The sequence below is a fragment of the Cucurbita pepo genome, chromosome LG14 (genome assembly GCF_002806865.2).
Source record: "Cucurbita pepo subsp. pepo cultivar mu-cu-16 chromosome LG14, ASM280686v2, whole genome shotgun sequence".
NCBI lineage: Eukaryota > Viridiplantae > Streptophyta > Magnoliopsida > Cucurbitales > Cucurbitaceae > Cucurbita > Cucurbita pepo.
Genome location: NC_036651.1, coordinates 5,919,017 through 5,991,105, shown reverse-complemented (window position 1 = coordinate 5,991,105; position 72,089 = coordinate 5,919,017). Strand labels below are relative to the sequence as shown.

At 35.5% G+C, this 72,089-nt stretch overlaps 6 protein-coding genes across 7 annotated transcripts in view; 2 read left to right on the top strand and 4 right to left on the bottom strand.

Annotated features, from left to right (window-relative positions):
• Positions 1-2,134, top strand: part of LOC111810754 (kinesin-like protein KIN-12F) — a 5,889-nt gene extending 3,755 nt beyond the window's left edge. The window contains exons 14-15 of one of the 2 annotated variants that reach the window (XM_023697528.1): positions 141-920; positions 1,675-2,134. In XM_023697528.1, coding sequence (XP_023553296.1) covers positions 141-920; positions 1,675-1,929 — 1,035 coding nt within the window. In that variant the 3' untranslated portion in view covers positions 1,930-2,134. Of the gene's footprint in view, positions 1-137; positions 921-1,674 lie in introns of both variants that reach the window. The other variant, XM_023697527.1, reaches the window with a different exon arrangement.
• Positions 2,135-4,198: 2,064 nt separating this feature from the next.
• LOC111810818 (mitochondrial import inner membrane translocase subunit TIM22-2-like) lies at positions 4,199-8,765 on the top strand. Its single transcript, XM_023697621.1, has 5 exons — positions 4,199-4,467; positions 6,929-6,993; positions 7,142-7,214; positions 7,291-7,344; positions 8,344-8,765. The coding sequence occupies exons 1-5, from the start codon at positions 4,290-4,292 to the stop codon at positions 8,580-8,582; spliced, it is 609 nt and encodes a 202-aa protein (XP_023553389.1). The 5' UTR covers positions 4,199-4,289; the 3' UTR covers positions 8,583-8,765.
• Positions 8,766-11,374: 2,609 nt separating this feature from the next.
• Positions 11,375-12,787, bottom strand: LOC111810805 (pirin-like protein). Its single transcript, XM_023697606.1, has 5 exons — positions 12,659-12,787; positions 12,510-12,559; positions 12,357-12,424; positions 11,987-12,153; positions 11,375-11,916 (listed from the first exon to the last, which is right to left on the bottom strand). Exons 1-5 carry the CDS (start codon positions 12,769-12,771, stop codon positions 11,424-11,426), a joined length of 891 nt encoding a protein of 296 aa, XP_023553374.1. The 5' UTR covers positions 12,772-12,787; the 3' UTR covers positions 11,375-11,423.
• Positions 12,788-20,277: 7,490 nt separating this feature from the next.
• Positions 20,278-22,422, bottom strand: LOC111810461 (exopolygalacturonase-like). Its single transcript, XM_023697168.1, has 4 exons — positions 22,282-22,422; positions 21,179-21,487; positions 20,591-21,112; positions 20,278-20,502 (listed from the first exon to the last, which is right to left on the bottom strand). The coding sequence occupies exons 1-4, from the start codon at positions 22,420-22,422 to the stop codon at positions 20,278-20,280; spliced, it is 1,197 nt and encodes a 398-aa protein (XP_023552936.1).
• Positions 22,423-47,901: 25,479 nt separating this feature from the next.
• On the bottom strand, positions 47,902-59,470 carry LOC111810460 (exopolygalacturonase-like). The gene is made up of 6 exons (XM_023697167.1): positions 59,227-59,470; positions 57,426-57,487; positions 53,467-53,754; positions 52,811-53,326; positions 52,524-52,719; positions 47,902-48,296 (listed from the first exon to the last, which is right to left on the bottom strand). The coding sequence occupies exons 1-6, from the start codon at positions 59,468-59,470 to the stop codon at positions 47,902-47,904; spliced, it is 1,701 nt and encodes a 566-aa protein (XP_023552935.1).
• Positions 59,471-61,775: 2,305 nt separating this feature from the next.
• Positions 61,776-63,215, bottom strand: LOC111810458 (exopolygalacturonase-like). The gene is made up of 4 exons (XM_023697166.1): positions 63,075-63,215; positions 62,736-62,985; positions 62,089-62,492; positions 61,776-62,000 (listed from the first exon to the last, which is right to left on the bottom strand). The coding sequence occupies exons 1-4, from the start codon at positions 63,213-63,215 to the stop codon at positions 61,776-61,778; spliced, it is 1,020 nt and encodes a 339-aa protein (XP_023552934.1).
• Between the last annotated feature and the right edge of the window lie 8,874 nt (positions 63,216-72,089).

The window sequence follows — 72,089 nt, the reverse complement described above, 5'->3', positions numbered from 1 at the left end:
TTTTTTTTACAGAAATTAAGAGGGTTAACAGTTTTCATAATTGTCACTTATCCAAATCAGATGTTTGAAATATTAGTATCATATTGAATATATGGTTTATAACAGCTTCTGACATTCTATATGTATGGAATATTCAGCAGAAGAGTGAACAAGAGAAATGTGAAATAAAGGAAGTGCAGGAGGTTCGGGACAATGAGAATAATAATGGCTTCAGTGATGTGTCTGAGAAGGAAGAACTTGTTAAAGAAATCCAAAATTTAAGGAGTAAGCTGCAGGCATTTGCTGATGTTTCTACTAACAAGTCAACTGACAAGCTGAGGTCCTCGCTATTGTTGTCACGGTCCATCCAACTCAGAAAAAGCGGTCTAGGAGGAGCAGGAGGAGGAGGTTGTCAAACTATTAACGAGGAGGAACTTGAAAAGGAAAGGGAGAGATGGACAGAAATGGAGAGTGAATGGATTTCATTAACTGATGAACTGAGAGTTGATTTGGAATCCATTCGACGGCGTGCAGAGAAGGTGGAGAATGAACTGAATTCAGAGAAGAAGTGCAATGAGGAGCTGGAGGATGCCCTTCACAGATCTGTTCTTGGGCATGCTAGATTTGTTGAGCATTATGCTGAATTGCAAGAGAAATATAATGAGTTGGTGGGAAAGCACCGAGCCATCATGGGAGGGATAGCTGAGGTTAAAAGGGCTGCACAAAAAGCTGGTTCCAAAGGACATGGCTCTCGCTTTTCTAAATCCCTCGCTGCTGAGCTTTCAGCTCTGAGATTTGAGAGGGACAGAGAGAGAGAATTCTTGAAAAAGGAAAACAAAGGCCTCAAGGTTCAACTTAGAGACACTGCTGAAGCTGTTCATGCTGCTGGGGAACTTCTTGTTAGGCTTAGAGAAGCAGAACATTCAGCATCAGTTGCAGAGGTAACACTCCTAACCTTATGTATTATTTGTGTGTACATAGAACAAATTGAAGTAAAAATGAAATCGTTATCAAAATCGGGACACCACCTTTTAAGGGGTATTTCTCTCTTTTTCGGTAGAAGTCGAAGTCTTAGAAGCAAGCAAGTCTCTAGTAACCGGGTCTGGATGGATAGTCGGGTTGTCTGATTGAGTAGTCTGTCTACCCTAGTGTTCTAAGAGTGGTCGATGTCGACTAAGTTTCTTTTCTTTTGTTTCGGGCCAGCTTTCTCTTGTAAGCATAACTCCTCCTCCTTTTCCCTATACTGAATTCTACCAGTCAAGTCTTGGAAGCAAGCAAGTCACTTAATGAGTATAGTAATCGGGTCTGGATGGACAGTCTGGTTGTCTGATTGAGTAGCCCCGTAATCTGTCCAGCCTAGTTTCCTAAGAGTGGTCGATATCGACTAAGTTTCTTTTCTTTTGTCAACTAATCATAACTCCCCCTCCTTTCCCCTATACTGAATCCTACCGAGAAGTAGAGAAAGTAGTTTTTTTTACTGAGTCCCCTAGTTTTCCAATCGATTCGGTGAGTCCCTAGTTCTCCATCTTATATGCTTCTTTTGCTTGAGTTCTTGTCCATTTTTAAAGGAAAGAATATTGTTGTTGCTCCAGTGAGCAATCTCTTTCCGAGCCAATTCTTCGATTGGTCTATTTAGTTTAATGTTCATTCCTCATTATTTTCTTAATATGACATTTTCTTGTTAAAAAAACACAGGAGAACTTTACATCAGTTCAACAAGAAAACGAGAAGTTGAAGAAGCAAATGGAGAAACTCAAAAGAAAGCATAAGATGGAGATGATTACAATGAAGCAGTACCTTGCAGAGAGTAAATTGCCAGCTTCTGCTCTCGAACCACTGTATCATCAAGATCACTCCGACCTTGGAACCGACAAGAGAGCCTCGTTCGTAGACGATGATCAAGCTTGGAGATCAGAATTTGGAGCTATATATCAAGAGCAGCACTACTAACATTATCCAGTTTGAACCTACTTTGGTTTTGTACAAAGGGGGAGGGGCTGCTGCATCAGAAGAAGAGAGAACCCTACTTGGGTCATGTGAGATTGATTTATTTATGTGTCATTATTTGCTTTTGGTGTTGGTTTTCCATTGTGTATTGTATGGATGAGATGATTCTTTAATTATTAGTATAATTTATTCAAAGTTCCCCAATATATATGTCTGCACTATGTGCTTGGTTTCGACACGCCTCGCAAACAACTCGGGCACAACAAACAAGTTTAATTCATGCACGACCTCTAAATGTGACTCGTGATGATTGTTGGTAGCCTTCAATGGGACGAGCATTGGCTGGATTTAGTACAATAGTTAGAAACTCAAACGGTGAAACTACAATATGGGATTGGTACAACTTGTTGAAGTAGTTGCTCTTTTAGTCAGAATTAGGAGAGCTTATGAGGTGAGTCTTCACTCTCAACTTCGGTAATTGTGCCAAGTTGAAGTAAGATCGTGGAAAAGATACTAAAATAGGAAAAGAAATTAAAAAAATAGTGAAATTATCCACTAGTTTGAGGAAAATCGAAGGGAAAAGACATCAGAAAGACGAACGCTTCTAGACTTGAAGGGACATGTGTCCCACGGAAGAAATTCATCAAGAATTGCTTCATCTAGGTTTCGAACACGGGATATTGAAGTCGAACACATGAATTGAAGAGCGACACGTGTTGCCACAAGAAAAATTACGGAAATGCCTAGGTTGATTGTGCGTGAGATGATTGTGTGCGATGATGCACGTGGGTACTCGCATGTGAGTTTAGGGTTTAGGGTTTAGGGAGGTTTGAACTTTAAGTGCGGGAGGTGTTGTGCGTGAGGATGCACGTGGGTACTTGCATGTGGGTTTATGCGTGTGGCCTTTCTCAACATCGTGTGGGGTGCGGACAAGCATGTGAAGCTTGTTTTTCACCCGTTTGAGTTCCGTTGTCCGTTTTTCAATTGATTTTAATGTTAAGCATGTAGGTGTACGATTTAGAACCAACTTGAGGAACATTAAGAGATAAAGAATATTGAAAGACCAAAATTTGATAAATCGAAGATAGACTCGAGAAAGTAAATAACCAAAATAGTCATTCTTGAAGAAATACTTGTAGAATTCGGTTAGGACTTGGATAATATGATTGGTAGCATGTCTTCCGACCTAATATTTGCTAAAACCACTACACCTAAATGGTGCGTGAAAGTTCTCTATTTATAATCAAATAAATCAAAGTATATGAAAATAATAATAAATGGAAAAATATCTATGGTAAGAAGACAAATCTCTGTATATTTGCCTATAATAAAATATCAAATATCATATATATGGTACATTTAGTACTAAGTATCCTTAACAGTAGATATTTATGTTTTACCCTTTTATGCTTGATCGGTATGTTTAAAAAGATATGCTTAAGTTTCCTAGAAAGCATAATAAGCAATGGAAACTTCACAAATGCCCACGTGTAAATGTTGGATGATTACTATATGACCTCGAGATTTATTTATGATATTAGAGCGTTAATCTTATGAATCATTATTCTTTGTTCCTAGCCGCACTAAGGTCACTAGAGGATATATGAGTTTGATAGTACTGTGCAGAGATGGTTAGCGTGCTCCAATTGTGCTTGGTGGGGAACTTGCCATGCATTATTCGTAGCCTAAAATGACGTAGAATAGGGAACTTGCTGGGTACCATTGAGGAAGGTTCTGACTAGTATTCAGTAGTAAACATGTGTGAAACCTATTAGGAAGACCGAAAGGTTGATACTATGGAGTCATGATTCTTCCATACTTGTTAAGGCACCTAGTTATTCTACAAAGATTGCGTAAGGAATTATGCAGACCAAAGTGATAAGTATTCAAGTGGCTAAACGTATTCAGAATTTGATTGTAGTGGTTTTCGAATCGCAGACCTGACAAGCTGGTTATGACATTTTCTTATTGGACATTTTAATATCTATTCATCGGTGTGGACACCGACGTAAAAAGTAAATCAATATTTTTTATACAAAATATTTTTAATGTAAATGAAGTATTAATAATAAAATTTTTAAATTTATTTAATAATTGTGGAATGTTTATTTGTTAATTTAAATAATTTTTATGAATTTTTTTATATTTATTTATTTATTTAAATACTCATCGAAATTGATATTTTCATAAAATGAAAATTTGGACATGAAAATAAATTTGGATATATCTCCAATTAAAGAAAAAAAAAAAAAAATCGAAACGACGTCGTGCAGCAAGGTTGGGAACTTTTGCATTCGGGAGATTAAGAGATTGGGAAAGGGTTTAGCAGAGCAGAGAGGGAGGGAAGATAGAGAATTGCGGCCATGGCGGATTCTTCGAAGGACGAGTCATCTGACGCTGAGCTTGATACCAATCCATCAGACAGCCCTAATTCTTCTGCCGCCGTTGTTTCCCCCTCTTTTGGTGGCCCTGCTCTTTGTTTTTTCAGGTTTGCCGGTGACTCCGCTGCTGGAGCCTTCATGGGCTCCATTTTCGGCTACGGTATCTCTCTCCCTCCCTCCCTGTCAAGATTGTTTCATTTTTGTTTTGGCTTTATATGTTTGATTACGCTGTTCTCTGAGGTATCGGATTTTTAGATATAGACAAGGGGCTCAGTTGTTGTTGAAATTGGGATGATTATAGAATAACCCGATTCCATTCATTGGTAATCCTTACAAAACGTATCAGCAAGTTGAAACTGATTCCAAAAATCAGAGCACGAAAACAGGAAGAGAACCAGAAACATGAATGTCACGAAGTAGCATTAGCAAGAGCATGATTGTGCTTCCAATGAGTATTGATATAAGTGGCAATGAACATCCACAAAAGCTATTGAGAACAACCATTAGATATGTTGTCATTGGACTTGCACTAAGACATTGAAGAGGGGAACATATATTTGGTACCAAATCTGTAGATATTGTAGTTGGTAAGAGAACGACAAGGAGAAGAATCATCAACCCTCAAAAGGGCTAACTTCAATTTCTATTGCTATTGCTTAGAGTTACCAACTTTAGCCTAACTCAACTGATCCAAACATATATCTTTGTTTAAAAGGTCATAGGTTTGAACCCCTACCCCAATGTGTTGTTGAATCGAAAAAAAGAAAAAAAAAGTTAGTCAAGGAAGTCAATGTTCTCACACAGTTGCAGACAATAGTTTCCTAGAAGAAAGGAAGACTCCATGCTGAGACTTGACAACTTCAAGCTGAGAAACTAACGGACAGAGCCAAGATCTTTACGCTGAAACTGACCATGAAGCAAAAGTTTGACTGAATCAGTAGTATCTTTGACAATGATGGGTTTAAAATAATAAAATCAATGTACATGTAATGACCCAAGCCCACCGCTAGCAGATATTTATCTTCTTTGGGCTTTCCCTATCGAGCTTTCCCTCAAGGTTTTTAAAATTCGTTTGTTAGGGAGAGGTTTCCACACCCTTATAAAGAATGCTTCGTTCTCCTCTCTAGCCGCTGTGAGATCTCACAATCCACCTCTCTTCAAGGCCCAGCGTTCTCGCTGACACTCGTTCCCCTCTTCAATCGATGTGGGATCTCACAATCCACCCCCCTTCGAGGTCCAGTGTCCTCACTGACACACTACTTGGTGTTTGGCTCTAATACCATTTGTAACAGCCCAAACCCACTGCTAGCAAATATTGTACTCTTTGGGCTTTTAATTTCGGGCTTCCTCTCAAGGTTTTTAAAACGTGTCAGCTCGGGAGAGGTTTCCACACCCTTATAAAGAATACTTCGTTTCCCTCTCCAACCGATGTGGGATATCATAGTACACCAACAATGCAACAAAGGAACAGTCTGAATCATGAGTAAGCAAACACTAATCTACCATGGAGTAAGAAGAACAAAGGGAAAGAAGTACATTAGAGAATTTGATGCACTATTGACGTGATTAGGAAGAGCAACAAACATGTTAGAACGATTCTCTAAGGTTGAAAAAGTGTTCCAGAATAGTGGATATAACTATTTGCACAAGAATCTTATCCGTGCACTAATAGAGTGATTTAGTTTAGTAATGCAGTTAAAACAAGATCTGCCATATGAAATGTAGAACTGGCCATGTCTTCATTACTGAAGGAAGATAACGATGACACTGGTGAGTTTCCAGTTTATTGAATAGGAAATATGAGCGAATTGGGGAAGATTCAAGAGGTACTAATGGTGTAAAGCCTACACCTTCTAATACTCACCTTCCTTCCTGAACCACACCATACAGTCAGCTATCTAACTAACAAACCTTCCCTGGGACCCATAGTAAACATTATGCAATACTAGACGGTAGACTACTAAAAAACTCAAGTTCTGACTTCTGTTAAGGACCCATCCAAACTAAGAGAGTAAGGGACTCTGAATTGATCATTTAACGGACAAGTTGTTACTGCTTCTCTTTTATAACCTGTGAAAAAAGCCTTAATCATTGGTAGCCCGATTGTTAACATGTGTACCATTGAGTCGCATTGGAAAAATCATGATATGAATTTAGTTTTCAGCTTTTCTAGTATAGCCATGCTCTTGGAAGGAACATTCCCGAGTTTTGAAGCACGTAATGATATGGCATCATTGGCTACACTAACAAGCCAGTATAGGTATTGTGCATATTTTAATTCCATTGCAACTCATGAAAAAGAATTACATGCTTCAGAAGTTGACATGCACTAAAAAACCGTCCTCTGCACTGATACAAGATCATGTCAGTGTATCTGAAGGGACGAAATCTTTTTATTATATACTTAAACCAGTATACTCTTCATATAAATATAGAATTTGTAACCACGGATTTCTAATATAGTTGACTAAATTAACTACCGTTATAACGAACTTACTATAGTAAAAAATGGGGGCTGTTTTTTTTCTTTCGCCTTTTTTTCACGTTATACATTACAGTTCCTTTACTTACAATATTGCTTTGAGACAATTAAAATTGAATGCATTTTGAGTGTCCCTTAGGTTCAGGATTGTTTAAGAAGAAGGGCTTTAAAGGATCATTTGCAGACGCTGGATCTAGTGCGAAGGTGTGATTTGTCGAGTATATTTTTATTGATTGAAAAAGATTAATGGAGTTCTTCTCACTGAATAAATTTCATAACTGGTTTCTGGCCCTAAAGATTTGAATGTCCTATTTTGTTCACTGATCTTTTGTAACTTTGATTTATGAATCAGACATTTGCAGTTTTGTCTGGGGTACACAGCTTGGTCGTTTGCATGTTAAAGAGGCTGAGAGGAAAGGATGATAGTGAGTTTCTTCACTTTGGAAATGTCATTATTTAGCCATATGAATCCCTTTCTAATGAAGCTAACGAATTTTGTAGTTATTAATGCGGGGGTAGCTGGATGCTGCACTGGTCTAGCTCTAAGTTTTCCAGGTAGTAGCCTTTTCAACTGGCATTTTTCTTCATTCTGTAATTTTTCCTTGGCTTCACTTTGTGAAAAAAAATAAGAAACCTCATGATTACTGGATTACGTTTCGGGGGGGTATCTGGCATCTTTGTATATTTTAATTCATTGAGCGTACCAATTCAACTGTATTTCTGCTTGTTTGCTTAGACCAGGATTACGTTTCGGGGGGTATCTGGTGTCTTTGTATATTTTAATTCATTGAGCGTACCGTACCAATTGGACTTGTATTTTGGCTTGTTTGCTTGGACCTGGATTACGTTTCGGGGGGTATCTGGCGTCTTTGTATATTTTAATTCATTGAGCGTACCGTACCAATTGGACTTGTATTTTGGCTTGTTTGCTTGGACCTGGATTACGTTTCGGGGGGTATCTGGCGTCTTTGTATATTTTAATTCATTGAGCGTACCGTACCAATTGGACTTGTATTTTGGCTTGTTTGCTTGGACCTGGATTACGTTTCGGGGGGTATCTGGCGTCTTTGTATATTTTAATTCATTGAGCGTACCGTACCAATTGGACTTGTATTTTGGCTTGTTTGCTTGGACCTGGATTACGTTTCGGGGGGTATCTGGCGTCTTTGTATATTTTAATTCATTGAGCGTACCGTACCAATTGGACTTGTATTTTGGCTTGTTTGCTTGGACCTGGATTACGTTTCGGGGGGTATCTGGCATCTTTGTATATTTTAATTCATTGAGCGTACCGTACCAATTGGAACTGTATTTCTGCTTGTTTGCTTATACTAGGATTACGTTTTGGGGGGGTATCTGGCGTCTTTGTATATTTTAATTCATTGAGCGTACCGTACCAATTGGACTTGTATTTCGGCTTGTTTGCTCGGAACTATCTATTGCATGTCGATGTCCACTTCCATTACACAAATGTTGCTTTGATATAAAGAAGTTGAGACATATATGACTGCTACTTAGAACTCGTGTATGTAAATATAAGCTCTTAATCTGCAGGCGCCCCACAGGCTCTTCTCCAGAACTGCCTCACTTTTGGAGCTTTTTCCTTTATACTTGAAGGCCTTAACAAGCAGCAGCCAGCATTAGCTCATCCCGTGTTCTCGAGAAAGAGAAGCGATATGGAGAGGAATCGTCCTCCCTTGGTTTTGCCCCTTCAGATTGCGCTTCCAGCTGAACTTAAAGGTGCGTTTTCTGCATTCTGCAAGTCGTTGGAGAAGAGGAGAACGAGCTGGTAAGGCGTAATCCAGCATTCTTTTAACATGTTTTGCAGAACAGCCATGTTAATGGCAATTTGTAGCTAATGTTTGAAAGAGATTACTTGTTGCAATTTGAGTTGGAAAGTGACTGGTTTTTCTTTTTTGCTTCTGTGGACTTTTATAGATAGTTGATTTGGAGCAATGCTTGTTATCTTGTTCGTAAATGCCTCTTGTTCTTTAAATTTCAATTTTTTTTTATAAAAAAAATATTAATTAGATTTTAAAAAATTGAATTTTAAAAATTGTAAAATAAGATATTAAGGAACTGCCAAACATTTTTGTGGTGATCCAGCTTTCATTCTTAGTAGATAAAAAAAAACGACAACATCTGGTGTTCTTCAGCTGTGTACAGTGCAGAGTGCAGTTTGTCTTTTCCTTGAAACATGGAAAGTAATGATGCATTTAAAAGGAAAAATATTTAATTTTAAATTTAATTTAAAAATACTTAACAAGTTTCCTTTTTAAAAAGCTTTAAATATTTTAAAACTATTTAGAACAAAATATTCCACTAATTTTCTATTAATCTAATTTTATGTTCAATGTTTTAGGTGAACAAATAACTCGTTAAGAATATTTTTTTAGAGCGAGTTGAGGGAGTAGGCATTATTTTTGGAGAAGAGGTAAATGCTGCAAACTTTCAGAATACCATGGGATCTTCGTAAAGTTGATCATTATGAGTGTTATGATGAATTTGATTGGGAAGTTATGTGGTTGCAGCTCTGTTTGATCTTCCACGTCATAAACGATTTCTTGAAATTATTAGTGAGTGAGTTTTTTTTGTGTTGTGAGTAGTCCGTGACTTTGCAAGTTTTGTGTTGAAAATGCTTGTTATTACTGAGGAATTGCCAACCGGATGGATGATTTTCAAATCGTTGGAGGAATCAAGAAACTCAATAACAACTACAACATGTGGGCAACATGCATGATGTCATATTTACAAGGACATGACCTTTGGGAGATTGTTGATGGGAGTGAAACTACGACGACAGAGGAGGATCCTAATGACACCTTGCGCAAATGGAGAATCAAAGTAGGCAAAAAAATGTTTGCCTTGAAGACCACAATCAGAGAAGAGATGTTAGAGCACATTTGGGATGACAAGACACCGAAAAAAGCATGAAACACGTTCGTGATATTGTTCTCAAAGAAAAACGATACGAGGTTACAACTTTTGGAGAACGAGTTGTTGTCAATTTTATAATGTGACAAGACATGAAGAGAACTAGACCTGAAGTCTGCCATTGGAGAATCTCGAATGAAGAGAATCATTATCCACGTATTGCAACCAGAATATAGAAGTTTCGTTATTGCTGTACAAGGGTGGCATGCTCAACCATTACTTATATAGAGTTTGAAAATTTGTTAGCTAGTCTATAAGCCAAGGCTAAACAAATGGGAGAAATCGCTCAACCATCACTTCTAAAGTTTGAAAATTTGTTAGCTTCTTAAGAAGCCATGACTAAACGAAGGGGAGAAATCAAATTAAAGGGTGAAGAAGAGCACTCTACACAAATGAAAGTCGAAACAACAAAAATGGTGATAAAGAAAGAAGTCATCAAGAAACTTCACAACCAGGGAGAGCTCAGAAGAACGACAACAATAACTCGAAGATTTAGAGGTATTTGCTACAATTGCGAGAAAAAAGGTCACATGTCCCGGGATTGTTGGTCCAAGAAAAATTTGTTGAGAGCAATGTGGCAACATCCAAAAAGGAGATGGAGGACGAATGAGTTGCAGAGGTAATATGTATCATAGAAAAAGACGAACTAGCGCTTAGGACAATATAAGATAGATCGAGAATCGTTATTGGATCTACTATGATTTCTTTTGTGGAAAATAGGGAGGATGGAAGTCAAATGGGGAAACTTAATTGGTACACTAAGTGGATGTGGTATGGGGGTTCAATTGAAGTCGTGTGATTAGTTGAGTTTGCAAAAGTTTCGTCTCAGAATCCACGCGAATTTATTACGATCGTTTTTTTAACAGACGCGTTTATAAAAGTGTGGAAACCTCTTCCTAACAGACGCGTTTCAAAAATCTTGACCGGAAGTCCGAAAAGAAAAGGCTGAAGAGGACAATATCGGGTAATTACTGAAGAAATCAGGTAAAAGAGTGTGAGATCCCACGTCTGTTGAGAGGAGAAAGAAACACGATTTATAAAAGTGTGAAAACCTCTTATTAGCAAACGCGTTTTAAAAACCTTGACCGGAAGCCCGAAAGGAAAAGGCTGAAGAGGACAATATCTACTAACGGTGGGTTTGAGCCGTTACAAAGAGAATGAGAAAATCAAGCTTAAGACTTAAGGGAGAATCGTCATCTCATCTCGACGCTACAAATGCATCAAGCCAAATTGGTCATGAACATGACATTGAGATGTTGTCAAGAGTGCCTCAACACTACGACAACACTAAGTGCAACCCTTACGTCAAAACAAAAACACGTGCACGCAAACTTTTGTTCATAGCGTGTCAACGCTGCAATATGCTTCCTTACCACGAGCGCCTCAATGCTACTCAAATTTTTCCTATTAATCATCATTTTTAGCTGCTTTTGGAAGAACGTCCAGAGAATTCTTAACCTAAACACAAAATCCCGAATGGGTAGGTTTAGGATACACTTCTAAACGTACGAAAAAGGCTTTTCAACGTTCAAGATCATGGAGATTGCACCGAGAACAAAAGATCGTCTGCATTCAGGTTAATTAACTATTTAAGATCCGATTTGTGCGTAGAATTACGTATTAATAATATGAATCTAAAATAACAAAGAAATAATAATGTGGTTTACAAATTAATAGCAAAAGAAGAGGCAAGCAACATCTTAAGCTTGTGAACTCCAATGCTTTGCTCTCTCAAACCCATTGGTACAATTCTCAAAATCCTCAATGGTTTGGTCAATCTCTTCTTCAGTGTTCATCACAAATGGCCCCATTTGCACAACACTCTCATTCAATGGCTCACCCCCAACCAATATAAACCTTAGGGCTTCAGAGGAAGACTTGTTCCAAGCCTCCAATCCATCCCCATTCCCCAACAAAACAATGTGATGTGATGCAATCGGCATCGATTTCATGCTCCCGAACACTCCGTCCTCGCCTTCTAGCACGTACACGAACGCGTTCCACCCCACTGGGATCGGCTGCTCGATGTGAGATCCTGGGTCGAGTGTGAAATCCAAGTACATGGTCGGAGTCTTAGTGTAAATTGGGGATTGTGCTCCCATGGCTTCTCCCGCTATCACTCTCACTTTTACTCCGTCTTTTTTAGCTTCCACTACGTCATTGTTATGTACTTCTTGATACCTCGGTTCTATCCTGTTGACAAAAACACGGTTATTATGAAAATTTGACGTTTTTTGAATTGAAATCGAAGGATTGAAGTTACATTTTGTGTTTGGAGGAGAGATTGATCCAAAGTTGTAAGCCATGTTGAGTGCCATGGGAGGCAGGCATTTCAGAGTGGACAATGCCTTTGCCAGCAGTCATCCATTGCAAGTCGCCAGCTCCAATTGTTCCTTTATGGCCTTGAAAATCTTCGTGTGTCATTGCTCCCTTGAATCAAATTCCAAAACAAACGTCTCAGCTAATTACGAGGATGATCATGAGTTTATAAATAAGGAATATTATCTTTATTGATACGATGCATTTTAGGAAAACCAAAAGCAAAGTCACGAGAACTTATACTCAAAGTAGACAGTATTATACTAGAGAGTCGTAATTTCTAACGGGGAGAATAAGATCAAGACCATGAATACCTGCAACATGTAGGTGACCGTTTCAAATCCTCGATGTGGATGATCAGGAAAACCAGCCGGCGCAGTCACTGCAATAATATATTTTAATTTCCTCCTCTTAATTTCTTGAACAAATAAATCAATACAAATCGAAAGATTTTGAGAAATGGGTACCAAAGAACTCGTCGAGAACAAGGAACGGATCAAAGTATTTGAGCTCATACCTTAAAAAAAAAAAAAAAAAAGGATTAGGTTAATTGAACGAGTGACTCGAACAACTCAAATAGAGCTCACAACCCAATCACTAATTGAATCGTTTGTACCTGCCGATGCTTCTTCTTACGACAGCACCGAAGCCTTCATGTTGAGGTCGAGTAAGGAGCTTTCGATCGACAAGACGAGGGCGTTCGAGTGCAACAAAGCTTCGTAGAGACATATTTGATATGAAATTTGTGGGTGTTTGGAGTTGAAATGGGATATGTATTTATAGAGAGAGAGAGAGAGAAATGGAAGATTTGTTTATGATAATAAATTTTGGGAGAGGTCAAAGGGAGAGAGAGAGAGAGATTGCTTGAGGAGGAGGGAGAACAAAACAGCCATTCTTTTTGTTTATAATTATAGCTATGTCAGCGTGACGGTCGGATTACATCGACCGTCTATGACTTTCAACTTTCAATCTCCGCCGTTCAATTTCTACCAATCACCATCGCTCATTGTTGTCTGTGTTTTTTGAAATTGCCTACTTCTAACAACTTACCAAACACAATATTTAAATAATAATTATTATTATTTAACTATTATAATATAATAAATAATGAAATTATTTTTTAAAATGTGGAATGGATAATATTTTATTTTTGTTTTTTTCTTAAAAAAGGAAACATGTTTGGTAACTTTTTTTTCTCTTTTTATTTATTTAAAAAGACAAACCCGAACTTATTTAATAATTATTGACATTCTTTTGGTTTGATCAACCCGAACAACCTAAAAATAGGATTACAATCCAACCCAACTTCATAGTAGGTTTAATTATTATGAAAATTAAGAATATTTGACTTTTGCAACTGATGTTAGTGAAGCGTTGTGGTTTGTGAATGTTTAATATTTAAATTATATAAGATTTTAGTTATTAATATAGCATGTATCATAGATAAAGGCAAAAGGGAGCTTGACTGCAAGACCCACTTGTCGAGTAGGGACGAAAGTTGGCCTTAGTGATCCAAAGGTGCCGAGTGGAAGGGCTATCGCTCAACGGATAAAAGTTACTCTAGGGATAACAGACCGATCTTCCCCAAGAACTCACATTGACAGGAAGGTTTGGCACCTCGATGTTGGCTGTTTGCCACCTGGAGTTGTAGTATGTTCCAAGGGTTGGGCTGTTCGCCCATTAAATAGGATTTTTAATAATGCTGCCTCACGTAGGAGTCTGGGCCATGTCCCAGTCCCAGTCCCAGTCCCAGTGCGGCTGATCATCCTCTCGGACCAACCAACTCAATCTAGGTTATGATTTTTTTAACTTAAATTTTTTTGAATTAGTGGGCCAGTGGAAGTGAGGTTATGGATCACAAAATTCGTGGGCCTGGGCCTGGGCCCATTATTGCATCAGTCATGTGCAAGCATGATGCAACAGAAACCGTTAAATAAATACAGAAAGCGAATAAAAACGTCAAACCATATTAAAATAATTGAAAAATAACTGTCACATAACGACGTGTCGACTTCTACAGCCGTCCGACAAATTTTATTTTTTAATATTTTATTATGTATAGTATGTTTTCTTGGTGATGATGAGACGATTAGAAATGATGATGTCGGTGACAGTTTCCATTTTCTTCTTCTCCTTTCGCTGTCTTGTGCGACATGTCGTTTCATGCAAAATGGAAACTAAAACCTATTAGGCAATATTAGGGGTGTGGGTTCTATTTTCACAATGTATTAGGTGGAAATGACGTATAAAGTACTCCATAATTATTTCTAACTTCATAATAAAACCTATCTTCGAAATATGTTCGAGATAGGGTTACGATTTCCTTTGGATACTTTTTCTGTTCGTTATCTTGGTTTGTCTTTTATTATGAATAGACTATCATATGTTGAATATTTGTCTCTTATTACGTGTGACTTTTGAGTCGATTGGACATGTTTTTTTTCTCTTTTAGTGTAAGTTGTTAATGACATAGATGACTTACTTCACTCGTATCTTTGGAAGGGGAAGTTGGACGATGTGGGAGGGGCATAGGTAGTTTTTGTCTTGTTGTTAGGGTGGTCTGTGACAAAACGAATCTTATTACAAGTCGGTGTTGTTTAAATTTATTACAAAAGGGGAAATAGGTTTAAGATACAGTTACAAAATGAAATACAAAAACGGATTGATTCTCCAAAACTACCTATTTGTTACTGCATAGCTCTCAAACGCTCCTCCACCTCGACTGACAGCCTACAAGCACTTCAAAAAGAAAGGGGAAAAGAGTGAGTATAAAAGTACTCAATAAGCAATCTACTTGTAAGTATCCATGAGCCTTGCTCTAGGTTCTAGAAATCTGAGCGTAATTCCTTAGCTATCTAAGGTTCTAAGTAGATCTTAAGGTTCCAAGTGGTTCTCTTACCTGTTATAGACCCTATCGGGGTCTGAAAGCTATTTACTAGGTACTAGCGCTGCAAATCTCCTAAATGACGAATCTCATTTAAGAGTGAACAAACTTTTTATTCTCATGCTTAGTACTCTTACATAGCCCCAACAGTGAACTTTGAGTATCTTGATTTGAGGCGCTACCCATTGCATCTCATAGGACAAAATGACATTTCATCTGAATACATATGTGTAAGGTTAACTGGCGACCATTCCATAGGAAAAGCTATACCGTCAATATATGATGGAGAGACTTCATGTGCCTGTTAGCTACTCAGTCTACCTATGTCATCCCTCACCCCTCTCATGTGAATTTAAAGTAGAACGAGCCTGTTTAGGGGACCATTGATTGTTTCCACACACGATAGTGACACATAGTTGTCTCGACAAGCTACATTATCCGGCCTAGGTCTAGCTCGATGATACTTATACGGTGATTTTTTTTTTTTTTTTTTTTTTTTTTTTTTTTTTTTTTTTTTTTTTTTTNGGTTAGTTCTCTTATTTTTAGGAGTGAGTGGGTAGCTTGTAGCATATTTAAATGTTGTGAACATGAATGAATATCACACTTTCAATCCCACATCTATTTCTCACTCTTAACATGGTATCAGAGCACTCTTCTTGGCGTTCTTAAATATCAAAATTTTCTTTATTTTTTTTAATGGCAGAATCAGCTAAATCCAGCTTCAAAACTTCGTATATTGATTTTACACATTCTTATTCCATTCATCACTCTGATCAGCGAGGACATTCATTTCTTCTGAGACAAATTACCAATATTAGAGTAATCAGTTATGCACGTTCTTATTGCCAAAAAGAAAATTGGCTTCGTTGATCACATAATTGAAGAACCATCTCAAGATGAAAATTCAAAAGAATTTGAACTCTAGAATTAGTGCAACAATATGATATTATCTTGGTTTGCTCATTCAGTTGAAGTAGATATTGTTGAAGGTATTATGCACGCCAAGACAACTCATCAAGTGTGGGTTGATCTTCACGATCAATTCTCACAAAAGAATGCTCCAACACTTTTTTAGATACAAAAGTCGATAACAATGATGTCACATGGAACCATGACACTGTCAACATGTTTCACCAAGCTCGAAGCACTCTGGGATGAATTGGAAGCGCACCAAACACCATTTACCTGTAATCAACGCCAAGTACATGTTGATCAATCAGAAGAAAACAAGTTGATGCAACTACTGATGGGGCTCTCAATGAGTCTTATAAAACGGTGAGATCTAACATATTGATGATGACTTTATGACCTAATGTGAGGCAAGATTATTCATTACTTGTACAAGAAGAGAGGCAACGTCAGGTAACTTCTGAACCTACTGAGAATTTCTCAATTGCAGCAGCAGTGCAGAAGAAGACAACATAGTCAAAATTCACCAATGACAAATCATGGGAATACAGAAGATCGATGTCGAAAAAAAAAAAAAAAAGAACTCTGGAAATGCAATACAAGTCAATCAACAAAGCAATCATGGATATTGATCATCGGTAAATATGGCTGATGCTTGTCAGTTGAATACAAAAGAATAGTCACTTAATTTCATTCCAAAATTTTCTTATGAGCAATTGCATCAAATAGTACAAGCCTTATTTGCACTCAATCATTGTCCTTCTCGTAATTCTGACAGTTACATTAATGCTGCCGGTTTGTTTCCAATATCTACATTATCCATTAACTCTACTAGTTCTAATTTATGGATTCTCGATAGTGGAGCTACGAATCATATAATATCCAAAACTTCTGTTGTGACTGAACCAAAGCCTGCAATAATTTCTACAATAAATTTTTCTAGTAGAGAACAACACATGTGTCACATACGGACAATGTTTTCTTTAATCTTGACATTAAATTAAACAATGTTTCATGGTGCGTTCATTCAATTTAAGTCTGATATTCATCAACAAACCTACCAATAACTTGAAATTTCGTGACACCTTCTATCCTGATTCTTATGTTATGCAAGACTGCTACAAAGAAGATGATTGGCTCGGGTAAGCAATTCGGAGGTCTCTATCATATTTCTTCATCTCCAATCAAATCTTCAGCTCATCAAGTATCTCAGTCATCTAATTTGTAGCATTTACGCTTAGATCATCCTCATTTTCTCGTTTTAAATTTTTAGCTAATCAATTGCATCTTAATAATGCTACTTTTTCTCATGACGGTAGTATTTATCTGTTAGCAAAACAAACTAGGTTATCTTTTCGAAGAAGCTCAATAATAACCCATTCTTACATTGCAATGTTTGGGGGACCTCATAAAATTCCTACCCATTTTGGTTTGTGTTTTTTTCTTACTATTTTTTATGATTTTACTCGATGCACTTGAGTTTTTCTTATGCAACATAAATCAGAAGTACATGATTTGTTAATGAACTTTGTTAAATTCATTCAAACCCAATTTTACACTACTATCAAGATAGTACGATCAGACAATAAGGTTGAGTTCTATCTTTCCAACCATTTTTTACTTCTCGTGGCATTGAATTTAAGCACACATTTGTGTCTATACTCCACAAAAAATGGAATTGTAGAATGTAAGCATCGTCGTATCCTAAATGTAGCTAGGTCTCCTCTTTTTCAGTCGCAGGCTCCACTTATTTTTTTTTTTTGAGAGTTCATTTTAAGTGTTTTATCTTATAAATAGAACATCATCACCATTCTTATGTAACAGGACACCCATTGAAACGCTTTACAAACGACCACCTACATTTCATCATCTTAAAGTTTTTGGTTGTAAATGTTATGCAATTGTAGTACATCCTAAGCAAAAAATTAAATCTCGGGCAATTTCTTGTGTTTTTGTAGGATATTCTAGTGGTCACAAAGGTTACAAGTTGTATGACATACCATCTCACAAATTCTATATCAGTCGTGATGTTAAATTTTGTGAAGATGATTTTCCTTTTTCATCAGCTTCACAAACTTTGACATTAGCTCCTTCAACTCCCATTTTACAACTCCCATTTTACAACTCCATGATTCATCCTTCTCAAACATTCATTTTCCTCCTATTTTGTCAACTCCTTCACTTTCTATTCCTCCTCCATATTCACTCACTAATTTTAATCCTGTCTCACTTGATACATCAGTTTCACTTCGATGTTCTACTCGTACCAAAAAGCCTCTAGCTTGGCATAATGATTATGAGATGTTTTTTTGCAGCCAATCATTCCCAACATTGACACCAGGTATCCCCTTCATCATTATCTTTTATTCACTCGTTTTTGTCCTACTCAACATGCTTTTCTAGCTCTTATTACAGTCCAGACAGAACCTAAAACCTATGGAGAGGTAGTTGGTGACCCACTATGGCAACATGCTAGGAATGCTAAAATTGCAGTTTTAGAACATAATCATATTTGGTCGCTCGTTCCTTTACTACCTTGCCATAAAGCTATTGGCTGTCGTTGGTTGTACAAGATTAAATACAACTCTGATGGTTCTATTGAATGTTACAAAGCTCGGCTGGTAGCAAAACGTACACTCAAGTTGAAGGTATTGATTACAAAGAGACATTTTCTCCTACAACGACACTTACGACACTTCGTTGCTTACTCACTATTGTTGCTGCTCGAAAATGGTTCACTTATCAGTTGGATGTTCAAAATACCTTTCTCCACGGTAATCTAGACGAGGAAGTCTACATGTCTTTACCACAAGGTCTTCGCCAACAAGGGGAGAATACAGTATGTCAGCTACATAAATCTCTTTATGGGTAAAAACATGTTTCTCGCAATTGGTTCTCCATATTCTCTACCACTATACAAAATGCAGGATACACTCAGACAAAAGCATATTACTCTTTATTTACGAAGAGTAGATGTACTTCTTTCACTGCAAATCTTATCTATGTTGATGATATTCTGTTGACAAACAATGATCTCAAAGAAATTCAATATCTCAAGACTTGTTTACTCGAAAAATTTCTTATCAAAGATTTAAGAAATTTGAAATATTTCCTAGGCATTGAATTTTATCGATCTAGAAAATGAATTTTTATGTCTAAAAGGAAGTATGCTTTAGATATTCTTCAAGACATAGGTCTTACAACAGCACGTTTAGAAAATTTTTCTATAGAGCTAAATCTGAAACTTTCTTTAATAGAAGGAGAGAAGTTGAATGATCTAAGTAAATACATACGATTGATTGACAGATTAATATATTTAACTGTTACTAGGCCTGACATAGTGTATTCAGTTCGTATGCTTAAGTCAATTTATGCATGAACCAAGAAAACCACATTGGGAGGCAGAAAGTACTCCTGGTCAAAGACTTCTATTACCATTTGAAAACAACTTGAGATTACAAGCATATTGCGATTATTACTGAGGTGGATATCAAACTTCTAAACGATTTATTTTTGGGTTTTGCATCTTCCTAGTAAATTCAATTATTTCTTGGAAGTCTAAAAAGCAAACAAATGTGTCAAGATCATTGGCAGGAGCCGAATATCGAGCTATGACAAATACTTGTTTAGAGTTAACTTGGCTGTGATACATTCTTCTAGACTTGAAAATTTCACTGTCCGAACCAGAATGATTGTATTGTGATGATCAAGCAGCATTGCATATAGCAGCCAATCCAAATTTTCACGAACTTACGCAGCACATTGAAATAGATTGCCATATAGTTCGAAAAAAGTTACAAGCCGGAATCATCAAACCATGTTATGTTTAGATTAAAATGCAATTGGCAGATGTTTTCACTAGAGCATTGAAAAGACAACCATTTGATTTTCTTAAAGTGTGATTGACATACATTCTCCCACTTGAGGGGGAGTATTATGAAATTTGATTTAAGATATAAAGATATTTGTGGAATTTTTTTTTTTTTTTTTTTTTTTTTTTTTTTTTTTTTTTTTTNCTTCATTGGTAGCTTGTATCCTATTTAGATGTGAACATTAATGAAGATCGCAGGTTCGATCTCACTTTTATTTCTCATTCTTAACAGGAAACATTTACGAGTAGACCTAAATTGAGGTTTTAGAGAGAATATAAGATCCGAATCTCCGAAATACAAATGTTCGGAGTATTTTCTATTACGTCTAGTTGAATTAGATTTATTTTTTATTTGAAATATGTTTGAAGAAACCAACGTATAAACTTATATCGAAGAAATTATTTGGCGCCACAATGTAACTTACAATTGTTTCACCACTACATGTGGAGAGAGATCCCTCCTATTAGGGTGCACCCAAAATACTGAAACTACGTTAGACAATCACATTAGTTTTACATTGGGTTCTTAATACTTTTATTTTGAAAACAGTAGAAAGAAAGATAAGAGTAATTAAAGGCAAGAGGGAGGCCGAAGAGGGCGAGAAGCCGAACCCTCGACGTTTTGGCATATCGAAGTTGAGGAGCCACTGCCATTGAAGACTAGGTTGATGTTGTTTAACACTATGCCTTGGCATGGAAAAACTTGGCTGCATTTCAAAGTTACTGCCAAGTGCTCCGATGATGTTCCCCATATGTTTTCAAACTTCACATCTTTAATTTGTATTCTTGACACGCTCTGCAATCATTCACATTTCGATTTAGAATCATTCGTTATAATGTAATATCAACTTTGGTCGAAGTCAAACAAATTTCAAGATTCGTACCACTTTATTGTTCTTGCAAGCATTGTTGGGACAGTAGTTTTGATCGATCATGATAGGGCGTTCGACATTATACATTTCGAGATTCACAAATGTAATATTGCTAACCACACTTGGATATGATTTGGACCATGTTTTGATCTGAACACCATTTGTCGTGCCAACGAATTTGGAGTCGCTTACTATGATTCCATTAATATTTGGTTCATCTGGGAACTTTCCGAGACTACCGATGCTAATTCCATGGCCAGGACCGCAATGAACGTTGGTTATTTTAACGTCCTTACTTCCACGGCCAAAGGAGATGCAATCATCTCCTGTGGCGATGAATGAGTTTTTTATGGTGACACCCGTCGACTTGGAAATGTGGATGCCATTCGTGTTAGGACTTTCACCTGGTGCTATTACTTTAACGTTATCAAACACTACATCATTGCATCCATGCACGTTGAAATGGTAGAGTTTGCTATTTACCGATGTTATGTCCCTGATCCTTAAATTGTTGATTGATTGGAGATTTATAGTCTACGAGAAATCAAACGTTATATTACAACAAATATGTCGAAAACAAATGGTAACTTATAGACTCACAATAGGAAGGCGACTGCATGATCCATATTTGCAGGTATTGTAAGGCCAAGCGGTTCGACCTCGGCCAACGAAGCGGCCTAGACCCTTGATAACCAAGTTGTTGACTCCATAGAATTTGAACCAAGAGTAACCAATGGCAAAAGCCTTGTGTGAGGAAGCCAAGAGATCGCCATCAACCTGCAGTTCAATGATGCCTTTGCAAGGACCTTGAAGCAACACGGGCAAGACCAAGAACCTCCCTACCGCTGGTACCAAAATCACACCACCTCCATTATTTGCACACGCTTCACTCCATGCCGCACGCAAAGCCTACAAATGAAATACATTAACATTTAAAATTTAAAACTAAGTACTTCTAGCACAATATTTTTCAATTTTCTATTGCGAATAAAACCTATCTAACTTTTATTTAAAGGGAGAAAATACTCCAACAATTCTTCTCTTAACAACGTTGAAGATAGTTGGGAAGGAGTCCCACCTGGCCTAATTTAGGGAGTGATTATGGGTTTATAAGTAACGAATATATCTCCATTGGTATGAGACCTTTTCGAAAACCAAAAGCAAAACCATGAGAGCTTTTGTTCAAAGTAGACAATATCATACAATTGTGGAGGTTCGTGATTCCTAACATGGTATCAGAGCCATGCCCTTAACTTAGCCATGTCAATAGAATTCTCAAGTGTCGAACAAAGGGTGTATTTTGTTTAAGGGCTCCATAGGTCTCAGGGAAGATTTTATAGTGTACTTTGTTCGAGGGGAGGATTGTTGGGAGAGAGTCCCACATTTGGCTAATTTAGGGAATGATCATGAGTTTATAAGTAAGAAATCATCTCCATTGATATCTACTTCATTGTGGAGGTTCGTGATTCCTAACAAAAAAATGTTCGATTACTAGTAACTTCTCTTAGAAATGTTCTACGACTAATAACTTCTCAAGATACTCTATGATAAATAAATTCATATAAAAATACTCCTAAGTTCATGAACTTAGGGTTAACTATTGATTTGATTATCATGAAATAAAGATGGTATGCGATGGATATAATATATAAGAGAATTGAAAGAGAAAAAAAGGGTTTCATAGATTAGTGAAGTTTGTGTACCTTACTGCTATCTGTTCTTTCATCAGGTGTGGCGCCAAAATCAATAATATTGAACACTTTTCTTTTGGCATAGCACTGGGAAATGCAAAGTAGAACAATAATGGACACTATATATCCAATTTCTGATGAACCTAAACCCATTTTCTTGTTTTGTTGCTACTTTTCTGCACTTTTATAACATAGTTGTAATGAACTAAAACAGAAACACTCTCACAACTGACCTATTTATTCCTTTATAGGTCAATTATTTGGTTAGATAATTACCATGTTCATATTATTGCTAAATGTTCATATTTACAACAACCATTGAAATTCTTATGGAAATTAACTCAAAACCTCTTATGCCATACGGAACGAATTGGCGTATCCAAATTCTAAAAGTTGGGTTTGAAAAAATAGGAGTGTACATGGGTTGAGTTGGAGAAATCTTTTGAACGAATCTGAAATTTCGGGTTGGTGATCCGAGCAATCCGAATAAAGTTCACAACCCAACTCAACCCAATTTTCTATTTTCGGAATGGGTTGGGTTAGGTTGGGCTGTCAGGTTGTTATTTTTTTTTAATTATTTTTTAAATATTCTACTTATCTACATTACATGTTATATTAATTACTAAAATTTCATAAAACTCAAATATCAAATATTCACAAGTCACAGTGCATCACTAACATTGGTCACAACGTCAAATATTCTCAATTTCCATAATAATCTTATCGGTAAAGTTGGTTTGTAACCTTATTTTTGTGTTGGTCAAGTTGACCCAATAAAAAAGATATCAACCTATGAATTGATTCAAATTTTCGATTTCTCAATATTCAACCGAACCCAAACAACCTAAATAAAATATAACCCAAACGGTTTGGATTGGATTGTCTGTATTGATCCGATTATTAGGTCATATGAACACCTCTATAAAAAAGAAGCAAAAACTTTGCATGCATGTATTAGAAATTAATTAAGCTATATTCCATGCATAATTTATAATTACTAGATACATGAATTTCTATATTTATGAATTTCTATTTTTATGAATTTCTATATTTTTAAGTTTCTTTTTTTGTTAGAGTACATGAAAAGTATGTATACATGTAATTTAATTTGTTACTTTTAGAGGTGTCTCTTACAAGATCCTTTCCCTTATTTATAACCAAGCCCAGCAATGCCAATTTAAGTAAATCATACAAAATTGAATATAACATTATTCTTGTGTACGGTCTTGAGGAAAATCTTATTTTCTTGAAAACGTGAACGTTAGAGTGAAGTATTATATGAGATTAGTGACGTATCAAACAAATTAGTATCAGAGCGAACATTAAACAGTGTCACCCAAGCATATGTTCTAGCCTCATTTTTGTTGTTTCCAAGGAAATAATTAAAGACGTTGGAGTAAAAAAATAAAGGTTCTTCATATATCTTGAGATATTTGAGACATTACTTAAAATGAAGAATAAAAAGACATTATTTTTATCGACCAAAAACTGTTAAAGCGGCATGAGGTGCATTGCTGAATCTATATGAACGAGAAGATAAGGTAAAAATGGTGAGATTCCAAGCACTTTGTGCAGATTTTGATACAATTTGAATGAAACGTATTGAAATTATTGAAGACTTTTTCAATCGTGTTATCTTCGTTGTTAATCAATTAAGATCAAGTTGTAAAACAATTGAAGATCTAAATGTAACTTCTTGTTTTTTAGGAAAATATTTTATAAATTTAAGAGATAAATTTGAATGGATTGAATTAATTAAAATTATTGGAATTTAATTTGAATAAATTAGATTTAAATTAGTAATGTTAAGATAATTAACTTTAAAATTTAGTCGGATCATAGACAAAATTTGGACTTCAATGTTGGAAAATTTAGAGTTCGACTTGGTCAACCTAAATTAGGGTTTGTATTAAAAACATATTAAAGGCGGGTCAAAGTCCACACGTTTGTCAGAATCTATGATAGGATGCTCGATGTAGTCCTATTTACAAGGACATGATCTTTGGGAGGTTGTTGGCAAAAGTGAAACTACCCTGTTAGAAGAGGACTCTAATGGCACCATGCGCAAATGGAGAATCAAAGCAGGTAAAACGATGTTTGTCTTGAAAACCATAATCGAAGAAGAAATGTTAGAACACATTTTGGATGACAAGACACCAAAAGAAGCATGGGGCACGTTCGTGATGTTGTTCTCAAAGAAGAACGATATGAGGCTACTACTTCTGGAGAATGTGCTGTTATTAATCTCACAATGTGACATGATGAATGCTCAGTACTTTCACAAAGTCAAGTCGATCTATCGGGAGATTATTGAACTTGACCTGAAATCTGCCATTGGAGAAGCTCGAATGAAGAGGATCATTATCCATGGATTGCGACTAGAATATAGAAGCTTTGTTATTGCTGTACAAGGATGACCCGCTCAACCATCACTTGTAGAGTTTAAAAATATGCTAGTCAGCGAAGAAGCCATGACTAAACAAGTGGGAGGCATCACATTAAAGGGTGAAGAAGAATCACTCTAAACAAGTGAAAGAGAACAACAATAAACCGTCTACGAAACGTGGATACAAAAATGGTGACAAGGGAAGAAGTCACCAAGGAACTGCACAACTAGGGAGAGCTTAGAAGAATGACAACAAGAGCTCTCATGGGAAGAGATTTAAAGGTATTTGCTACAATTGCGGAAAGAAGGGCTACAAGTCCAGGGATTCTTGATCCAACATGGAGATGGAGGAGGAGTGGGATGTAGAGGCAATATGTTTCATAAAAGAAGAGGAGCTAGTGCTCATGGCGATGATCAGAAAGGATATCGAGTACGAGGATGACTAGATCATTGATTTAGTATGTTCAAACCACATGATTGACGATCAAAGTAGTGCAATGGAAGTGGGGTGGCCCTTAGATAAGGATGTATTACCAGGCTTGGATAACATTGAAGAAATTCTTCCACAGAAGATTAGGGAGCAAACTCTACACATTTTCCTAAGTGTTGATGTTCTTGAAGATCCACGTGACACTAATGTTAGTGAGCAAGAAGTGACTCAATCAAGTGAACTTGGTGCAAATGAAATGGCACCTCAACAATTTAGATAGTCAGAATGAAGAAACATCACAAAATATGACTTGACAGCAAGCAATAGAGGGAGAAATTATAGCCTTGGAGCATATTCAGGCCTAGGAACTAGTATCAAGACCAGGAGAGTCGAATCCATCTATTGCAAATGGATTTAAAAAATAAAATGTACCTCAGAAGGATCAATGAAGAGATAAAATGCTCAGACTATAGCTCTAGGGTTCTCCCAATAATATAGACTAGATTATGATGAAACGTTTAGTCTAGTAGTGAAGATCACTATCGTATAGGTTCCTCCCGCACTTGCGGTAAATAAAGATTGAAAATTATGGTAGATGGATATGAAGAATACTTTTTGGCATTGAGAGTTGGACCGGAGAATCTACATGAACCAACCAAATGGATTTGAAAATGAAATCGGAGTCATTAGTCAGTACATGCAAAGTTCGAAGAAGTCTCATTTGCATACGACTCGACAAATCTTGCAATATGTCAAAAGTAAAACCGATCATGGTCTTTTGTTCAAAAGAAGTAAAGATTGCAAGCTAGCTAGATATTGTGATGCTGACTATGCAAGAGACCACGATACCCGAAGATCAATCACTTGGTATGTGTTCAAGCTTGGTTCGAGAATAATTTCGTGTCGTAGCAAAAAATAAACAACAATATCATTATCAACTATAGAAGCGGAGTACAGAGCAACAGCTTGAGTAGCTCAAGAAAGTATATGGCTGAAACTCTTAACAAAGGATTTACATTAGAAAATTAACTATCTAATACCATTTCATTGCGACAAACAATCTGAGGTCCGCCCCAAATTTTCTGCTAGAACAAAACATGTGGAGATGCATTACCATTTTATTAAAGAGGACATCTTCAAGGAAGAATAGGGATGACCAAGTGACAAACTTGTTTACATGAAGACTGAACACTGACAAATATGAAGGCTTTCCAAGGGAGAATACTAAAATATCATCACTAATTCGATAGGTCAAGCTTAGTAATTTTATGAGTCAATTGTATTTTATTTTAGGAAAATGATTTAGATATGGTAGGAATATAGATATCTAGATATTTTAAGAAAATGATTTAGGTAATAATTAAAAAAAAAAAAAAAGAAAAAAAAAAGATAATTCTCGAACACAAATTACTAACCATTTTTTTAAACTTACTACACAAATTGCGCTACAAATAACGTCTTTTAATAAATCAAGTTTATTAACTCACAATATCCCCATAAACTTAACAAACTTAACTTTGATTCTTTCCTTCATAACTCCTTCATGTTTGCATATTTAACCCTTGTTAGGATCTTGATGAGAGCATCTGCATGTTACTCTTTGCATGTTCACTGATCAACTCTATCTTCTTTAGTAGAAATTTGATTCCGCACCATGCAATTTCTTCCAACTCCCCTCTTCTACGCAAGAACTTCATCTGCATGTAGAAACTTCGGGTAAAGTACTCATTTGTTTTTTAATCCTCCTCTTTAGCAATACAAGTTCTTCAAAATTTTTGGGGACACAATTAGTCTCAAGCAGGTTTGATGAAGCAACTAGGTATTTAGTAAAGTGAGTTTGAACTAGTTGGTAATTATCACCATTGGATTATGGTTTCTTTTTAGGTTTTCTCTAGGTCTCTTTAATCGAGATGACAAGTTCTACATCCTATTTTTCTTATGATCTGGTGGCATTTCTCTATGCCTCCTTAATTGAGATGATAAATTTGATAAAGTCCCAACAATTACCTAAATTTTTGTCATCTCAACCAAAGAGGCCTAAATATTCACTAGAGTGGGTTTGAACAAGTTGATAATTATCACCCTTATCATCATTAGATTCTCGTTTATTTTTATGTTTTCTTTAGGCCTCTTTGGGTTGAGACGACAAGTTCTATATCTCATTTTTCTTATGGTCTAGTGGCATTTATTTAGGCCTTCTTGATTGAGATGATAAATCTGATCAAGTCGTAACATTTTTCTCGGTGCTGCTTTATTGATTTAAGTGTCATGCAGTAGGATACCCATCTTATGATTGGAAAAGCTACGTGGATGAGCAGAAATAACACTAGACTCACGTTTGATTAGGGAATGATTTCATGAGCTTGAAATTTTTTTTTGTTCATCCATTGTATTATCACTGGATCACCCCATAGCTTAAAAATGGTATCAATTGAAATCATGGCATGAATGGTAGGAGATTTATTGAAACCATTGAATTCGAAATATGGTAAACCAGTTCCTGGGTTGCCATGATAGGAGATTTATTGAAACCATTGAATTCGAAATATGGTAAACCAGTTCCTGGGTGGAGAACTACTCGAGTGTAGCAATAGATTTATTTGCGATATTCCTATTTATTATTTTGGAGATTTATAATTCTTCCTTCTTCCATTTTCCTTGATGTAATTAGATTCCATTCACAAAACCTCCTAAATAATTTTTTTAATAAAAAGTAAAGTTTAAAGTTTAAAGTAGGTGGGTTTCATTTTTAAGGCCTTGAAGTAATTTTTAACATAGTTATAAAAAATTGAAATGTTAATATCAAGGTCATCATAAATATTTATAAGCTTTTCTTTGTCGATTTAAGTAGCTCCATTTTTTTCTTAGCTTTTTTTCTTCAATTCCTTCTTCCATTTCTTTATGTTAATGTCAATGGAGACTTCTAGATATTAAATGAATTTTTTTTCTTTATCGTTTTACTTTTATTAATAGGTCTCCGTTTTTATTTAATATCTTGAGGAACGAGTGATAACTCCACTTTGCTCTTTTATTCTATTATTTGGCTAAGGCTAGTAATATTACTTTTTAAGCTCGAGATATACTATACCTTGATCAATAGATGTTGATGGCTATCCTTACACTACAAATGATGGATCAATTGTGATGTCTTACATTGGTTGGGAAGGAGAACAAAACACCATTTACAAGGGTGTGGAAACCTTCCCCTAGCAGACGCGTTTTAAAGCCTTGACGGGAAGTTTGAAAGGGAAACCCCAAAGAGAACAATATCTGCTAACAGTGGGCTTGGGCCGTTACAACAAGATGGATCCTTTGTCTTAGATTGACACAGTTGATCCATCACAAAATTTTATGTTTTCAATGAGTTTCTCATCCACCTCCTTGAACTTTTCTCTATTGTCGGTCACGTGGTTTCTCACTTCATTGTTTAGGTTTCAAATGTTGGCATCTACTTAGTCTTTTCTATATACGAGGAGGTTCACCATAACCTTCTCTCCACTGAGAGTATCAATAGGTTAGACATATTCTTAGTCAACATTTGTACGGGATTTTCATCATGCATGAATGTGAGGTTTGCCGCCTCAACACGCTTTTTGTTGCGGCACTCCGCCCACACAATGTCCATATTTTCTACCCGAATAAAACTTGATCATGCTTTTGTCCTTTCCAGGGTTGGCATCCTCATGGGTTAGGATATTGCCAGGGCCTCCTTTGTCGCCATGTCCATAGCCATGAATGGGACCATGACCATGGCCTTTGTTTTCCTTGTTGTGCTAGTCGCGTCCTTTCGTATCTGAAGAAGAAGGATCAACCATATATTTCTTTTTCATTTGTACGAGTCACTCCTCGTGTGTGAGCAAGAGGTACTTCTCCTCCTTTATATTGTCGTAGTCGTGATGTCTCTTCTCATGGGTCTTGACACGACCAACCACTTCCTTAACCGACATGTTGTTGAGGTATCCAAACTGCTTGATGAAAGTAACGATCTGCATGAATCTCAGGGGGCGACTTGAAGGAACTTCTTGACAACGAAATTTTTTCCACCTTTTCGCCTAATAAACGAATGTTGGTGACAAACGTCATCAACTTCGTGGAAAGTTCATCCACCGACTCACCATCCTTCATACAAATATCCTCGAGCTCACTCGCTGAGGTTTGCACCTTTTCATCCTTGGCATGTTCCACACCTTATGCTTTGTTTGCAATGTCTCACACGCTGTCTTTGCTGAGTCCTTCTTTGCCAACATGAGAAGAACGTCCTCCAGAACTGCTGAGTAGATGGCATCAAAAGTCATCCTTTTCTTATGCTCCTCTGTCGTCATCATGCTCGATGGCGTCCCACATGCCTTGTACCTGTAAATTAACATGCATCTTTATCGATCATGCTGCGTTGTTACTCTTTGTGAGTAACGGGTACTAGTGTTACATTCCCAATCTTTTTTGTCATGACCCAATTTCGGAGGTTTCAAGAAATCGGACTACGATGAACAAAAAAACAAAATCTAATACAAACAAAACAAAATTAAAATAAAGCAAAACATTGAAAATGTGAAAAATATAGTAAGATTTCACTCGATTTTAAAAGGCATACACCACCCTAACAAGAATACAACTGACTGACGTCCCAGGTAGACATCCCTCTACCACAGTGCAACTCTCAGCACCTCTCCACCTCGACCGAAAAAGAAAGGAAAAATGGGATGAGTATAAAAAAAATACTCAGTAAGCAACCTACTTGTAGGCTCTCATTGCTTCATTCTCCTAGTAGGTTTCCACGACTTTCCATTTGATCTATACGAAGTTCTAATTGATTGCTCATTGATCGTCTACCCGTGTAGTCCCTAGTCCCACTTCGAGACTGATTTATGGTGTCACGACGTCAGCCTTGACTTGTTCCTACACTCGGTAGAAATTGATAAGGTAACCCTAATGCTCAGCCCAACGATCTATGCTTTTGTTGAAGCAAGAACCCTTGAATCAAAATAATTAACACCCCCTAGACAAAATTCGGATCAACCAAGAGATAAGGTTAGAATTAGATTACCTCTTATGATCGAAGATCTAGAAGCAAGATTTGGAAACCTGTTCTAAATTGGGTCACTCCACAATCGAAATTAATCAAGGCTTGATTGAATGGCTCGGATGCAATTTTACCACAAGACTGCTTGAAACTTAGAAATGAAAAATATGATGCTCATTTCTAAGGGAAATGTCTCAATTTGTGATCTGGATTACATTCATCAATGAATCTCATTTTTACCTAACATATTGTGGGTATTTAAAGTCTCCTAAGAAAAGACGTTTGTGGTTGAGATTTAATCTCGATCCCTCTTAGTCTCCACAAAATATGAAGTCAAATTGACCATTTGACCCTCAAGTAGACAAACTTGAAATCAATTGGCCTTTGCCTGTTTAGGTGTCCATTCGGAACACTGCGGTTCTTATTATCTTCTCCCTCTTCAAAAGGATTCGTCCTCCAATCACTTCATCACCTCCTTTTGCAATATTTTGATAAAAAATATTAGAGAAATTTTGTTTCTCAATTCTCTACTTCACCTCCTTAATTATGTTTTGTTCAAATCTGCCTACTTCACTCACAAGAATATTAGAAGAAATAGGAAGCAAATCAGGTGGATTAAATCCATAAACTATTTTATTAAAGAATAAGTCAGCAACATGTTTTGTATCATTCATTTTGTTGCATTCAATAAAATGAGTCATTTTAATAAATTTATCTACCACAACAAAAATACTATCTTTACCCTCTTTAGTGTGCAGTAAACCAAGAATTCATAGATATATTAGACCAAGGTTTGTTACCTACATTCAAAGGAGTATATAATCTGTTTGGTTGTGATCTAGATTTAGCTTCTTTCTGTTTAAAATTTTGACTACAATACTTATGAACATCATGCTTCATCTTCGGCCAAAATAAGTGTTTATGCAACCTCTTATAAACTTTATTAATCCTAAGATGTCCCATTAAGGCACCACCTTATGCTTCTCTCAAAAGCAAATATTTCAAAGCGCATCTAGGAATACAAAACATACTTTTCTTAATTAAAGATTTATGAAAGACATAATAATCATCCATAACTTTTTTTTTTTTTTTTTTGCAAGACAAGATGCATAAATAGTTCTGAAGTCTTGGTCATCTCTATATAATTATGTAACATGGATTTGAGTAGAAGTAAAGAGATAGTACCTTTTAGATAACACATCAGCTACCATATTATCCTTACCTTGCTTATATTTGATGACATACGAAAATGTTTCAATAAATTCCACCCACTTTGCATGTTTATGGTTCAATTTGCTTTGACCCTTCGGATACTTCAAGCTTTCATGATGAAAGTGGTTCACAAATTCTCTAAGCCACAAGTAGTGTTGCCACACCTCCAATTTCAGAAGTTTTATCAAAGCTAGGCAAAACACGGTGTATTGCTTGATTTCTTCCCAAGAAAATTGAATGCATTCTCTCGCACTTCTCCCATTTAAAAACAATATTATTTTTCACCAAGTCATTCAATAGTGCAGCTATGATACTAAAATTCTCTATAAATCTCCGGTAGAAACTAGCTAACCCATAAAAACTTCGAACTTTATTTGCACTTTTTGCTGTTCTCTCTCTTCATCTACTTTTACTTAACTTTTTCATGCAAAAACTACCCTTACTCAAATTAAAGTTCTCTCTATGATCAAAACTAACTTAACATGTGAAATTATAATATCATCCATAAAAACAACACTCTGCTTTCTTAGATATTTTCTCAAAACATTATATATTAAGCACATAGGTGTACTAGGAGCATTAGTTAACCCAAAAGCATAACAAGTCATTCATATAATTTTGAAAGTTGTTTCCATTCATCTCATACCTGCATTCTAATTTGATGATATTCATATTTCAAAATAATCTTTATAAATAGACATGAATTATGCAATAAATCAAGCATATCGTCTAGCCTACGAATAGGATGTCGATACTTAACAGTGATTTTGTTGATGACTCTATTATCCATGCACATGTGCCAAGTTTCATCTTTCTTTGGCGCTAATAAGTCTCGTATAGAACATGGACTCAAACTTTCTCGTATATAGCCCTTCTTCATGAGCTTCTCCACTTGCCTTTAAATTTCTTTTAGTCTTAGTTGGATTAGCTCTATAAGCTGGCTTATTAGGAATGACAGAACCTGGAATGAAGTTTACTTGATGTTCAGTACCTCTAATGGGAGGTAGTTCTTTAGGTACTTCATCTTGAAACATGTCTTCAAATTCCTGTAAAAGCGATTGAAACACACTAGGCAAAGACAAATTGTTATCGTTAGAGACCAAATATCCTTCCTTGTACATAAGTACAAAGATTGATTTTTGTGAAAACCTCATGACCTCTCCAACTCTAGCCAAACAACTCTCTTTCTTTCTTCAACTTCCCCTTTTTTTTCTTTTTTCATTGTTCTTTTCACTATTTTTTCTCTTTGATTTTTCTCTATTTTTTCACTCAACTCTTCGGTTGGAATTTGCAATCTTTTGATCAACATGGTACTTACAACATTGGTGCAACTTTCACTATCAATGACAAGACTACAAGCAGTCCCCTTGACTAAACACCGTGTGTGAAACAAGTTGTCTCTTTGATCATCAACATCATTGTCCGTAACTTGAGTTTTAACAAGTCTTCTTGTAATAAGTGTCATATGACTCCCATCTCCCAATTCCTTCTCTTTCTTTGCGATTTCTTAAACTAGCTCATTGATCACCCCTCCACTTCCCTCGTCTTGGCTCATGATTGCACAAACAGTTGTTAAATATGCTTTGAACCTCACACACTCAACTCACTGATTTTACACTTAGGAACACTTGTGTTTATTACACACAAAGGTAGACTATTTCGGAAAGTGACTAAATTATGATCAAGGTAGGCTAATATATGGATAAAACAATTCTTATGGTAGCGAGCTATTCAAGACAATTAAGGCAAGGTACTTATGAAGTAACAACAAAATAAAACAAGAAATGATCCCTGAAAAAAAGAATAACAAAAAGAAAGGTCGTGAAGATTTTGAGAATGATCTAACTTTCCTTTTTACGGAATTCAAACAAAATTAGAAGTTATCTTTGAGTTTAAATATTGAAAGAACAATGTCAACACAATGGTAACACAATGGTTTCAGATTTAGATTGTTTTGGAAAAATGTGAATTGGGAGTTTATGTGATTTTCAAATAAATGTGCAGATGGTCTAGTAATAAGGATTTATAACCACAATCTTAAGAACAAATATGATATGAATTTTTTTTTGTTTTTTTTTTAAGATCTAAATATAATCTTTAGTATGAAAATGAGAACAAAGTCAGAAGATGGCAAAGGATGGTGGAAATGGCAGCAAGAAAATAAAATGACAAAGAAAATATAAACAATAACAAAATGAAACATAAAATCAATTCTAGAGTCACCACAAATATGCAACCTAGGCTTTGATACAAATTGATAAGGCAACCCTAATCCTCAATTCAACTATACAAGCTTTTATTGAAGCAAGAACCTTTGATCAAAGTAATTAACACCTCCTTATACAAAATTGGGATCAATCAAGAGATAATGCTAGAATTAAACTACCTCCTATGATCGAAAATCTAGAAGCAAGATTTGGAAACCTTGTTTTAAATTGAGTCACTCCACAATCGAACTTGATCAAGGCTTGATTGCAAGATTTGGAAACCTTGTTTTAAATTGAGTCACTCCACAATCGAACTTAGATCAAGGCTTGATTGAATGGCTTGGATGCAATTCTATACAAGAATGACTTGAAACTTAGAAATGACAAATATTGATGCTCGAATTTATGAGGGAAATGTCTCAATTTGAGATCTGAATTACATTCATCTATGAATCTCATTCTTACATAACATATTGTGGGTATTTATAGTCTCCCAACAAAAGATGCTTGTGGCCGGGATTTAATCCCAATCCTCTTTAATCTCCATAAAAGACGAAGTCAAATTGACGATTTGACCCTTACATAATTTATGAAATTAAAAATAATACTTTCCAACAAATGTTGATAAGCTTGAGTTGCTAAGGAGACAGACTTGAAATCAATTGGGCATTGCCTGCTTAGGTGTCCATTTGGAACACTGCGATTCTTGTTAGAAATGTTCATACTAAACCACCTATCTGCGTAGTCCCTGATCTCTTATAAGACCGGTTTACGAAGTTGCAGCTTGACACCTATCTGTGTAGTCAATAGTCCAACTAGGATTGGTTTACAAGTCTTATTATTTCTACACTTATAGGTCCATGTCTTGAGCTAACTACCCATGTAGTCCCTAGTTCTTCTCAAGAACTGATTTAATGGGATTAGAGTGTCGCCCTGTCCCTACTTTACACTCAATAGTAACTCAACTTGTTTCATGCATCGGGGTCCACTATGTTTCTATGGGCATTCATAAGGTTTAAATACCATTTTCTCAATTCTAAGACCCAATCCCTAGGTGCACATAGGTCTAACCTCTAGTTCTAGATATAAACCGCACTAACTACAGTGCCCTATTTTATTTTTTTTTATTGTGGTCTTGATGCATGATCTATTAGGAAAATATACCAATATACCTATCAGCTATCTTGCCTAGAGTTCTCTCCAAGAACCACCCCCTCACGTCAATTCCACGAGCCTCTTATCCATTCTCATTCGATCAGGGTGGGGGAGCAAGTAAAAATAGAAAAAATCACATTGGGTCTAGGGATAATCAGGCTCAAACCGATGAATTCCACCACGTCAAGGCAAACACTCTACCGCTGAGTTATATCCCTTCCCTTGCCCCCATCGAGAAATAGAACCGACTAATCCTAAGGAAAAGGGGTGAGAAACTCAATGCCACTATTCTTGAACAACTTGGAATTGGGCATTCCAAACACATAAATCATGTCTACCCGTTCACAGTTTTTATTTAAGAAGGTATTCCTACCAAGCCTTAATGCATGAAAATAATAACATAAAGCATACACACAATCAAACAATCAAACAAGCTCGACGGGGAGATAACATCCATCAATCACATGGAGCACAGATCAGAATATCCCTTCTTCCATCATACCACAACGAAAAATATTAAATTAGACATGCTTCTCAATTATCTTGTTCTAAGGGCAATTTCATAAATTTATAATACACGTGTTATAATCACCAAAATTATTCATTTTAGGTCCTAAATACACATATTCTAACCACCTAAGGTTCATCATGCTCGCATTCTAGCTTGTCCCAGCGATCCCTATAAGTATTACTTAACTAAAATCTAGGTGGTTACTTACCATAATGAAGCGTGTCCTTTGAAGCTTGTTTTTCCGATAGTTGGGAGTCCCAAATTTCTTGGTAGTTCCTGAATGAAGTCAAATTTGGGCCAATATCAAAATCGAGACAAAAAACAGTCGAATGGGAGTCAAATCAGCTTAAAAAAAGAGTCTCACACATCAATTCACGTGCCCCACACGCCTAAGAAATCTTCCACACGCATAGACACACGCACGTACGAATGTGCCTGAGGGGGGAGGACACGTGCTCTCATGCTACCACATGGCGTGGGGGGGTTGGACTATCCGAGGTCGAGGGCCTGGGTTCGAATCTGGAGGCGCGAAGGTTCCTTATTTTTTTCACAACATGACACGTGGTGGACAGTGATTAGGTGTTGAACCAGGTCTGCATTCCGGGTCGAGTGCGGTTATCGGGTCTTCAATTCAGGCAGTGGGCCACTGTCCTTCAGGTCCAATCTTTTTGGCGACACACGACCCCTTGCCTAACACGTGTCCCTTCGTCGTGCTTCTTCTTCCTCCTCAGCGCTGCAATTTCTAGAAGATCAATTATTTATTATTACATTTTTGTATTTCTTTCGAAGTAACTCGGATTAGCACGATTCCTTCACAAGATTTGTAGGGTTTATATCCATCTATACATAGGTATTTTTTTTTAGTAATTTATTTCTAATCACAGAGATAATTAATCTAGTTCAAAGTTGGCAAAAAACATCAATACCTACCTTCTTTGATATACACGTAAACTCTTATTTCTAATCTAAATCGACTATGACTACCTTCAAAGATTATGAGCGCAATACTTCATCGATTAACATACTCAAATTTTAGAACCTAAATCCTAATATTATTCAGGGATATGAGAGTAATCCGAGAACAAAGATTTAAGAACTTACATTTAGATTTTCCTCATTTCTAGAAGATTTTGGACGATTCAAAGGTCTAAAATGCTTCTCCTCTAGGTTATGTGTTGTTTTCGTGAAAAAGACTAAGAATGTTTGATTAATCTACTACACCTAAATAGTGTGAAAGTTATGTTATTTATAATCAAATAAATTACAAGAATATAGAAAGAGTAATGAGTTGAAATAACAATAAATAGAAAGATAATTACAGTAAAAAAGTAAATATCTAGATATTTGCCTTATAATAAAATATCAAATATGAGTGTAATTTATTACTCAATATTAACAAACGTCTTGCTGAGTTATGGCTATTTCTCTCTCTTTTTCAAGTATTTTTCTCCTTTACCCTCTCTTGAAATTTAATCCTTAAGGACCTCAATAAAATTCTAAAAGTTTGAGCTCGATAGAAAAAAAAAATCAAGTATTTAATACCTTATCGAGACCCAAGTGTTACATTTTTTTACTTTTTATCATTGTCATATGTCCTCTGACAACTTTTTGTGATGACGACATTTGTTTTGACATCCTAACTCTACTACCATATATTGGCTTTGACCATTGATCGAAACATTCCAAAGCCAATAATAGAAGTAGGAAGACACTAACGGGTTGGCAAGAGTTTTCTTTGTACTAAATAAATTTTAGGCACTAAATTTTAATTTTTTTTTTTATTGTTTTTGTGAATAGAGCGGATATCTACCAACCATTTATTTATTGGGATAAAACACTCACAAATTTCCTAAACATGGTACTTAAAGTTAATAACTACTAACCATTTTGATAAAAGCCAACAACAATTCCCTTAAAATTTCATTAAAAGATTCAATTTTATTTTCTCAAATAAGCCTCATTCAAACTAATATAAACTAAAAAGAGTGACATTTGTATTCTATAGCAATTATAAATGATAGTATCCCTTGAAAAACTAGATGTTAGTGTATATTAGATGAGGTTATTTCAAATAGATTTATTTCTTATTCTAATTATGTTTTAATAGAGATGCTTAGATCTATTAGGCATTTAAACCTTACCCATTCAAATCCTCAATATTTCACAACAAAGAATTAATTTGTTTCCAATTATTTGAAGTATGAGATTATCACATTATTAATAATGATATGAAATCAAATAAAATGGACCATATAAAAAAAAAATGAATATTTTTCTTAAATTCATAGCTATGTAGGACCCTATATTGAAAAATATTGGAAAATTTATTTAGTGTCATCATCGAAATATGACTTACACGGTTAGGACCCTATATTTTTACTTACCTAGAGTCGTTACCATTATTGTAACGTAATCCTTTCTATGCAGAAATAATGTTTAAATTTCTTCATAAAACATAAACTTTATCTTAAAACACTGTCATGGACTTACGTGTTCAAAAACATATTTAAAACGACACAACAAAAGAGTAAATAAACGTTTAAATTAAAAACATCATATTCTAGCCTATGTCTAAGAAAATAAATACGACTATCTTATACATGTGTCATGGTCCCGAGTTGCGATGTTATGACCAGCCGTATAAGGATATTTTTCCTTTACAGGAATAGAAGTACCACGTGGCTTGAGTATTTAAAGAAATATTGACCCCACTATTAGGGTTAAATGCAAACACATACAATTTCATAAATGGGACCTATCATAATGGTCTATTTTCTTACACGACGTCTATCCTAATGGAAAATTGAGTTGTGTACTTAATTTCCTTACACACGGTCCACACGTGCGAGTATGAACCCACCAGTCGGCTCGCACACCTCATGGACCCCTTTTTGGTAACCTTCGATATAGAGAATGGATCTTGAAGGTTCGCACACGTGTATTTAGCCAAAACTTCATGTGTAACCTCATGGCATGAAGCCAATTTCCTTTCGCACACATGTAACCTTATGGACCAACCTAAGCCAAAACTTCCTAGAATGTAGAAAAAAAATCATGATAACCTAGTAGGATTTGATGCGATGAGCCCCTACAAGTAGGTTGATTATTGAATATTTTTTATACTCACCAAATTTTACATTTCTTTTTAGGTATTTGAAGATTGTTGTTCTAGATGAGTGAGCATTTGTAGACCGTGCGGTCACAAATAGGGTTACCCTAGGGCGTTGGAGGAGCGAGAGTATTGTTTAAATTTAAATCTCAACCTCTTGTCCCGTTTAGTAATAAACTTGAAAATAACTTTTTTAAATTGTGCACAACTCTTCTATGTATTTTTTTATATTTATACTTTTTGTCTATCTTTTTTGTCATGGTTCGAGATTTGAAACCTCGAAAATTGGGTTGTGAGAATATGACCCTTGGGTCGATCAAAATGTGCATACCACACTTTCTCCTCTATAGAATCGAGAATGCTCTCTAGACCTCTCCAATCCCTTAGAGATTTTCGTTTAAGAAGCTCTCACAAACATTGACATTCATAACTAGAAAGACATTGTAGAAGAATAAGAGACTCAACTATTGAAAGAGCTAGAATACGAAGATCGAAACCCACAAAATTTTTTTCCATAGTTCTTCCATGTAAGTTTTCTTATTTTTTTTTTAAAATTTATGTTTAATTCTAATAAAATAGAAGTCGATTTCATTATTTCTGGCTAGGTTAATGAAACATTATTCTTAGCAATTGGCAAGCATATTTCTTTGTTCAATTTCTAAAATTAGTGTTTTATCTTATCCACTTCTCTTTCTTCTAACATTATTTCCCTAATTCAATCTCTTGAATTTAATATATTTTTTTTAATCATAAAAATCTTCAAAATCTTAAAAAATATTTGATTCAAAATGAAAGAAAATGATTTTATAAGTTTATAGTAAATGAATCCCATTTTGTACCTAATTCATGAATATGGATTCAATTTTTTTTATGGAATTTTTGTTGGCCTAAATTAACACTTGTCGAAATGACCAAAGATTCGATGGTACTTATAAATTCGGAAGCAACTTTGCTTAATAATAATGCTCTAAAAAAATTCCATATTTATTAACCTATCTTAAAATTTTGTATTTGGTAATTTAGAAAGAGCCTAGACCAAAAACCATAGAACAAGGTTGAATTGAATAGGACCGAGTCACAAACAATTGAACCAGCTTCAACATTCAACACACAATCATGCACGATTGGGCGCTTGTTGTGTGTGAACCCAATGGTGCAATCAAAGGGTTGAAGAAACCTGTAGCAAAAACCTTATCCACTCTTTTCCAATAAGCCAATTTATTTGGGATTCTTAAGTTCTGTGTTGTGTATTAAAATAAGAGAAGAGAAAAAGTATAAACTAAAAAGTAATAATCTACTAAATTGAGCTGTGTTTATAAATTTTGCAGGATTATCAAAATAACAAGAACTAACATAATCAAACGCTTAATCCATACAATAATGGAAGAAAGTTTGATGGGATGGATGTCTATCTAATCCTTCCTCGACCCAACACTCTTATAAGGAACAACAAAAAAAACACAAAATAATTAAAGGCAAGAGTAAGGAATTTGTTTGCCAAAAGCAGAGCCCTTCACATTGTGACAAATGGAAGTTGGTTCGCCATCACCTTTGAAGGAGAGGTTAATGTCTTGTAACACTATGCCTTCGCATGGAAGAACTTGGCTGCATTCAAAATTTACTGCCACTTGGGACGTTGAACTCCCCCTTATGCCTTCATATCTCACATCGTGAATCTGCACTTTTGAGTTACTCTGTCAACCACAAACAACATTATTTTAGAATCATCCACCATTTATAGTTTTATTAAAATCGAATGATTATCAAATTTAAATATATATACCATTTTATGTTCGTCGCAATCAGTGCAATATTTTTGATCAATGATAATAGGATTTTTTACATCCTTCATTTCGAGATTGAGAAAAGTGATCTTGCTCACAGAACTAGAAAATGAAGTTGACCATGTTTTGATCCTCACACCGTTGTCTGTGCCAACAAATGTGGAGTCTCTTACTGTGACTTCAGAGACATCTTCTTCATTTGGGTACTTTCCGAGGCTACCGATGCTAATTCCATGACCTGGACCACACTGGACGTCTGTTATGTTGATGAATTTACTTCCAGGGCCTAGAGAGATGCAATCGTCTCCGGTGCCAATCACTGAATGCATAATATTGATACCACTTGACTCGGAAATGTGAATTCCATCTGTATTGGGGCTATCTGCCGGAGCTATGATTGTAACGTGATCAAACGTGACATCATGACATCCATTCAAACCAAAATGGAATAATTTGCTATTGGACGATGTTATCTTTGAAATTCCCGCAGTGTTGACACCAGAAAGTTTCATCGACTACATTGAATCAATCGTTAGATTATACATATGTATATTTTGGTGTACTTTTAAATGTAAAATGATAGCATCATTTAACTATCAACATAACAAATCAATTTCTTTTTTATCACTTAAATATAAAAATGGACTTACAATTGGACGGTTAGAAGTGTCGGATTGCCAAGCTGAAGAACCGCCGCCGTTCAAGCTGCCAGAACCGGCAACGAAAAAGTTGTCGACATCGGAGATACTCAACCAGTATTCACCCGTGGCGAAATTCTTGCTGACAGGAGCCAACAATTCACCATTAATATGCAGACCAATGGATCTTTTGCATGGACCTTCAAGCACTAATGGTAATACCAGAAAGCTCCCCTCTGGTACTAAAACTACACCATATCCGTTGTATCCACAAGCTTCCCTCCATGCCTCCCTTAGTGCCTATACAAACCAAGTAATCTTTTATCATGTAATTTCACCAAAATAATTTAAATTTTAAATTTACATTTAGATATTTATTACTAAACATAAAATATATATTTTTTCATTTCAAAGATTTGGTTTGAATATTTGTATACATGAAATAGAAATTAAAGCAAAACTAAGAAAAAAAAAATGTATCCCATTTTGAAAATGATATTTCTAAATTAATGCTTCTAATGCTTCTTAAGTTGTTTGAATTGAGTTTGGATGTTTTTATGATTTATAAGAAAGAAAAATTTTACCTTCGTGCTATCAGTTTTTCCATCCGCTATTGCACCAAATTGGATGATATTGAACTCTTTAGATTGAGAATAACATTTAGGAATGGAAAGTAAGATGATAAAGAACACTAAACATCCCATATCCCATGAATTCAAACTCATTTTTCTCTTCTCTCTCTAAGATGCCTGATTTTTGTTATCTACTTTTCTTCATTTTTATAACAAAATTTTAACACCAAAAAAGGAAGGGCAACTCAGATTTTATTCTTTTATTGTAACTAGTGTAATTGAATTTATGTCAATCAAGTTTTTAAGGAAAAACATCTTTCTTATATTCCTAACCGTTCTAGGGATTACTAAATTTGTCCGGGGAAGTTAAGAGATTTCCATTAATTTACAATGGAGCCATAACAACCACTTGGAAAAAATATAGAACTTCCTTGCTAGTAGTTCTTAAACTAGTCAGCCCCTATTATTTGTATATGATTGGCTCCATGTCATAATCAAACGTCTACAAAAACAAATGTCCCATCCTAGTTTTCGAAATTTTGACTCAAGGATCGCGATATGACTAACTATGATAAATAAGATAAAATTTTGTACAAGCTTAAAAAATAATCGTCAGAACATTTAAAAGATTGAAACAAAAAAAAGTTACATATCAAAGTGTTTAAAAGTTTATTACAAAATAAAAACTAAGGAATAGTATACAAAATTAAAGGACAATAACCCATGACACAGAATTAACGCCCCACGATGACACTCATCTACGTCCACGTAGCTCTTCAATGCTTCCCCATGGTGACCATCAATCAGTAGTCCCCTAACAAAGACAAGTAATTTTTTTGTTAGTATAAATATACTAAGTAAATAATCTATTTGTAAACTCTAATCTTACCTATAAATTGCCACAATCTTTCCTTTGGACTTTTGTAATAGCCCAAAAAATAATAATAATAATAATAATAAATAAACAAATAAAAATAATTATAAAAAAATAGATATGTCAAAATAGTAATAATAGTAATAATAATAATTCACAAATAAATAACTAAAAAAGATTACATAAAAATAAAAATAAAAATAAAATTTACCCACCTCTCTCCACTAACCTCTCATCCCAAAGACATTCTCTTTCCTCAACCCCATAGCATCACAGTTAGTCCAAAAAAAAATTAACAGAAAACAATGTCAGATTTGAGAAAAAGTAAAATGATGTTTGAACAGAAAGATATGATGCAGATTTACTTGGAGAGATTTTGGTCTGTTATTAGGATAAAATCCTAGATTTTCTTTTAAAGTTATGGTTATAAGAAATTAATTTAGGATCAAATCTTCTTTCGCTATTTTACTGGATCCTGTAATAATCAAATCTCATATTCAATTAATTAGATATTTGGTTAGCATTTGAAGTCATAGGAAATAAGGTTAGAAACAATAAAATTTTAGTTGGCAGATCTATAAATTGATAAGATAGTAGCCAAACAATCTATTAAAATCCGCCAATAATATTTGTTTACAAATGAAAATAAATATAGGGTTAGAGTAATATCATTTGAAGTTATAGGAAATAAGGTTAGAATCACTAAATTTTAGTTGGCAGATCTATAAATCGTAAGATAGTAGCCAAACAATCGATTAAAATCGGCCAATAATATTTGTTTACGTAATGAAAATAAATATAGGGTTAGAATAATATCTTGTTTACCGAATTGAAAATGTTTACAGAATTGAAAATTTATTTACAGAATGAAAATAACTACAATCGGCCAATAATATTTATTTACGTAATGAAAATAAATATAGGGTTGGAATAATATCTTGTTTACAGAATTGAAAATGTTTACAGGATTGAAAATTTATTTACCCAATGAAAATAACTATGGAGGAGAGAAGATTGAGGAAAGATTAGTTGAACAGAATTTAAAAATAAAACAGTAAATATTAGACCGCAAGTAACTCCATTAAATTTCGTCTCACAAGAAAATATCAGAATTTAACCATGGCCAATGTAAATTAGAGAAATAATTTGATAGAGCTCAAACTTGAAACTGATGTCATGGACTCACATAGGTTGACTTGGATTTCAAAGAACGAAATCGAACTTTCATTAAGGATATATTCGTGACAACGACTTAAGCTAGTCAGGTCAGTGACCTTACTATCGCCATGGTTATATTTGATGTTGACACGTGCCCTGTGGTTCTGCACGTGTCATATATATTGATATGTGTGAATTGTCTGTGGATCGATATGCTTCCTATATGTTATGTTATGTTATAATATGTGGATTGTATGATAATAATTATGGTACGATGTGCTCAAGGATATGTTTGAGATAGGATACGGGAAGGATGCACAAAACGAAATGTAACGATAGGAGTAAGATACATTCATGAAACGTTAAGGTTAGGTTACATAACGGAGTGCTATGGATAAAAGAGATTCATGAAAGAATATGGTTAGGTTATGGGTAGAAAGGGATAGGTTTGTGATAGATTGATAGAACGATAGTGTTAGGATACGTTCTTGTGATGATATGACTAAGGTACGTTACGTAATGATATGTCTGTGATAGGTATAAGAATGTTAAGGCTATTGTAAGTTAGAGAAATATATGACTATGAAGTGTTTACGTTATGACTTGTTTATGATATGATACATTGTATGCTAGATTATTGTGCTTAAGTGCGTAGTCATGTGAACGTGACTGTATGCTATGTATGCTGTTTAGTCTGATGTGATGTGTAATGCATGTAACGATATGTTGTTCTTGAATGGTTTTGACATGATTGCATGGAATGTTTGAATGTAAACAACATGAATTGTATGACATGAAATACGGTAAACTGTCTGGAATCATAACCTCGATAGGAATATGTATGAAATGTAAATTGAAAATGAGAAGGACATGAAGCATGGAACGTGACAGGAGGTTATGTTCATTAATGATAAATGTAGAAGTAGTGGGGACCTCATGCATTATGTGTGTTCATGCATCTGGGGGGATACCCCCTATCCCATCACGAGGGTACGGACGCGTACATTCGATGGCAAGACAACGATTGTTATGCTTTGCATAGCGCTGCCGTGATGGTTACTAGTTTTAACGGGTTCTGGCATAAGGGGCTCCCAAAGTATACCTACCGGATAAGGAAAGTGGCCCAGCGGTGTGCGAACTAGCTGGTGAGCCCATACTCGAACGTATGGGATGTGTGTAGAGTATATGGTACACGCCCACACTTACCAGTTACGACAGCATCGTAGGGAAACGAAACGAAATGAAAGATAGGTCCCATCATTTAATTGCATGTGATTGTTGCATTTAACCCCAATAGTGGGGTCACTTACTGAGTATTTCTTTAAATACTCAAGCCACGTGCTACTACATTTTTCAGGTTAAGGCAAGGCATTCCTGTACGGCTGACGACAACATTGCAACTCGAGATCATGGCACATGCATAAGGTAGTGGTATTTATTTTCTTAGTCTTAGGCTAGAATAGGAAGTTTTTAACTTAAACTCTTATTCATTTTATTTAGTCTTTTGTTATGTCGTTTTAAAGATGTTTTCGAAACACGTAAGTCCATAGCTGTGTTTTAAGATAAGGGTTATGTTTTATGGAATTTAAATGAAGTCTTCCGCATTCAATGTTTATGGCACGTATACCGTATCAACCTTAAAGTAGAAAATTTGAGGTAGTTACAACTTTAGAAAGTTAGAGCCTAGGTTCTACAACTATATGAGCTTCTAGAAGGCCTCAAAGTTTCAAACAGCGCTCTTTCTTGACACAGTCATCTCATAGAACATTATGATATTATCTCTCTGAACATTATGTTTAACCGAGGACTTTTTGTGATGACGACATTTGTTTTGAAATCTTAACTCTACTACGATATGGTTGCTTTGACCATCGATCGAAGCACACCAAAACGAATAATGGAAGTAGGAAGAGACTAAATTGAAGGCGAAGCGAGAGTTTGTTTGTACTAAATAACTTTAGGGACTAAATTTTTGAATTCCTATCGTTTTTTATAATAAAACATATATCTAAAAACCATTTAATACCTCCTAACAATTCACTACTCATTTCCCTAAATTTGATCTACAAGTTAATAATTAATAACAATTCTCTTAAAATTGCATTAAAAGAATAACCATCAATTGACTCACAAAATAAGTTGCATTAAAAGAATAACCATCAATTGACTCATAAAATAAGACTCAACTAATTCAACCATATTCAAACTAATACACGACTATAGCTTCTACTCAAGTGACATTTCTCTTTTGAAAAAAATTAAATATTAGTGTACATTACATGAGGTTATTTCGAATAGATTTATTTCCTATTCCAATATGTTTTAATAGATTAGGTATATATGTATTTTAATTTTATTTTATTACCATAAATAGATGCTTAGATCTATTAGGCATTTAAACCTTACCTATTCAAATCCTCAATATTTCCTAACAAAGAACTAACTTGTTTCCAATTATTTGAAGTATGAAATTATTAGATTATTAAAAATTATATGAAATCAAATAAAATGGAATTTCATAACTATGTAGCTTATATTAAAAAATTTATTTGGTGAGATCACCAAAATATGATTTATTGTAATGACCCTAGATTTCTACTTACCTAAAGTCGCTACGATGATAACGTAATCCTTTCTATGCAAAAATAATGTGTAAACTTCTTCATAAAATAGAAACTTTATCTTAAAATACTATCATGGACTTACGTGTCCAAAAACATCTATAAAACAACACAAGAAAAGACTAAATAAAATAAATAAATGTTTGAAGAAAACTCTTAGTTATAAACAAAGCATTTTGAACACAACTGTTTGTGGGAAACACTTGCACATTTTATTAAGATCAATCGAGAAGAGATTACAAGTCACTTTATAGAATGCTACTCGACTCTGTGCTTTGTATTTATTGGAATGATAAACTAAGTAGGGAGAAAGGTATTTATAGGAGATGATAGACAATCTATTTCCAAAATCTCTTACCCTTTTTACTCAAGTATCTAAATCATTTTCTTGAATTTATTCCTAAAATTACTAAATCATTTTCCAAAATTTATTTCTAAAATTTCTAAATCATTTTCGTAACATAGAAGGATGGGCTTAACCCTATTGGGCGAGTGATGATATTTTAACACTCCCCTCAGCACAAGTTCTCATTCGTTGCACCATGTTGAGCTGACAGCAAAAACTCTCATGTTTACTAGTATTCAGCCCTTTTGTAAACAAGTGTGCCACTTGGTCATTTGTCTTGATCTGCTACATCTCGATTTCTTCTTTTAGGACTTTCTCTCTAATGAAATGGTAGTGTACCTCCACATGATTTGTTCTAGCATGAAACACCAGATTTTCCACCAGGGTAATCACAAATTGGTTGTCTTAATGAAATGGTATTGGATAGTCAATTTTTTTGGTGATAATCTTTCAACAAAAGTTTTAGCCATGTACTTTTTTGAGCTGCTCCAGCCGCTGCTTTGTACTATGCTTCTCTAGTTGACAATGATATTGTTTGTTGTCTTTTACTACATCAAGAAGTTGTTCTCAAATCGAGCTTAAACACATACCCAATGCTTAATCTTCGGGTATATGATATCCAGCATAGTCAGCATCACGGTATCTAGCTAGCTTGTAGTCTTCACTTCTTTTATACAAAAAATCATAATTGCTTGTACCTTTGTCATATCTGAAGATCTGTTGAGCCACACCCAAATGAAGCTTCTTTGGATTTTGCCTGTACTTATTAATGTCTACAACTTTACCAAATCCATTTGGTTGGTTCATGTAGATCTTCCGGTCCAACTCTCCATGCAAGAAAGCATTATTCTTATCCATCTATCATAATTTCCAATCTTTATTTACCGCAAGTACTGGAGGAACTTGTACGATAGTTATCTTTTCCACTGGACTAAACGTTTCATCATAGTCTAGTTCATATCGTTGAGAGAATCCTAGATCTACAGTCTGAGCTTTGTATCTCACGATTGATCCATTCGGGGTACACTTTATTTTGTAAATCTACCTGCAAAAGATAGATTTAACATCTCTTGATTTTGGCACTAGTTCCTAAGTTTGATTTTGCTCCAGGGCAATAATTTCTTCCTCCATCGCTTTCTGCCAAACCGAGTTTTGTGATACATTCTCATATATCTCTAGCTTATTAACTCCGTCTTCTACAATAGTTGCATTGGCATACTCTGGATTTGGCTTTTGGATTATTTCTAACTATCTTAGTTGTTGAGGTGCCCTATGTTTTTCACTAGGTTTGCTTGGTTGAGTCACTTCTTGCTCACCAACACTAGTGTCACTTGGATCTTCAGGCACATCAGTACTTAAGAAAATGTGTAAAGTTTGCTCCCTCATCTTCTATGGAAGAATCTCTTCCATTTGCTCTCCCATCTTATGTGGAAGAATCTCTTCAGTTTGTTCCCCTGTCTTATGTGGAAGAATTTCTTCCGTTTGCTCCCCATCTTCTGTGGAAGAATTTTTTTTTTAATGTTGTTTAATCTTGTAATACTTCATTCTTTGAGGGTCACCCCACTTCCATTGCATCACTCTGATCGTCAACCATGTGGTTTGAGTATCCTCAATCAATGATCCAGTCATCCTCGTAATCGATATATTCTCCCATCATCGCCATGAACGCTAGCTCGCCTTCTTCTATGAGACATAGTACCTCTGCATCCCATTCATCCTCCATCTCCATGTTGGAGGGTGCCACATTGCTTTCAACAGATTTTTTTTTGGACCAACAATCCTTGGACATATGACCCTTTTTCCTGCAATTGTAGAAGATGCCTTCAAATCTCTTTCCTTGAGAACTTTGGTTGTCGTACTTCTGAGTTCTCCCAGGTTGTGCAACTATTTGACGACTTTTTCCTTTGTCACAATTTTTATATCCATGTTTGGTAAACGGCCTATTATTGCTCCGACTTTCACTTGTGTAGAGGGCTTCTTCTTCACCCTTCCATGTGATGCCTCCTATTTAGCCATGGCTTCTTGGCTAGCTAACACATTTTCAAACTCTACACGTGAGGGTTGAGGGGGCCATCCTTGTACAGCAAAAATGAATCTTCTATATTCTGGTGGCAATCCATAGATTATAATCCTCTTCATTCGAGATGCTTTGTATTTCTTGGGTTGATAAACTAAGTAGAGTAGAGGATATTTATACTCGATCATAGACAATTTATTCCTAAAATTTCTAACCTTTATAGAGTATCTAAATCATTTTAGCACCACGTATTGGGCTAGTGATGATATTTTAACACCTCACACTCTTGACCACCAAGAAATTTTCCAACCTCACATGAGTAAGATCCACACATCTTTGAAAAAGAGAATTTTGTTTGTCATCTGGTAGGCCCATTAACATGATATTTTTTTCAAGGATGTTGAAGGAAGATCATAAGAGAACCATGATGAGAAATCAAGTCGATGTGCCTTGGTTTCTCTTACTTGATCCAGAAAGGATCTATGGAGACTAGGGTTCGAGCATCCTTATTTTATATCACAGCTACCATCTTGTGTAGTAGTTCGTGTTGTCTCGACCACAGAGGGAGACAAATCGAAGCTAGTGGTGAATAGAGGGTGTATCAGCCGTCGTCATAAAGGAGATGGAGAAAGAACGCAAGTGTACGAAGATAGAGAGAGAAAATGAGGAAGAAACTCAGCCAATCAGATGAGGAAGAAGGAATCCATTTGTAATAGTCAAAAAATAAATAAAGAAAGAAATAAAAATAATTAAAAAAAAATAGTTAAAATAATAATAAAAAAAAAAAAACAAAACAAAAAACAAACTTTCCCCACTTCTCTCCACTAACCTCTCATCCCTTCCCACAATTATCTTCCTCGACAGGTCCTTACACCAGAAAGTAGCAGTTACTCCAAAAATAACACATAAAAACAATAATTGTCAGCTTTACTTACAAAAAAACAAAAAAGAGAATGACCTTTACCCAGTTGAAATTCACTAGAGATTTACATTAAATCGGATCAATAAAGTATATATTAAATCTTCATTTTCTTTTATCCTATTTTTTTTCTTCAGAAATCACACCAATTATAGTTAGATCTTCCGTTTAGCTTTGAGTTAGAAACTAAANTCTGAATTGTACATTATGAAATGATATGTTAAAAGCATGGAGCTTTATGTTGTGTTTTCTAAATTGTATGTATATGGCATGTTATGAATGACATGATATCACGACAAATGAAATGAAATGTAACCCCATTAGGATTATGTATGATACGTAGACTGAGAATGAGAAAGGACATGTTATGCATGAAAGATGATAGCGGGGTTATATTCATTAATGATAAAAGTAGAAATATTGGGGACCTCATGCATTATGTGTGCTCATGCATTTGGGGGATACCCCTATTCCATCACGAGGGTACGGATGCGTACATCCAATGGCAGGACAACGATCGTTATGTTTGCATAGCGTTGTCGTGACAGTGACTAGTTCTAACGGGTGTCCGGCCTAAGGAGCTCCCAGAGTATGCTCGCCGGACAAGGAAAGTGGCCTAGCGGTGTGCGAATTGACTGGTGAGCCCATACTCGCATGTATTTGCTATGTGTAGAGTATATGGTACACATCCAAATTACCCGTTAGAACAGCACCGTAGGAAGATAGATTGAAAGAAAGGCCCCATCGTCTCGTTTGCATGTGATTGTTGCATTTAACNTGTGACCATGAAAGGTTTACGATACTCAATGTTTATGATACGATATATTGTGATGTGATGTGTCATGTTTAGATTGTTTTGTGTGACCATTGAGGTAATTGTTGTCTGAATTGTACATTATGAAATGATATGTTAAAAGCATGGAGCTTTATGTTGTGTTTTCTAAATTGTATGTATATGGCATGTTATGAATGACATGATATCACGACAAATGAAATGAAATGTAACCCCATTAGGATTATGTATGATACGTAGACTGAGAATGAGAAAGGACATGTTATGCATGAAAGATGATAGCGGGGTTATATTCATTAATGATAAAAGTAGAAATATTGGGGACCTCATGCATTATGTGTGCTCATGCATTTGGGGGATACCCCTATTCCATCACGAGGGTACGGATGCGTACATCCAATGGCAGGACAACGATCGTTATGTTTGCATAGCGTTGTCGTGACAGTGACTAGTTCTAACGGGTGTCCGGCCTAAGGAGCTCCCAGAGTATGCTCGCCGGACAAGGAAAGTGGCCTAGCGGTGTGCGAATTGACTGGTGAGCCCATACTCGCATGTATTTGCTATGTGTAGAGTATATGGTACACATCCAAATTACCCGTTAGAACAGCACCGTAGGAAGATAGATTGAAAGAAAGGCCCCATCGTCTCGTTTGCATGTGATTGTTGCATTTAACCCCAATAGTGGGTCACTTACTGAGTATTTCTTTAAATACTCAAGCTATGTGCTACTAAATTTTTCAGGTTAAGGCAAGACATTCCTGTACGGCTAACGACGACATTGCAACTCAAGATCATGGCACATGCATAGGATAGTGGTATTTATTTTCTAAGACTTAGGCTAGAATTGGATGTTTTTAACTTAAACTCTTATTTATTTTATTTAGTCGTTTGTTGTGTCACTTTAAAGATGTTTTCGAAACACGTAAGTCCATGGCTGTGCTTTAAGATAAAGTTTATGTTTTATGAAATTTAAATGAAGTCTTCAGCATTCAATGTTTATGGTGCGTATACAGTAGCGACCTTAAATTAAGTAGAAAATTTCAGGTCGTTACATAGTTTAAAGTTGGATTAACCTAGATCTAGAATTCGTTAGAAAGTTAAGTGCACCTACCTGTGGCCCAAACTCATCGCAGCCCAATCCACAAAACGTCCCAATCTAGTCGTACACGGGACTTAGGACCTATGACCCAAAACAATCCAATGCCGACCAAGTTTGTCAATCTGCACGCACTATAAAGGCAAAGTAAGCTTACTAAGTTTGAGAACAGAAAAGAGAGTTTAACCTAGAGCTAAGTAAAGTCGTCCAATAGATGACAACAAAGGAGAACAACATCCAAATACTTGGGGTTTGTTACAAGCAAAAGAACTACTTGAAACTTCAAAGCCTTGTAAGAAACTCAGATAACTCTAGGGCCTAAGTCAAAACTTCCAAGAACTTAGAAAAAAGTTCATGGTAACTTATTAGGATTGGATGCTATGAAAGCCTACCGTAGATTACTTACTTGGCAGATTGATAGACGAAGAACTTACAAGAACCATGAAACTTTTTTTTTTTTTAACAACATCAAGCATGAATGGTTGAGCATGGAATAGTTTTGGACCAATGGCATTTCTCACTTGTATTTCTAAAATTAGGTCATAGTGTTTTATCTTATCCACCTCTCTTTCTTCTAACATTATTTCCATAATACAATCTACAATCTATTGAATTTAATGTTTTTCTTTTTAATCATAAAAATCTTCAAAATCTTAAAAAGTATTTGATTAAAATAAAAGAAAACGATTTTCAAAGTTTATAATAAAGAGTTCTCCCCATTTTGTGCATAATTCATGAATATGGATTCTAACTTTTTATGGAATTTTTGTTGGCCTAGATTCATGAAACACCCGTGGAAATGGCCAAATCCACATTAAGGTTCAATGGTATATATGAAATTCGGAAGCAACTTTGTTTAATAATAATGCTCTAAAAAAATTTCATATTTATTAATCTATCTTAAAATTTTGTATTTGGTAGATTAGAAAGTGGACCGACCAAAAAATCATAGAACAAGGCTTAATTGGATAGGAATGAGTCGAAAACCAATGAACCCGCTTCAACATTTAACCCACAATCATGTACAATTGAGCGCTTGTTGTGTGTGAACACAACGGTGCAATCAAAGCGTGGAAGCAACCCGGAGCCAAAAACCTTATCCACTCTTTTTCAATAAGTCAATTCATTTGGGATCCTTAAGTTATGTGTTGTGTATTAAAATAAGAGTAGAGAGAAAAAGAATAAACAAAAAAGTGATAATCTTCTAAATTGAGATGTGTTTATAAATTTTGCACCGTTATCAAAATAACAAGAATTAGCATAATCAGACGCTTAATCCATACGATAATGAAAGAAAGTTTGATGGGATGGATGTATATCTAATCCTTCCTCCACCGGACACCCATATAAGGAAGAGAAAAAAAAAGCACAAAGTAATTAAAGGCAAGAGGAAGGAAGTTGTTTGCCAAATGCAGAGCCCTTCACATTGTGACAAATGGAAGTTGGTTCGCCATCACCTTTGTAGGAGAGGTTAATGTCTTGTAACACTATGCTTTCACATGAACAAACTTGGCTGCATTCAAAACTTACTGCCGCTTGGGATGTTGAACTCCCGATTATGCCTTCATATCTCACGTCTTTAATCTGTACTTTTGAGTTACTCTGTCAACCACAAACCACATTTTACTTTAGAATCATTCACCATTTATAGTTTTACTAAAATCGAACAACTATCAAATTTGAATATATATACCATTTTATGTTCGTCGCAATCAGTGCAATATTTTTGATCAATGATGATAGGATTTTTTACATCCTTCATTTCGAGATTGAGAAAAGCGATCTTGCTAACAGAACTAGAAAATGAAGTTGACCATGTTTTGATCCTCACACCATTGTCTGTGCCAACAAATGTAGAGTCTCTTATTGTGACTTCAGAGACATCTTCTTCATTTGGGTACTTTCCGAGGCTACCGATGCTAATTCCATGACCTGGACCACACTGGACGTCTGTTATGTTGATGAATTTACTTCCAGGGCCTAGAGAGATGCAATCGTCTCCGGTGCCAATCACTGAATGCATAATAGTGATACCACTTGACTTGGAAATGTGAATTCCATCTGTATTGGGGCTATCTGCTGGAGCTATGATTGTAACGTGATCAAACGTGACATCACGACATTTATGCACACCAAAATGGAAGAATTTGCTATTGGACGATGTTATCTTTGAAATTCTCGCAGTGTTGACACCAGAAAGTTTCATCGACTACATTGAATCAAACGTTAGATTAGATTATACATATGTATATTATGGTATACTTTTAAATGTAAAATGATAGCATCATTTAACTATAAACCTAACAAATCAATCTCTTTTTTATCACTTAAATATAAAAATGGACTTACAATTGGACGGTTAGAAGTATCGGAATGCCAAGCTGAAGAACCGCCACCGTTCAAGCTGCCAGAACCGTTAACGAAAAAGTTGTCGACTTTGGAGATACTCAGCCAGTATTTACCGGTGGCGAAATTCTTGCTGACAGGAGCCAACAATTTACCATTAATAAGCAGACCAATGGATCCTTTGCATGGACCTTCAAGCACTAACGGTAAAACCAAAAAGCTCCCCGCTGGTACTAAAACTATACCATGTCCGTTATGTCCACAAGCTTCCTTCCATGCCCTACTTAATGCCTATACAAACCAAGTAACCTTTTATGATGTACTTTCAACAAAATAACTTAAAAGAAAAATTAAAATGAAAAATAAAAAGGTTACCTAAGAGTATGTAAATACAGAACAAAAGGTTGTTTGAGTTGAGTTTTGAACGTTTTTATGGTTTATTAGAAAGAAAAATTTTACCTTAGTGCTATCCGTTTTTCCATCCGCTGTTGCACCAAATTGGATGATATTGAACTTTTTAGATTGGGAATAACATTTAGGAATGGAAAGTAAGATGATAAAAAACACTAAACATGAATTCAAACTCATTTTTGTCTTTTCTATCTAAGATGTCTTATTTTTGTTATCTACTTTGCTTCACTTTTATAACAAAATTTTAACATCCAAAAACGGAAGGGCAACTCAGATTTTATTCTTTTATTGCAACTCTCAAATTAAAATTTATGTCAATCAAGCCTTTAAGGAAAAACATCTTTCTTATATTCCTAATTCTCCTCTCTTTCTTAAAACTCTTAACGGTTCTAGAGATTACTAAATTTGTGGGACGAAGTTAAGAGATTTCCATTAATTTAACAATGGAGCCATAACAACCACTTTGGAAAAATATAGAACTCCTTGCTAGTAGTTCTTAATCTATTATTTGTATATGATTGACTCAATATCATACTCAAAAGTCTACAAAAACAATTGTCACACCTTAGTTTTCGAGATTTTGATTCAAGGATCTCGATATGACTAACTATGATAATATGATAAATTTTTGTACAAGCTTAAAAAATATTATCAGAACATTTAAAAGAGGTTATTTCAAATAGATTTATTTTCTATTCCAATTATGTTTCAATAGATCATGTGTATATGCATTTTAATTTTATTTTATTACCATAAAGAGATGCTTAGATCTATTAGGCATTTAAACCTTACCCATTCACTATTTTATTTGAAACTAACTAACTTGTTTCCAAATTATTTGAAGTATGAAATTATTAGATTATTAAAAGTTATATGAAATCAAATAAAATGGAAATTCTTAACTATGTAGCTTATATTGGAAAATTTATTTGGTGAGATCACCAAAATATGACTTACTGTAACGACTCTAGATTTCTACTTATCTAGAGTCGCTACGATGATAACGTAATCCTTTCTATGCAAAAATAATGTTTAAATTTCTTCATAAAATAGAAACTTTATCTTAAAATACTATTATGAACTTACGTATCCAAAAACATCTCTAAAACAACACAAACTAAATAAAATTAACCTATCTTAAAATTTTGTATTTGGTAGGTTAGAAAGAGGCCAGATAAAAAACCATAGAACAAGGCTGAATGGAATAGGACCGAGTTGCAAACCAATGAACCAGCTTCAACATTCAACCCACAATCATGCACGATGGGGGGCTTGCCATGTTTGAACCCAACGGTGCATTCCAAGCGTGGAAGCAACCCGCAACAAAAACCTTATCCACTCTTTTCCAATAAGCCAATTCATTTGGGATTCTTAAGTTCTGCGTTGTGTAGAATAAGAATAGAGAGAAAAAGTATAAACTAAAAAGTGATAATCTATTGAATTGAGCTGTGTTTATAAATTTTGTAGGGTTATCAAAATAACAAGAACTAATATAATCAAATTCTTAATCCATAGGATAATAGAAGAAAGATCGATGGGATGGATGTATATCTAATCCTTCTTCGGCCAGCCACTCTTATAAGGAAGAAAAAAAAAACACAAAGTAATTAAAGGCAAGAGGAAGGAATTTGTTTGCCAAAAGCAGAGCCCTTCACATTGTGACAAATGGAAGTTGGCTCGCCATCACCTTTGAAGGAGAGGTTAATGTCTTGTAACACTATGCCTTCGCATGGAAGAACTTGGCTGCATTCAAAACATACTGCCACTTGGGATGTTAAACTCCCCGTTATGCCTTCATATCTCATGTCTCGAATCTGCACTTTTGAGTTACTCGGTCAACCACAAACTACATTTTACTTTAGAATCATTCACCATTTATAGTTTTATTAAAACGGAATGACTATCAAATTTAAATATATATACCATTTTATAGTCGTCGCAGTCAATGCAATATTTTTTATCAATGATGATAGGATTTTTTACATCCTTCATTTAGAGATCGAGAAAAGCAATCTTGCTAACAGAACTAGAAAATGAAGTTGACCATGTTTTGATCCTCACACCGTTGTCTATGACAATGAATGTAGAGTCTCTTATTGTGACTTCAGAGACATCTTCTTCATTTGGGTACTTTCCGAGGCTATCGATTCTAATTCCATGACCTGGACCACACTGGATGTCTATTATGTTGATGAATTTACTTCCTAGGCCTAGAGAGATGCAATCGTCTCCCGTGCGAATCACCGAATGCATAATATTGATACCACTTAACTTGAAAATGTGAATTTCGTCTGTACTGGGCTATCTGCTGGAGCTATGATTGTATCACGACATTTATGCACACCAAAATGGAAGAATTTGCTATTAGACGATGTTATCTTTGAAATTCTCGCAGTGTTGACACTAGAAAGTTTCATCGACTACATTGCATCAATTGTTGGATTATAAATATGTCTATCCACTACATTGCATCAATTGTTGGATTATAAATATGTCTATTTTGGTAAATTTTTAAATGTAAAATGATAGCATCATTTAACTATCAATCTAACAAATCAATTTCTTTTTCATCACAAACACAAAAATGGACTTACAATTGGACGGTTAGAAGTGTAGGAATGCCAAGCTGAAGAATCGCCACCGTTCAAGCTTCTAGAACCGTCAACGAAAAAATTGCCGACTTTGGAGATACTCAGCTAGTATTTACCGGTGGCGAAATTCTTGCTGACAGAAGCCAACAATTCACCATTAATAAGCAGACCAATGGATCCTTTGCATAGACCTTCAAGCACTAACGGTAAAATCAAAAGGCTCCCTGCTAATACTAAAACTATACCATGTCGGTTATGTCTACAAGCTTCCCTCCATGCCCCACTTAATGCCTATACAAACTAAGTAACCTTTTATCATCTACTTTCAACCAAAATAGCTCAAGTTTTAAATTTTCAATTTTATTAGTTGGGAAGTTAGTTTTAATCTTTTTAAATTATTTTTAATGTACTTCCGAAATTACAATAAAATAATACAAAAGGTAGTTTCAAATTAAATTTGCAAAATTTTGATGTTAAATTTACTTTTAGATATTTAGATAAAATAATATAAAGTTTCATTAAAAAAAAAAATAAAAATAAAAAAATAAAAACATAATTTGCGTCCGTCACTGGTGGACGCGAAAATTTCAACGACTGCCAGAATTGTTGCGACCCACGCGGAAACGAATAGAGAAGTAGAGGAAGAAAAAGGACAGAAATCGGTATCAGAAACAACGAACAGAGGAGAGAGAAAGGTCACCAAAAAATTACGCTGCGAATCAGGTGAAGAAGAAAGGATCCAACAGATTCGGATTCGGACTCAACTCGTAACCCACTCACCGATCGTTCTCTGTGGCCTAGCAACCAGTCCAAACGATTTGGCCTAAACTTGGAACAACCTTCGTTCGCATCACACACCCGAGATCCGCGCCTGCAGCCCACGAAAACTTGAGGCCTGGACCAACCCTTCGGCCCAATCCACTACAGTGGCCCACGCTTGCAACGCCTCGACACGAGCACCTGTGACCGCGACCCTCGACCTGCACATGACATGGCCCACTCACGTCCTGCCGTGTGTCGACCTGCACAAAAATAACCATTCGACTTTGCGGCTTGGCAAGGCTTGGCTCAACTTCCGCGTCTCTTTCTGCTTATCTAGCTCAAGTATCCCAATTTCACCACGATTTTCACCGTTTCCATCCTCCTAAACCTATTTTTGGCCTCGATTAAGGTAATTGAGGTAGTTTTAGTGTTGTATTTCACATATGTCAGTTAGATTTTTATTAAATTTGGAAATACTATCAAAAGGGACAAAAAATTTAATAGGAAACTTACCCTCACGACACTTGGGGCAGGTTTGAAGGAACGGGAGCTAACGTATAATAATTACGGAGAACACTGACTAAGGCCAAACAAGTACTTAATACCTTTTCGGGAATCGCTATTACATTTTTTACTTTTTATTGTTGTCACATCTCCTCCAACGAGTTTTTGTGACGACGACATTTGTTTTGACACCCTAACTCTACTCCCATATGTTGGCTTTGACCATCCATCCAAGCACACCAAAGCGAATAATGGAAGTAGGAAGAGACTAACTTGAGGGGTTGATAAGAGTTTTCTTTGTACTAAATAAGCTCGTTTTCCTAAATTTTATCCATAACAATTATCTTAAAATTTCATAAAAAATAAGTCTTATTTTAAGTCAATTTTATTGACTCGGAAAATAAGTCTCAATCAATTCAACCATATTCAACTAAAAAGAGTGACATTTCTATTCTATAGTAATCATAAATGATGGTATCTCTCGAAAAAAAACTAAATGCTAGTGTATATTAGATGAGATTATTTCAAATAGATTTATTTCCTATTCGAATTATGTTTTAATAGATTAGGTATATATGTATTTTATTTTTATTTTATTACCATAAATAGATGCTTAGATATATGTACCTATAAGGCAATTAGATCTTACTCATTATTGCAATTTATCTATGTTTTTTCCGATCTCGATATTTTACAACAAAGATAACTTGTTTCCGATTATTTGAAGTATGAGATTATCAGATTATTAACAATTATATGAAATAAAAAAAAATGGAACATATGAATAAAAAAGTGATCATTTTTCTTAAATTCATGATATGTAGCTTTTATTGGACAATTTATTCAGTGAGATCACCAAAATATGACTAGATTTCTACTTACCTACCGTCGTTATAATGATAACGTAATCCTTTTTATGCAAAAATAATGTTTAAACTTCTTCATAAAATAGAAACTTTATCTTAAAATACTCGCATGGACTTACGTGTTCAAAAACATCCTTAAAACGACACAACAAAAGACTAAATAAAATAAATAAACGTTTAAATTAAAAACATCTTATTCTAGCCTATATCTGTGAAAATAAATACGACTACCTATGCATGTGCAATGGTCCCGAGTCGCGATGCCATCGTCAGTTGTCCAGGGATGTCTTGCATTGACCTGAAATAGAAGTAGCACGTGGCTTAAGTATCTAAACAAATACTAAGTAACTGACCCCACTATTGGGGTTAAATGCAAACACATACAATTTCATGAATGGAACCTATCATAACAGTCTATTTTCATACAATTTCTCATCGTCAGTCGTGTGTTTGAGCATCCTAAATCAATGATTCAGTCATCCTCGTAATCGATATATTCCTCCATCATCGCTATGAGCACTAGCTCGTCCTCTTCTATGAGACATAATACCTTTGCATCCCATTCATCCTCCATCTTCATGTTGGAGGATGTCACATTGCTTTGGACAGATTTTTTTTCTTGGACCAACAATCCTCGAACATGTGATCATTTTTCCTGCAATTGTAGGAGATGCCTTCAAATCTCTTCCCTTGAGAACTTTGGTTATTGTTCTTCTGAGTTCTTCCAGGTTGTGCAGCTCCTTGACGACTTCTTCCTTTGTCACCATTTTTGTATCCACGTTTTGTAGACGGCCTATAATTGCTCCGACTTTCACTTGTGTAGAGTGCTTCTTCTTCACCCTTCCATGTGATGCCTCCTATTTGTTTAGCCATGACTTCTTGGCCAGCTAACAAATTTTCGAACTCTACAAGTGATGGTTGAGTGGGCCATCCTTGAACAGCAAATATGAAGCTTCAATTTTCTGGTCGCAATCCGTGGAGTATAATCCTCTTCATTCAAGATTCTACAATGGCGAACTTCGAGTCTAGTTCAGTAATCTCCCGATAAATCGACTTGACCTTGTGGATGTACTGAGCAGTCGTCATGTCTTATTGTGAAATTGACAACAACTCATTCTCCAACAGTTGTAGCCTCGTATTATTCTTCTTTGAGATCAACATCAAGAACGTGTCCCATGCTTCTTTAGGTGTCTTGTCATCCCAAATGTGCTCTAACATCTCTTCTCTGATTGGAGTCTTCAAGGCAAACATTGCTTTGCCTTCTTTGATTCTCCATTTGCACAAGGAGCCGTTAGAATCATCCTCTAGTGGCGTAGTTTCACTCCTGCCAATGATCTCCCAAAGATCATGTCCTTGTAAATAGAACATCATGCATGTTGCCCACGTATTGTAGTTGTTGTTGAGTTTCTTGAATCCTCCACGATTTGAAAATCATTCATCGTGTTGGCTATACCTCAGTAATACCAAACAAGCTCTTTCGACACAAGACTTGCAGAGTCACAGACTACTCACAACACTAAAGAAACTCACACACTAATAAACTCAAGAAATCGTTTATGAAATGGAAGATCAGACAAAGCTGCAACCAGAAAGCATACTAAGAATTCCAAGAGATCAGATAACATACACTAATCTCGATCTGATACCAGATTATTGAACACAACTTTTTGTGGGAAACACTTGCATAGTTTATTAAGACCAATCGAGAAAAGATTACAACACACTCTACTACTGCATTCTGTGCTTCGTATTTCTTGGGATGATAAACTAACTAGAGTAGAGGGTATTTATATTAGATTATAGGCAAGGGCTTAACCCTATTGGGCTAGGTGATATTAACACCTCACACCCTCAACCACCAAGAAATTTTCGAACCTCATCAAGATCCACACATCTTCCACATCTTCGAAAGAGAGAGAATTTTGTTTGTCATCCGAGAGGCCCATTAACGTGATATTTTTTTTAGGGCGGTGAAGGAAGATCATACAAAAATCGAAACGAAGAACCATGATAAGAAATCAAGACGATAAGCCTTCGTTTCTCTTACTTGATCCAAAAAGGATCTATGGAGACGAGGGTTCGAGCTTCCTTATTTTATATCATAGCTACCATCTTGTGTAGTAGTTCGTGTTGTCTCGACCATAGAGGGAGAAAATTGAAGCTAGTGGTGAAAAGAGGGTGTATCAGCCGTCTTCATAAAGGAGATGGAGAACGGATGCGTGTGTACGAAGATAGAGAGAGAAAATGAGAAAGAAACTCAGCGAATAAGATGAGGAAGAAGGAATCCACGAGGTTAGTTTCAAGTTGGATTAACCTGGATCTAGAATTCGTTAGAAAGTTAAGTGCACCTACCTGTGGCCCAAACTTGTCGTAGCCACCCACAAAACTTCCCAATCTAGATGTACATACGACCTAGGACCTACGACCCAAAACAATCCAACCCAAAGCAATCCAACTCAAAGCAATCCAATGTCCGACCATATTTGTCAACCTGCACGTACTACAAGGCAAAGTAAGCTTACTAAGTTTGAGAACATAGAAGAGAGTTTTAACCTAGAGTTAAGTAAAGTTGTCCAATATATGACAACAAAGGAGAACAACATCCTACTAAGTTTGAGAACATAGAAGAGAGTTTTAACCTAGAGTTAAGTAAAGTTGTCCAATATATGACAACAAAGGAGAACAACATCCAAACCCCGACAATGAAAAGAACTACTTGAAATTTCAAAGCCTTTTAAGAAGCTCGTAACTCTAGAACCTAAATCAAAACTTCCTAGAACTTAAAAAAAAAAACTTTCATCCCATCCATTCCAATAAGTTACCACCACCTTTTTCTAACAACATCAAGCATGAATGGTTGAGCATTGAATAGGCATTTCCCACTTGTTGTATTTCTAAAATTAGGTCATTGGTACAAGTGAGACACTATTTCCGGAGGCCTTTTGAAGGAAGGAGCAAAATAATTAGAATTTATTTGCTAGAAGTGAATAATATCAAACTAATGTGAAGTTTCTCTTCCTAACAACTTAGACATTCAACTTGTATACTTAGACATTATAGCAAAATTTAAAAACAAAAGAAGATTGGACTGCTAGATGGCTACAAAAAGACGTTGAATTCTCTCTCATTTGAAATTTCTTTGAGAGGTTCCCACAAAAAATTAGGGACATGAAAATTATTAAAGACAAGAGGGAGGTAATTGAGGGCCAGAAGCAGAACCCTGGATGTTTTGACAAACGGAAGTTGAAGAGCCACTGCCATTGAAGACTAGGTTGATGTTGTTTAGCGCTATACCTTGGCATGGAACAACTTGGCTGCAATTCAAAGTTACCGCCAATTGTTTCGCTGATGTTCCCCTTATGTTTTCATACTTGACGTCTTTGATTTGTATTCTTGACACGCTCTGCAATCATTCACATTTTGATTTAGAATCATTCGTTATAATGTAATATCAACTTTGATCGAAGCCCAACAAATGTCAAGATTCGTACCACTTTATTGTTATGGCAAGCATTGTGCGGGCAATAGTTCTGATCGATCATGATAGGACTTTCAACATTATACATTTTGAGATTCACAAATGTAAGGTTGCTAACCACACTTGGATATGATTTTGACCATGTTTTGATCTGAACACCATTTTTCGTGCCAACGAATTGGGAGTCCCGTACTGTGATTCCATCGATATTTGGTTCATTTTGGTACTTTCCAAGACTGCCGATACTAATTCCATGGCCAGGACCACAATGAACATTAGTTATGTTAACATCCTTACTTCCAGGGCCAAAGGAGATGCAATCGTCTCCGGTGGAGATGATTGAGTTCATAATGGTGACACCCGTCGACTTGGAAATATGGATGCCATCCGTGTTAGGACTGTCTTCTGGTGCTATCACTGTAACATTATCAAACACTACGTCGTTGCATCCATGCACTTTGAAATGGCCGAGCTTGCTATTTAACGATGTTATGTTCGTAATCCTCACAATGTCGATTGATTGAAGATTTATAGTGTACGAGAAATCAAACGTTATATTACAATAAATATATCACAAACAAATGATAGCTTATAGACTCACAATAGGAAGGCGAGTGCATGGCCCATGTTTGCAGGTATTGTAAGGCCAAGAGGTTTCACCTTGGCCAAGGAAGCGGCCTAGACCCTGGATGACCAAGTTGGTGACTCGATAGAATTTGAACCAAGAGTAACCTGTGGCGAAAGCCTTGTCCGAAGAAGCCAAGAGATCACCATTAATTTGAAGTTGAATGAGGCCATTGCAAGGACCTTGAAGCAACACGGGCAAAACCAAGAACCTCCCTATTGATGGTACTAAAACCACACCACCTCCCTTATTTGCACACGCATCCCTCCATGCCATACTCAAACCCTACATATTTAATACTCACATACATTGAAGATTTGTGTAACATTAGAATGTTTCACCAAAATAGCTCAAAATTAAAATTTTGAAGGTACCTTAGTGCTATCTATGCTTTCATCCGGTGTTGCACCATATTGCGTAATATCGAACACTTTACTTTGAGCATAAGATTGGTAAAGGCAAAGTAGTATAGTAATAAACACTACGGATCCAGTTTCTGATGATATCAAACTCATTTTTTATAGGTCTGGACTCATCTATCCTCTTCAAAATTGAGTCCTCTTCAAAATTCAAGGCCTTTTCATCATTTTAGTGTTGTTCTAATCACTATACTGATTTCATTGCTAAATTAAGAAATTAAGATTAATGACAATGAACTTCTTAAAGAAAAAATCAGTTTTTATCTTCCTAAGATTCTCCTATTTCTATGATCTCTTGTTACAAACAGAATTTTGAATAAATCAAACTTTTGTAATTATAAATTTAGTTTTTGTTGGATATGTTAGATAAAATATTTATGGAAATGTATGTTTGTATCTAATAGAATAATATACTTGAGCTTCCCATCACTTACTTCAAAAATATGTTAGAAAGGATGAACCTCTGCATTGCTATGATATTCGTTAATTTTGAGTATAAGTTTGCATGACTTTGCTTTTTGTTTTCCTAACAAGACTCGTATCAATGAAGATAGTGTTTCCAAGTTATATACCTGTGATCATCTCCTTAGTTAACCAAGGTAAGACTCCAACAATCCACAACAATTCTCTTTCGAAAAAACTATACCATAGAGCTTCCCGTGAGAATTTTTTTTTCTAGAGCCCTCGAACAACCTCTACTTATTTGAGTCTTGACTCCTTCTCATAAACCCTCGAACAAAGTACACCCTAATTGAGGTTGGTTTTGACCCTTGATCAAACAACCTCCACTAATTTGAAGCTCGGCTCCTTTTCAAGAGCCCTCGAACAAAGTACACCATACCTCCACTTATTTGAGGCTTGACTCCTTCTCGAGAGTCCTCGAACAAAGTACACCCTAACTGAGGTTGGTTTTGACCCTCAATCGAAGAACACTAAAATGAATAACAGAACTACTTCAGGGAAGGGGAGCGTTTATCTTTAACAAAGAACTTCAAACACTAAGCTTGTCAATTTTGGTAATTGTGTAACAAGTTCCCTAAGTTTTACACATGTTAATAAATACTAACAATTCTCCAACGTTGATTGTTGTTTTCAAATAAAATCAAGGCCGTGGAGACTTTTCACTCCGAGCAACTCCAGCATGTCTACAAATTTGACCATTGCTAGTGATTTGATGAGAATATGCACACATTCCTTATTTTTCTACTTTACCGTTTTTTTTAGTGTTGTTTTTAAGCACTACAATAAATAATTGATACGATAGCTTACGAAACGCTATTGTAGACTTCTTATAACGTTTTTCGTACGTCGCGACAACCCATATTATTAAAAGTATGAGACTTTTTAAAGCGTTTGTCTAGTTATAATGGATTCTATAATAGATTATGAAGCTATAACTCATATAAGCACCATTTTTTAAATCTATAATATGTTTAATATAGCTAAAATATATAATATGTTTAATATAGCTAAAATATTGTGCTATTTTAACTCATCAGAATATAATACTTAATAGTTTTAATCTTACGTTATTTATTTAATCATTTATAATTACTATAGTTAAAGTAAAAAAAAAAAAAAAAAAAAAAAAAAATGGCTTTTTTTTATTTTTTTATTTTTTTATATTTTATTTTATTATGTTTATAAATTTAGTTACCGTTTTTATTCCGGACTATAAAATGCACAACAATATATTTTCTTTTTAATATAATCTAATCTAAGAGACTTCCGTTCATAATTCAAAAACTTAGGAACATATTATTACAATCTTCCTAAAATCTTTCTAAAATCTTCTAAGGATAGAGACAATAATAGTGTCCAAACTCTATTCTTCCAACTCTTTTAACACGTTGAACAATTGATTCCTTACTAATCCATTGTCTCCTTAAGAGCAAGCTACCTTACTTAAGTAACTGGTATTTGAGTCAGGTTTGTAACTCCTAGTAGCTATGCTCATCTCGAGATTAGATTTTTTGAATATGTCGAGAAAGGAGTAGTAGAGTAGTTTGTCAACATGTTTTATTTGTTCCTACAACTTTCATAAAAAACTAAATAATGTGAGATTATGTACCATTACATTCAAGAGTCTAAGAACTAATACTTTTTAAATTCATGTAGTTAAAAAATATGGGGAATTAATGCGGTCTTTGTTTAATAACACTTTGTTAAGAACTAGCCTTTCTTTACTTGTCAAAGCTAGTCTCCAAAAAAAAAAAAAAAAAAAAAAAAAAAAAAAAAAAAAAAAAAAAAANATGCATGCCAAGGTTGAAGCACACTTATGTTATTCGATGCACTATGCAAGTGAAATTAGAAGAATGATACATGAATCAAGCATTCGATTCTATTATTGCATCAATATTTCAGAATATAGTAGAAACCTAAAATTTCTTAATCAAATAAATAGTTAAGAAAAGAAGTGGTTGAATAGAATTTTGTTGGCAATGTCCAAACAATTATAAAGTATTAATTATTAGTTTCATTCCCTAATTGGGGTTTGAAGTGATTGAGTGTTGAACGCCACATGCATCCATTATGATCTTCGAATGAGATACTTGAGGTGACCTTGAGTTGATTATGATAGCAATCATTATGAGATAGAAGACAACGGATCTATGAGCTAGAGAAAATTAGAGAAGAAGATGGAGAACTAAGAGAGTTTTCAATGGCCATTAAAGAATTCAATAAGAAAAGAGAGAAGAATTATTATTATTGTTATTTTGTAGTGAAGGGTTTATTACAAAAGTTAAGTCCATGGTTTGAAATTATTTTAAATGATTGTTTCTGCAATTAACAGTCATGCATATGTAGTGCCTTTTTGTAGTAGAAAAATTAAGTCGTTACAGTTGGCATTAGTTCCCTTGACTTATAGATGTTGTAGACTAGCCTAGGAGATAGGAGCAACATGTCTCATGATGTTATCGCTGATGAACATCATCACCGTCATGCATGTCATACAAAATTTAATAAATGATTATGATCAATACTATAGATGATTGAGCTTTAAGTAGAATATAATGATATGTATGTTATGTTTATGGGTTGTAGATCATGAAATTTATAGGACTTAGAGCATGCTTCTAAGTGTGACGAAGAGGGCCACATGGCTGTCCAACAAAGAGAGCTGAGAATTGCTACGATAAAGAGGCTAAAGAGTATATGCTTCTGCCAGTAGAGACAGTCATAACTTCTTAAATAGTGGTGACAGGTACTTTTTCTATCCTAGGGTATTTTGTGTAAGGATAGGATAACTCTTACTATCATCTATTAAGCAGTCCAGGAGAACGTTCTTCACATGTTGGTAGAGAAGGATTCGACAAAGGCAACATTGGAGATGTAGCAAGCAACGCATATGGGTGTGGAACGGGTCAAAGAAACAAAGTTGCAAATCCTAAAAAGTAAGTTTAAGGCTATCCGCATGACGAAGGGTGAGTTGGTAGAATACTTTGCCATGAACCAGATAACAATTGTCATCAACATCCATTCACTAGGAAACAAGGTTGAGGAAATCTCCATCATCAAGAGGTTTTAAGTTGTCCCCCTCCTCCATCGAGCAGTTTGGTGACCACAAGAACATGTCAATTGTGGAGGTCATTGGTCATCTTAAGGTTCATAAGGAGAGACTTCATGGCTATAGCGACAGAGATTAAGAGAAACTCCTCTTACTCACATAGACAAAAAAAAAAAAAAAAAAAAAAAGATTTGGTTGATTCTTTCTTTTCAGTATAAAGGGAGCAGCAACCACAACGAGGAAAATAGAGGTTGTGGATGTGGTTACATTCGTGGCAACGGACGTGGTGGCACAAGAGGTTGGGATAATATCTCCCAAACTCACGACAATATCAACTCCTTGATGGACAAGATATGATCAATGTAGCAGACTGCTTGTTGCAACAAGGAGTGCAATGAGGAAATAAATCTCATATTCATGCATGACAAAGAGCTTGCACTACTATTGACCGAGAAGATGTCAACCTCTTGATGCTCAATGAAGAGAAGGTTATGGTGAACATCCTTGCTCATGGAAAATATTGAGAGGAGACCAACATGTGGTATCTAGACAATGAAGGAAGCATCGACATGACCGAAGGTCGAGCAAAGTTCAAAGAGCTTTATAAGAAACTCATTGGAAATATGAAGTTTGGCAACAAATCAATTGCACCGATCCAAGGCAAAAGATCCATCTTGGTTCCATGCAAGAATGGAGATCAATGTCTAGTAACCAAAGTATATTACATCACAAACTTGAAGACTTATATTATTTGCCTTGGTCAAATGAGAGAAGAAGACAGGAGAGTGAAATTAGTTGACTTGTTCCTCAAAATGTTCAACAGAAACATAGTCCTAGAACGAACAAAAAGCTGCCTATATAAGATATTAATTAAAGACTATTGACATCTTTCATAACCCTCCATTAGCATTGGTAGCAAAAAAATGGAAGAAGAAACCAGCGGTTTGGGAGAACAAAAAACCAAAGAACATAGCTAAGAAGAATTCGAAGGCTACTTTAGTCAACAAAGAGTAACCTACAAGTCGATGTGCTTCATTAGACTTATCATCTCAACAAAGGAGACCTAGAAGAAGATCACTAGGGCATAAGAAAAATAGAGTCGAACTTGTCATCTCAACCAAAGAGGCCTAGAGGTAAGCCTAAAAAGAAAGAACAATCCAATGATAACAATGGTGACAATTACCAACTTCTTCCGTCCCTTTCTATTGAACAACCAGTTGGTTCATCCAACTTGCTTGAGACTAATAGTGTCCCAAAAAATTCTAAAGAACTTGTATTACTGAAAACAAGGTTGGAAAATAGAGGAGTACCTTACAAGAAATTTCTGCTTACCTGGTGTGACGATGAAGTTTCTTTGTGCCGAAGAGAATAGTGGAAGAAATTGCATAATAAACCATTGAAATTTTAGGAAAATTATTTGGAGTTATTAAAGAGAGTCTAGGAAATTTGTTAGTGTCCCCTACAATAGTCTTTAAATGTACTCTACATTCACAACAATAAAAATAGCGGAAAACATTGTGCTTAAGATTATTCCATGCAAGAAACTCGCCTTTCAAGTTATTCTTTATACTTAAATTATTTGAGGTTTAAAGGAGTAAGTCGAAGGAAAATGAGGTTAAATTCCATATTCTAAAAAACATCAATGGTTGCTGATTAAGGAGCTTGAAACAAGGTATGTTTTAAAAAACATCAATAGGAGGTTTATTGATTCAATCGTAGAACTCATTGTTACCCATACAACTCAAATGATATGTCCTCATGAGTAGAAATTCACAAGTCACTTAGAATTAAGATCGAATCACATATCATTATTTTGTCAAATACTTATCTTCCAGCTCTGCTGGGCACTGGGCCCTGGATGCGCTAGCAATCAGCACAAAGGGGAGTGGTTGCCCGAATTTCTTGGCCTAGTATCCTACACCTCGCGTTCATGATATCTACATTCAACTGTGTCTCGGAGACCGAATAAAACACTAAATTTTATTCATATTATACATATTATTTCACAATATACTATAGATTTTAATATAATAAATAAAACATAAAATTGGAGATAACTTCACATTTGTAATTTTACAATTTTGAAAGTCAAATTACTTAAAAAAATAAAATAAAATAAATAAATAAATAGAAAGAGAAATATATCTATTTTCAAAAATACCAAACACAAATACAGAATGGCACAAATTCATATAAGATTTTTTTTTTCTTTTTTAAAAAATAAATATTTAACCTATTTAACCTTTTTCAAATAATAATCTCAATATTCTTTTAAATTTTTATTCTCGTTAATAGTGATTTTTAAGAGATCAGAGCGGATTATATCTTATATCTTTCCTAAATATTGTTGCAATTATTTAGTTTTGATTAGAAATTCAATGCCAACAATTTTATATGAGTTACCATAAATCATGTTAATCATGCCACTAGCTAGCCAAGACTATCAACCATTAGACTATTAATCGAATTAAAAAAAAAAAAAAAAGGAAATACACAGGTTAAAAAAACAAAAGATTTGGAAATAACAATCAATTAGAAAATATGTTTGTTTACAAAATTCATAGAGATAAATGGGCCAAAAATATCTGTTACATAATAGAATCATGAGCAAGAGGAAAGATTTGATGAGATAAAACCAACTAAATAACATTGAGCAAGAGTAAATACTGAGGAGAGAGAGAATATTTGGTGAACAAAATTAAAAGGTAAAACAAAAAATATTGGCAAGAAACTCCAACAAATTCTTTACTATCATAGTAACAATATTTTTCTAAAACATTAATAATAAAAAAATGAGATATTATATATATATATATATATATATATATATATATATATATATATTATAACGTTACAAGACTCTACTCATGCAAAGTCTATTGATGTCATTCATATAAGTTGACTTGGATACAAAGGATAAAATCGAACTAGCATTATGGATAAATTGGTGACACCAACCTAAGATGTCAGGATGAAGATGCAAGCACCATTCCTAGAACTGAAATAGGGAGACAAGTCTATGGAAGAATATGATCTAGAGTTTAATGGACTGGCAAGGTTTGCTGAATATGTCACAGACATGTTGAAGGCTGAGTAATTTATTATTGGTTTATGGGAAGAACTAAAGGGTCATGTGGATGTGGAAGCCCTCTGAGTGGCGACCTTCATTGACATGTTTCACATTGAAAAAATATTGCCAGGATCAGCACAGACACCCAACACCTCAGTCGAGGGGAAGAGGATAGATTGGAACCATCCTATAACTAGCAGATCAACCCACGGGCACACTGATAACTGAGGAAGAGCCTCAATGTTGGGCAAAGCCAATTGTCTCAAGTGTCAACGCCCTCCCAAGGAGGAATATCGAGCAGGAACAAATGTATGTTACAAAGTGGCCAAGCTAAGCACTTTGTAGCAGATTGCTAATCGACCTGCTCGACAGAATCAGAGGGGTCGGAGAGCCCAACAACAATAGGAGCAAGCTGTAGCTCATGCAACCACAACCAAGAGAACCAACAAACCTGACGCAATTGTGACAGGTACATTACTAGTCTTTGGTCATTTGGGTTTGATACTATTTGACTTTTGTTTTAAGCACTCGTTTATCTCTAAGGGATTTGTTGAGCTAGCCCACTTAAAGTTGGAACCCTTAGAAACCACCCTAATGGTATCCACCTCTGCTCACGTGCTTTTGATGGCTACCCATAGTGTTAAGGAAGGTAGTGTCGCATTGTTGTAATGAGTTATAGATGTTACACTGATAGTATTAAGCATGTAAGACTTTGATGTCATATTAGGTATGGACTGGTTAGGTGAGAATCGCACTCTCATACTTTGTGAGGATTGGATGGTGAATCTCAGACTCCCGTTAGGGGAGTGCTTTACGTACAAGAGAGCCAATTCTAAGAAAACCCCAAGTGTCATCAAAACATTAAAGGCTAGGAAGATATTTCGCAATGGCCCATGCACATTCTTAGCCAATGTGACAGACTGCAGTAACGAGCAGACAGTCTCTCCAGTACATCATCATTGAGGTTTGATGTCATATTAGGTATGGACTGATGATGTACATTCTTAGCCAATGTACATCATCAGGGAATTCAAAGAAGTTTTTCTGAAGGGAAAGTGTTTCATGTCCTACCACATGGTAGAGTCTGACATGTACTTTAGCAGCATGGACGAGTGGAACACAATGTGCACGAGCGAGGTTTGGTGATAGGCTTGTGTTCCAAGCAAGGTTTGGTGGTAGACCAATTCTATAAACCACATACAATCTTTCTAGAATCTTAAAAGGGCCTATATATTTTGGGCTCAACTTGCCATTTTTCCCAAACCTCAACACCCCCTCATAACGGCTAATTTCAGGAACACATGGTCACCCAATTTGTACTTGAGATCTCTTCTACGCAAATTTGCATAGCTCTTCTCTTGACTCTGTGCGGTAAGTATCCTCTGTTTAATTTTCTACATCGTTGTGTTGGTGACATGAACCAACTCTAGTCCCAATAATTGCTGGTGTTTACCTATCCCAAAAATATTGGTGTACGACACCTACGCCTATATAGTGCCTTGAAATGGGCAATCTGGATGGTTGCTTAATAACTGTTATTGTAGGAAAATTTCATAAGAGGTGGATGTTCGTCCCAGTATCCAAAGAAATCCATGAGATAGGCTTGCAACATGTCCTCTGAGATCTAATTCAGCTTTTCAATCTGTCAGTCCATCGGATGATGAAATGTTGTACTAAACCTTAGCTGAGTTCCTAGCGCTTTCTGAAGACTTTACCAAAACTGTGAGGTGAACGTGGTATCCTAGTTTGACACTATAGAGAATGGTACTCCGTGCAGACGTACTATCTCTCTCGCATATAATTGAGTTCACAGATCAACTCGATACATGGACTTTCCTTAAATGAGATGAGTTGTCTTGGTTAGTCGGTCTACAACTACCCAAATTATGTTAAAACCATGCTTGGTCTTTAGCAAACCCGAGATGAAATCCATACAAACTGCTTCCCATTTTCACCGAGGAACATTAAAGGGTTGTAGCAATCCTATTGGGCGCTGTCTTGGGGCCTTCACCTGCTAAGAAGTCAAGTATCAACTTATGAAATCCGCTATGTCTTTCTTCATCCCTAATAACCAATAACATCCTTTCAGATCTAGATACATTTTCGTACTTCCTGTGTGGAACATATAAGATGTATCATGGGCTTTAGTCATGATGTCTTTAAGCATTTTCTCATCTCGGGGAACACACAAGCTATTTTGCCACAACAAGCCCGTGTTTGAAGAGATTGAATACCTCGTTGTCTCTTTGTTTCTGTCTAATTCCACCCTTTGCTGAGGTGCTCGTTAGACTTCTGGACATCAATAACTCATTTTTGTAGGGTGGGTTGCACGATCATTTGTGCAATCTGAGCGGTGCCACCTTTGGTTACAACCTCTATTCCAACCCTCTTC

What these genes read in the sequence shown, in the direction of transcription:
- LOC111810818 (XM_023697621.1), top strand. Translation starts at nt 4,290, where the DNA reads ATGGCGGATTCTTCGAAGGACGAGTCATCTGACGCTGAGCTTGATACC. An exon ending in GGGCTCCATTTTCGGCTACG is followed by an intron (nt 4,468 to 6,928) that starts GTATCTCTCTCC and finishes AGTGTCCCTTAG; the next exon opens with GTTCAGGATTGTTTAAGAAG. An exon ending in ACGCTGGATCTAGTGCGAAG is followed by an intron (nt 6,994 to 7,141) that starts GTGTGATTTGTC and finishes TTTATGAATCAG; the next exon opens with ACATTTGCAGTTTTGTCTGG.
- LOC111810805 (XM_023697606.1), bottom strand. Translation starts at nt 12,771, where the DNA reads ATGTCTCTACGAAGCTTTGTTGCACTCGAACGCCCTCGTCTTGTCGAT. An exon ending in CGGTCACCTACATGTTGCAG is followed by an intron (nt 12,154 to 12,356) that starts GTATTCATGGTC and finishes ATTTGATTCAAG; the next exon opens with GGAGCAATGACACACGAAGA. An exon ending in CTCTCCTCCAAACACAAAAT is followed by an intron (nt 11,917 to 11,986) that starts GTAACTTCAATC and finishes TTTTGTCAACAG; the next exon opens with GATAGAACCGAGGTATCAAG.
- LOC111810461 (XM_023697168.1), bottom strand. Translation starts at nt 22,422, where the DNA reads ATGGGTTTAGGTTCATCAGAAATTGGATATATAGTGTCCATTATTGTT. An exon ending in CATGCAGTCGCCTTCCTATT is followed by an intron (nt 21,113 to 21,178) that starts GTGAGTCTATAA and finishes GATTTCTCGTAG; the next exon opens with ACTATAAATCTCCAATCAAT. An exon ending in CTTGCAAGAACAATAAAGTG is followed by an intron (nt 20,503 to 20,590) that starts GTACGAATCTTG and finishes GAATGATTGCAG; the next exon opens with AGCGTGTCAAGAATACAAAT.
- LOC111810460 (XM_023697167.1), bottom strand. Translation starts at nt 59,470, where the DNA reads ATGGCTAAACAAATAGGAGGCATCACATGGAAGGGTGAAGAAGAAGCA. An exon ending in TGATCACATGTTCGAGGATT is followed by an intron (nt 57,488 to 59,226) that starts GTTGGTCCAAGA and finishes ATTTTTGTGCAG; the next exon opens with GTCGACACACGGCAGGACGT. An exon ending in ATACTTCTAACCGTCCAATT is followed by an intron (nt 53,327 to 53,466) that starts GTAAGTCCATTT and finishes GATTCAATGTAG; the next exon opens with TCGATGAAACTTTCTGGTGT.
- LOC111810458 (XM_023697166.1), bottom strand. Translation starts at nt 63,215, where the DNA reads ATGAGTTTGATATCATCAGAAACTGGATCCGTAGTGTTTATTACTATA. An exon ending in AAAGCATAGATAGCACTAAG is followed by an intron (nt 62,986 to 63,074) that starts GTACCTTCAAAA and finishes TTAAATATGTAG; the next exon opens with GGTTTGAGTATGGCATGGAG. An exon ending in AGGCCGCTTCCTTGGCCAAG is followed by an intron (nt 62,493 to 62,735) that starts GTGAAACCTCTT and finishes ATAATGTTACAG; the next exon opens with TGATAGCACCAGAAGACAGT.